Source organism: Haliotis rubra, unplaced genomic scaffold, assembly GCF_003918875.1.
Source record: "Haliotis rubra isolate DU_JTF1 unplaced genomic scaffold, ASM391887v1 Scf29, whole genome shotgun sequence".
NCBI lineage: Eukaryota > Metazoa > Mollusca > Gastropoda > Lepetellida > Haliotidae > Haliotis > Haliotis rubra.
In genome coordinates, this window is record NW_025766957.1 from 2,569,838 (window position 1) to 2,641,926 (window position 72,089).

Sequence of the window (72,089 nt, forward strand, 5' to 3'; positions counted from 1 at the left end):
ATGTGGATCTATATTTAGAAAATGTAGATCTCAGTTTTACAGCACACCCCCCCCCCCACACACACACCCCCCAGCTATATAAGCAAGTCGTGTTTTGTGTTTTGGGTGATTGCCTGCCAAAGCTGTTGGCGGTATGGTATTGAAAGTTTTAACATTTTGTACGATAATACAGTACAACCCATATATCCTGAATACATCCTTTCACCGATCCGATGCAAAAAGGAACTGTCCAAAATCGTACTTCACTAAACAAGAATAGAAATTTTACGTTTACATGGCGAAAGTCAAATTCTGTGAAGCAAAGCTGCATGCTTAGTCTAATAAGCATATGGTTGATAAAAGGAAGGAAATAACTGCTACCTATTACGAACTTATCTATAGATCCGGATTAGAAATTACCTTTGTAAGTGGCGACTGCCATGATCGTAAGTGTGGCGAGAGAGAGAGAGAGAGAGAGAGAGAGAGAGAGAGAGAGAGAGAGAGAGAGAGAGAGAGAGAGAGAGAGAGAGAGAGAGAGAGAGAGAGAGAGAGAGAGAGAGAGAGAGAGAGAGAGAGAGAGAGAGAGAGAGAGGTGAAATGGGGTTTAATGTCGTGCTTGAGAATGTTTCGCTCAGACAGACAGAGAGAGAGAGAGGTGAGGTGAAATGGGGTTTAATGGCGTGCTTGAGAATATTTCGCTCAGAGAGAGAGAGAGAGAGAGGTGAGGTGAAATGGGGTTTAAAGTCGTGCTTGAGAATATTTCGCTCAGACAGACAGAGAGAGAGAGGTGAGGTGAAATGGGGTTTAATGTCGTGCTTGAGAATATTTCGCTCAGAGAGAGAGAGAGAGTCACGTGTCATGTGATAGTCTTATAATTAGTTGTCTCGTGTGAGCCATATATATATATATGTTGCATGTTTAGTAATCTCCTGAGTATTATTTGTTATACACTTGTACAGATTACATTCATCTTGTTGGGTGGTAATATTATTTCTTTTATAGTTAATAATCGTATAAGAATATAATTGATGCTGATATGATAATGGAGTTAATGGTGATGTTGAAATGTAATTGATATAGTATGATAATGTAATTTATGTACGGGTGGTGATATCCTTTCTGGTTTTGTAGCGATAGTGTCTACGTGTACCTTAGAGTAGAGAAGAGCTGCAAACGTAGATAATGTGGTTTATCGTAGTGCGGTCTTAGTATTTATGGTAGTATTAAGATATTATTTATGGCAGGTGTAATATTATCAATCATTGCGCATTCGTGGTGTCGTGTTTGTGTTTATTAGTGTTATTAAATTATAATTGGTACTTGCATATTTTGAATGAAATCTTCCAGGCACATGTGAGATGTGTACATATGTATTATAAGGCGAGAGTTTGGGGAATTCGCTCGCTTGGGAAGAGATTCCACAATACCAACCCACACACAACACAAGACCTGACTAAATAAACCAGGAGTTTATTACACAGCCACATAATAGCCACATTATCAGTCAATAATAGAATGGTTTACAATTAATTATTACAGCATGTTCACAATGCAACCAGCTATCGAGATACATAAACTTCACATGTAAATTCGTTACACCTCCTACATTAATCACGATACTCCACACATCACCCCAGCGGGCGTTCATACATTCTATAACAGCCACAAAACAGCGTGGTGTTAATCAGTATTAAATCAACAATCCTAAACAGTAATACAGAAATATATGAAAAATATAGTAAAGGATGCCATGTTCCACATAAACCTGAATGCAGTGTCCAGGGTCGTAACATATAGTTAAGGTACGATAGATTAAACTAAAGACACAATAGCATAGAGAATTTAACACGGTTAGAAGAAATTGAAGTTTTTTACCTGGGTGAATTTGCTAGACAGCCACCGAATGTTTTATGACTGTCGTCCGTATTATATACCTATTCCATTATTTGATAAAACTTACGATAACGTTGTTATCGTGAATCTGAGAATATATCCATTAGTTTGACCGTAGTATCTATGATAAATGTGTTCAATGGATGATCAGTTGCGAGTATGCGACGAAGGTATATGTGGCACGCGCGTGGTTTGACCAACGTGGAATACAAACAGCCTTTAAGACAGATAAATGTATTGCACCTTGGCTCTGTTAGGTTAGAGATACTGGTCCCGGAATATGTCCGATTCTCGTTATCAGTGTGACCCTTGGCAGTTCTAAGATAGTGGAACGTAGTCAATAGTCTGTGATATTTCCAGTTTTCAACAACATACAACGCCATAAAATATTTGTTAAACTTTGCCAGTATTCCCCATGTTAATATATTTACCAGTGTCTTATACGGATTTGTGTCTACAATCGTATTCGTTAACGATTGATACGATCTTCAGTGCACGTGTTATATGTGACTGTACATACATGTCAATGTTTGGAAAGATACGGCGGTTTGTGCAGACACAGGTGTCTTTGTCTGCTACGGTAATGATAAAATAACTAATACCTGTGTTGCTGTGGGGCCTGTATGTGTGGGTCAGTGTTTTATATGATGTGATAGTGTGTAGCGGAGTTTATATTTACACGTGGGAGTACTGGTGATATGCGTGTTTATTTTGTCTGATATGATGATGCGCGGCGCAGTTAAGGAGTACTAATAGATCGAAGCGACAAACCCTTTCCAAATCCATAAGAAATCTCTGCTAAAAGCAGAGTCGATTGTATAATTGTGACGAAATAGTGTGATGTGTGTGTAAGTTTTTTGTCTCGTTCCACTGGTAGGGAACTTGGTTACAGTGAGAGTGGAGTCTTTGTGATTTTTGCGACGGAAACTTTGCGATATGTCACAGAGTCTTATTGATTTTAGCATCAACAAGTGAAGGGTAAGGTACGATAAAAGGCATGTATGCCAAAAAAATCAATATTACAAGAGAGTTGAATTCACATTCACTTACATTAGGTTCCGTAACAAATACATATATGTTGTTCAGTAAGCTACGGATAATCATGCAAAACCATTAATTGTCACGAAATTAATACTCGAACTTGGCGTCCAAGACAGTTCCCAAAGTGTTGATGGGGTTTATATCGGGGCTCCTTGATTATAATTTTGTTTATATGTTTTTTCATAATCAGCAATGTATATTATATGTCATGAATAAGTGATAATTGTGTTTTAATTATGTTTGATATTTTGGTTGCATGTGACCTTTAAGAAGGACTAGCTATAGAGTGACGTGTGTCAGTGTCCGATGCGACGTAACTGTATGGGGTGATGCGTTTGTGTTAGTACCGGGTACGAAGTTTTGGTGTGTGACGGAGATCATGGGATACTCGCGAGATAAGTGACAGTGTCCGACTTTAGAGACTGAGTGTATGTTGGAGTTTAGAGAGTAATGTTAGTAGTGTTTGCTCACTATCAGGGATGCTTCTAAGCGGAATACTTGTAACATGTGGTTTTGTGTCAATGCGATGTGGTGGTATGTGATGGAGTTTGGGGAATACATGTGAGACGTGTGTCTACCAGTGTCCGATACCATGTGATTGTGCCTGGAATACCATATGTTTGTGTCTTAGTGTTTCGTACATTGTGGTGGCGTGTGCGTGTGTGCGTGTGTGCGTGCGTGTTTGCGCGCTTGCGTGCTTGCGTGTGAGTCAGAATTGAAGAAGTACTTGAGTTGGGTGTGTGTTTGTGTCTGGTACGATGTTCAGTCCAGTTCAGTTCATTTATTCACCAAAACCACTCACAGTACGACCCGTGAGGGTCCGGGCTAGAATTGCTCTTCAGTAACCCCTGTTAGTTGTAAGAGGCGACTAACGGGATTGGGTGGTCAGGCTCGCTGGCTTGGTTGACACATGCCATCGGTTCTCAGTTCCACACATATCCGCAATGTGTTAAAGAAATTAGGTGACAGTTATATACATCAAGTCAATCAAATGATCAATCAGGCAAATCTCAGAATTGCCTGATGTCCCTGATATTCCGTACTTTAGTTGACACATCTCATCGAATGCCAATTGCAAAGATCGATGTTCATGCTGTTGATCACTGGATTGTCTGGTCCAGACTCGATTATGTACAGAACTCCGCCATATAGCTGGAATATTTCTGAGTGCGGCGTAAAACTAAACTCACTCACTCACTCACAGTACATTCATACATGAATAATGATATAACAATACAATTGTGATTCGGTGATTAGTACGTGTCAGATATGCATTTGAGTCAATGTCTGATACGATGTGAGGGTTTATGTGGCAAGCGCTTTTTCGTAACTAGCGTTGGATAACGTTTCGTTGTCATGGGATAAATAAAGGTGATGACGATGTAGAATTCGTGCCTGATTCCATAAACCACTACAGTCATACTCCTTGGCCATCATTATGTGCCTTCCCCCACATGGGTACAATGTGTGAAGCCCATTTCTGGTGTCCCCCGCCGTGATGTTGCTGGAATATTGCTAAATGCGGCGTAAAACCAAACTCAGTCAGTCAGTCAGTCATTATTTGCCTTCGATCACACATACACCAACTCTTATAAAACAAACATACACATTCATGAACGTGTACCGTTACGTTTGATTTACACTCGCGCATGCGTAGTCATGCAGATGTTCATGGAAAGTAGTTTAACGAAAGGATTCCTAAAACTCCACTAAACACACGGTCATCATTTGATGGCACACATCTTTCAAACTTCTAACGATGTAATTCATATCTTTAATATATAAATACTGATTACATTTGTTTCATATTTCGCACTATAGTCTGAGCGATAATGGGCCGTGTTATGTTACATGTGTCTAAAAACTGTCTAGTGGACATACAAAACTCATTTTTACATAAAGACACAACAGATGTCTGACTCATCACATACTTCTGATCACCAATTCATTGTAGACACATACATCATTTTCCATTCAATTAGTTATAACGTTTTGCGATACTTAACATAAGAAAACGGTAGACACATTAACCATCTTTCATTTATTTATTTGTAGCATTTGTCGATGCGTAACTTAAGATAAAGGTTAAACCTTTTCGCATACAAGAATACTTCTTTGCGATAGTTAAGTAAATGTTCAGGCATAATTTATAAGCGAGCTTCTTGAACATCGCTTTGAACCTTATTTCAGTTATATCATTACGTGTCAGCATGATGAGGCAGGTAAGTGAGTGAGTGAGTTTAGTTTTACGCCGCACTCAGCAATATTCCAGCTATATGGCGGCGGTCTAGAAATAATCGAATCTGGACCAGACGTTCCAGTGATCAACAGCATGAGCATCGATCGAAGCAATTGGGATACGATGACTTGTGTCAACCAAGTCAGCGAGCCTGACCACCCGATCCCGTTAGTCACCTCTTACGACAAGCAGGGGTTACTGAAGACCAATTCTAACCCGGGTCTTCACGGGCAAGAGAGGCAAGCCTGAAATGATGCAGGTCATAGATTTGGTTGATACCCAAGAGCAATAAAGGCTCGTGTAATAAAGGCAGCTTATTAATTTTGTATACTTCACGCGGACCTGACATTACAATTACACACTTTCTTATCTTTTGACCAAAAGACCATCTCAACCAACCGGTTACCAGTTTGCTGTTTTGTACACAGAGGAACATTTTCAACAAAACAATCGCCAAAATACCAAACAAAACATGTAGAAACTTGCATTCTTTACCTTTTATTTTACAACTCAAATACATTCATCTATATAACAACATGGTCATATCACTGCTCATCAATATTTTTAAATCAAGTTCATACTAGCACAGAAATGAATGTGTTTTTCAACTCTTGCTAATGATAACAGCGTAATAAAGATTACAAGAATTAAAAACTTCAACAAGGAACTCTCGATGTTCGGCCAGTTGATTCTGTTGTAAGTTCTTGTGATCTCCTTGCTGTTAGTATTACAACAATGTTTTTTTCTTCTCATACCCTTAGCAACCGCTGAGCAACATACATTTAAGAAGCCATATTTTTACTTTCTTCAGACATTTTATGGTTTCAGTGTCCTTCTGCTGCTCGACATTAAGCGCTAATTGCTTTTTTCTGCCGGAGATACATAGTCACTCTGGAACAATAATTCAGGAAAGCACAATGTATGAAACAAACATGGTTCATTATGCTTAATGTCTGTCTGGAAGTATGGAGGTTTACAATACTTAATTTCGCCCACGTTATAAATGCAAAACTGTTTAAAGCAAAAGCTGCACCAAGAATACAACTTCAGACAAACATTTGTCTGATGGTCATCACATTTTATAACATGTGCTTATCGAAGCATGTTTTAAAATGGCACATCCTAGGAAGATAAAAAACACAACCGAAAGCAACAAGACTTTAACAATGGCGACACACATCGCATAAATCTCCTTAGTATATTTGTGAACCTCTGATAGAGACTAGTTAATAGCATTTTAATGAGAGGTCTCGGGTGATTTTGTCTTTCAGTTTCTGATATACCTCTTTGGTTATTTTCATTTAATGACTTTAAATGGAAATGAAATATCTTTATTACAATATACATACAAAAGTCTAAACGTCGGTACAATAATTCTCTTATAATATTACGAAACGATTGTGTTAAGAATTTTAGTAGTTTTACAGATTTTTAAAGTTAGGACTTTTCTATTCCATTTTATCTGACTTCAGAGTCGTCGTCATTCGTCAAATACGTTCCCCCATAAATATACATCCAAGAAACAACATGTACATATTATGCATATATATTATATAGGTGATGCAACTGTACAAGTTGAAATCGCGGGACTATATACAGAATTATTTTCGCCAAGGGGATACATTGTCATATTATCGAGGAAGACGTCCTCCTCTTTAATCCCGACATCTGAGGACATAATTTGTATAATATTTACACTATACATACAGAGTAAGCCCCCAAGTACTTCTTTCATAATAAATTTTGCGGTGCATGAACTGTTGGCATAAATAATCTTGTAAGGGACATTAGGTTTATCAGCGAGAAGTATTTACGGTGTAATTGGGGATATATTTAGCTAGTGATTATCATTCCTGGCTGGCAAAATGATATCTGTTCCTAATGGCCTGTGGGAAATGTACGTTCAGAGGCTTTTCAGTCTTATCTCAAACCACTGACGATGAAGTGTAGCTGTAAGAGGAAACTCTACACACTTTCAATAGATGTTTTGTGTCCACCTCGGACGCTGGAGGCATAAATCAGATAAATCGTATTCACGTTCCGCACGCATGTCTGCTGCTTTTACACTGCAATAAAGTTTCACAACAGAGTGGTTTTCTGTTCTGGGGATTCATTACAAATAAATGTTAAAGCGTCCCCTGTCTCAAGATCAGTTCCAGAGCAGCACGACTCTTCAACAACGATTACGTCTTCTTTCGAGACAGCATGCTTTTGGATACGTCTCTGAGCATACAAATACAATAAGGGAGTGATCAACATGTAGACGTAAGAGCAACCGTACGCCAACACATCTCTGTGCTGAAAGGCAATTCTGCCATCTGCAAAGTCTTCGCAGAAATTTATGATGTGCGTAGGAAGCCAACCAAGCAGCATGACAGATGAAATCCCAGCCAGCACCTTGGCAACATTTTGACGCTGAATGACGTTTTGTCCACGTAACGCCTGCTTTCGAAGGTCTTTCAACACACGGATACAACAGGCAAACTGAACCATGAGCGGCACACAGAAGAGGGCGAGGAACATGACAGTAGTATCCACCTGGCGGTAGATAAGGGGTCCAAGCTTTCGGGAACAGAAACGCCGCTCGTCTACGATGTGCCACAGGGTAATCACGTTGTAGAGAAATACACGAGGAACCATGACAACACATGCCAACATCCACAATGAAGCTGTTATCACCTTAGTAATGCGATGGTTCCTGAAAATAAGATGAAATGTTCTTGTAGATATAACAGAAATTGCACAGGTGACGATGCCGGTTGTTCGTAATAATGTGATATTTACTCGTGTACGAAAACGTCTATAACACTACTTTTTTGCCCTTTCCGAACTATCACATATCTTTTGTAATATCTACACATGGCACTGACCTCGTATTTGGATACATCTATTGAATGCCTCAATTGCCTGCTATAGTTAGTTTAAGTATATAGTTCTTCGTGCTGGTCGTAAATGATTGGTTCTTTTGTTGCAAAGAAGCAGTGGAAGCAGGCATGCTAGTCTTATCGTTGAACGATTATAAAACATGTATGCCATGAAATAAGCAATTTCTGTTTCTGTATTTCTGTATGTCACCTATAAACGAAAACGGATATGTTTCTTGATACAGTGTGCAGAATTGCTTGTGTATGTGGTAACATGTAGCTGGTAATAAGTTTTACATATATACGTGCGCCAGTGCGTATGAATATATACATTGCAAAGGCAAATAATGTGATTTAATATCTACTCTACTGTGAGTTTTGTTTTAAAAACATATAATGTAAAGGTTCTTTTAATTATATTTTGGAGATTGAAAGATTAGATTGCCTTGACGAGATGAAGATGAACTTGTAGCGTAAACATTTAAGGTTCAGAAAGTTCACACTAATTGGAGTCCAAAGGGAATCTGTTCAAATGGGAGCATCAGCAATGTCAGCAGGTGCATTTAAAATAGATATGCTGAATCAAGTTAGGTGTCCTTGATTCCGCTTGTTTATTCCAAATATGTGGTCTATTCAAATGAATCCATCGCAATTCCGAGTTTGCTGTGATGATGTAAATTGTGCGACATTTAAAAATAATCATATTTAGAAAACGTGAGCATGTTTCATTCCACTCTTAATCAAAGTTAAAGAGAAAAGCACAATAGCAACCGTAAAATTAAACTTGAAAAGGATGAAAATGATATAGTAGCATCATAATTACAACTATCATTGGAATAAAAAGTGATCCTACAACCATCCAAAGGTATGCAACTAGTTGCTAGGACGTATGATACGAACGTTAGCATTTGTTTTGTAGCGTGATAACTAGTCATATAGCCACGCAATAAATGTCGTATATTCATCTTTTACATTGTGTTTTTTTTGTATACAGATGTGTTTTACATGGAACTTTAAATAAATATGCGAATATCGGGAATGAAATGTCAAGACATGTGCCAAATAAATTATATCATGTAAAATATCCCATGAGATTTTTCTGTTTACTACATAAAATGTGAATTGTCTTTTTTATAGAAATTCTGTAATGGTTGGAACATGTTGCTGTGAAAAGATAATGGGGCAATGATGTTTTTAGTTGCAGCAACGTGGTAGGAGAAACATTTACATGAAATATCCCCTTGCTCCGCGTTCACAAACAAGTTAGCTATTACCCTGTATGTGACAGCGCATACCTTTTAAGTGTTTTATCACCCTGAACAGGGCTGGATTCCAAGGTGTGATGCAGACAAGCCGCTGTGACAGATAAAATGGCGGCTGCGACGCACACTGTCATGCCATAGTTGACAGATTTACCTGCAAGACAGAAACCATTCAAGAGTAATGATATTATTTTCACAAAAGGATATTTTTCTTCCAATATGCATATGTGAAGGGTAATAGAAGTATACATGCCTCCTAAAACATCGGGCAGAATTATCAACTTTCTATGATGGGAGTGGTGTACGTTCGTTTTGGCAAGCCATGTTCCTATATAACGTTTTCTGCCTCCATTACAGAAAGCCACACAAATTCAAATATGACTTTCGAAATATATTTTTCTCGATTGGTTAGTCATATATCAAGTATAAATAGACACTAAAGAAGTTTTTGTTTCCGAAAGCAATTTGAAAAACGTGAAATAAGTCCCAGATTTATGTCTATGTTTTCAGTCATATCTCTGCGCAGTTTAAAAACTCGTTCGGAATATGTTAAATGAGAGCGCAGTTTCAACATTGGTTTAGGATTTCTAAAATTTGCATATTGCATGAAAGAACAGACATACTTTTAAAAGTTTATGTTAAAACTGTGATTAAAATATATATTATGATGTTAGTTAACCATCTCATTGTGTTTTAACAAGAAATCAATATTTGAACAATAATTTACGTCCCTTAAAATGTGCAGAATATCAGTTTCCGCTTCGTGTTTATTGATGTTTCTTCGGGTATAGGCTGTTTGAAACTTAATCTTCATAACTCAAAACTACATCCACCAAACAACAAATGTATCTAAAAGATTCAGAAAACTTTAGTATATTTATCATTCAATGGAATCTCGCGGTGATACAAATAAAAGCAACAAAAATGTTTCCATATGAATAAGAAAGCGTCGATCGTTGGATTCCAACCTTACCATGAGCAAGTGTTTCTGAATCACAATGATAAAAACATAAGCATCTTAAACACAGCTCAAGCACAACTGCACCATCTGTTTGCATCATACTCGTCTGTATTATTTGTCTTGAATAGAACTCTCTAATACTTTTTTCATACGCACAGTCCGAATACTAAAAGAAATATGAGTAATAACGAATGTTAAAGTACTTATAGGTATTTTCACTTCATTTTATAAATGGTATATACATGCATTTGATAAGACTGCTAAGACACTTACATGCAAAGCCTCCGAATACCCAATCCGTTATTCCATATGCAATAGCAATGATTGGGACAAAAACAGATAAAAATACGATGTTTCCTATGAAGTGGCTAGCAAAATATGTGTCACTTGCACTTGCAATTTTCCTTCTTCTATAGATAAAAGTCAAAGCAGCGGAATTTGTAATGACTCCTCCAATGACTATAAGAAGATAGAGTACAGGAACAATGATAGTTTCAGGTAAATGATCAACAGGAGGCATCTCTCCATCGTCGTACAAAACATAACCATCCACATCTGTCAAATTTTCAATAGAAACATTGGGAAGAAGAAAGATTCCGCTATAGTCAAAGAAGGTCTCCATGCTTCCAGAGTATCCCTTTGTCAACAAGTGCACACTATTTCAGCATTGTGAAAGTTCAACCAAACATCCAGGTAAAAGTCCACACCATCTTCAAGTCTCTTTTACCACTGTGAACATGGTGTCAGTCCACATCACCTTACCCTTGGATACTTATGATGTAAGGAAAATTCAGGAATATCTTCCCGGCTTTTTTGACTGTCCTCTTAGCAGCGATTGGTCCGCCTCATGAATGAGAAGGATTATATACCCCTCATTAACTTGAATACCTACAACATCCAATGAATTCAGGTCCCAGTGTTTATTTACAACCGAAAGGAATGTGCTTCCGGCATGAGATCCAGTAAACACACACACACACAGACAGATGTGACTCCCCCTTGCCTTCTGCCGGAGATTCACCTCTGAACCGTGGTGCCAATGAGTTAAGGTCACTGCCCGATTCGGGTGACCCGAAATTCCTCAGCGTGCCATGTAAACCTGTTCTGGCCTGGGCTATGTAACTATTTCTCCTATAACTGCTTTCTCTGACAAACGTTCTGTATTGTGCAATTAAAGCTGTACTTAATGAGACGAATTTTTAACATTGATATGCAATGTCGTCAGGAGATGCCTTTATGGGGACATGTGAACGAGATAAGATATTTTCGTCTTAGCTGGCGAAACATAAATGCGTGTTGTGGATGGCAAACGGTTTTCAACCTTGTTTCTAGTTTCTAGTAGGAAGTATCTGGTGATAAAAAGTCCCTGATAGTGTTTTACTTCTCAACCTTCCAATGACCCAACAAGACATTAATCATCCAGTTTTCTCTTTCACATAGGAACATGAAAAACACCGGCAATGAAGCTATAATACAATTAAACACTTATTGAATATTTTACTAAACAAACGTTGGTATCCATATGACTTTTCGTAAGCATCTACACAGTAGAAAGACATTAAAGAGAAAAATGAAAAAGATAATTATTTACTGCAAAAGGAGTTGCAATGTTGTCATGGAAAATAGACAATAACGAATTCAAAGGCACAAATGATAAATTTAAATAGTATGTAAACCTTTAGTCTTAGATGTACAGAAAGTGTATGAATTATACATTATGTATAATTACAAAACTTGTGTCGATATATATCTGTTCCCAATTGTGCTTGACCGGGCAAACGTTTTGGTCAGTTTACAATAATAACATGAATAGTACTAAAGTTTTGTGCCTGACATGAGACAGGCCACAGTCATTTATCCTACCCCATCGGTCATTTTTAAAGCAGTGATCCGCAAAAGCACGTTACCAGTCTCGCGCGATTATCAACAACACAGATTATATTATAGAGTGCGATGCACGCTTGAAAACGCAACTCGGAATGTTAAGTGTCTATTCAAGTAGGAATGTAACACGCATTAAATGCTAAAGTGAAGTATGTTCTCAATATAACTAAGTAGATGTGACACCCTCGCAGGCTCCTATGACACTTTAGGAGAGCAATAACGATAGTCTTAGCTGTGCTTCGTAGGAGAGGCCGGCGACGAGGGTTTACACCTTATCGAAAAGGCTAAACATACGTCTAAGGAATGCGTGAAACTACAAGAATGTTTAACAACAAACTTCTTGACAGTACCCTATCGTATCCGATAAATAGTGTAAATATCGTTTATATGATAATTGTTTTTGTTGTGATGATACTGTAGAATGTTAATTTTTATATATTTATCTTTCATGATTCCAGATAAAAACAACAACAACAACAACAACAAACCTCACAAGGGTATGTTAAACGTTGCAGCTTCAGAAACAGACTTTTTATTCTGATGGAGACTACACTTGACATGGGTGCCAAATCTTCAAATGTGCGGGACTGAGCGGGAAGAGTTTCCTTCCCTCTCTCAAGACATTCTATGATGACAACAACAACTATTCCCTCTGTATTTCTTCATATCACTACATTAGGCATGACATATGGTGAGTCCAGATACCTTTGTGTAAGTAATGTGGACGTCTGGTGCTTACTATGTTTTCTGAACATGTAATTATGATAAAGACATTTGATCATTGACACACTGTACGTATATGATGTACAATCTGCATAATGAAGAAATGACAAGCACGTTATATATTTGATATGTAAAGACGTTTACATGTTATAGGAATCAGTTATTAAACTAACTTAATAAAGTAGGATAAATAGGAGAAAATAGACTTTCTTCATTTTCAGAAACTGAATCGCAATCTAAATTTTATAAACTTACATGGACTTTCTTGGATATATTTGTTTCAGGGTCTGATGACAGACTACTCATCTGCAAATAAAAGAATTTGAAGGATGATGTTTTATATGTACTCTGCACATCAGTATGATATAAATTAATGTTTCACGCTTGATATATTATCAGCTTATGTAAGTATAATATAGACGTTTATTGCCTGAGACGCTATCGGCATTTTTACGAATGACAGAGATGTTTGATGTCAAATGTTATATATAATACGTTATCTGCATATGAAAGTATGATACGCACATTTGATGCTTGATGTGTGTAAGTTTGCTTTCAATTAAATTATGAACATGGTTTGTGAATCAATTAAATTTAGACATGTCCTACACAAAAGGGGATTGATTGAGGTGGAAAAAGGTTACCGTAACACATTGATTGATTCCACAGTCCACAGTTCAGAAGAATGGGTTTTTAAGAGCATGGAATTAGACACAGAACGCAGGCAACATTACATAAACGAAAACCCATATTTCAACCTTGTTGGACTGATAAATGCTGAGAATAAGCATATATAAATGTACGCTTTTTACATTTCTTCATATGTAAGACAAGAAAGCATAATTATGTAAGTAATACTTGGCTGTGTGAGTGAGTGACCTGTCGTCATGTTTGCCATGTACTTGAAAAACGCTCGAAGAGATGCATGTCTTACATGTTTGTACCTTTGGTGCAAACCACAAGCGCAAGTGGGGAGAAACATATAAAACATTACCGAGATTCTAGGATAGGATCACAGGTTACAGGCTCGCCTGAGGGATTCAACGGGGGCACATGTGCACAAACTAGGCTGTGTTCTTTTGAATGATGATATTAATAATAAGTCCGAAAACAGATCCGAAATGAGGGGACATGGTGCCTTATGTGTTTTTTAACGTATCATGTGGTTACATGTGTGGAATGGTGTTATACAACAATATTTAACAATGCTTTCGGTGTTGCATGCCAAAACAACTGAACGGCTTTGATTAAATCTATTTTAATTTTTCACAGCATCATATATGCCAACCGCATGAGGGAAACAGATTTCATCTGGCGCAAAGAGCGAAACTGGGATATAATATATGGATCACTGTATTTCTTGATACAACGTGTGTTTAATATGAATCAGTTTTATTGTTAAAAAGAAAGACTAATGTATAGAAAGTCAGTGCCAAAACATACATCTTATGCCAACTGCATGAAGGAAACAATAATAAGAAAACCTTGAAGAATCCGGACTGCGAACAAGAGTTTATGAAAACCTCTTGATATTGTGTGTGCGTTGGCGTAGCTTATAGCCCAGTGGTTAAAGCGTTCGTTCATCAATTCCCAAGACCTTGGATTCCATTCCCATGAGGGCGACATACATCGTCCAGTTTTGGTATCGTCATAAACATTTTAGGAAAAATCTAGCAAATAAGATATTACAACTGTTTGGTGTATGTAAAACACGTATGTCATGAAATATTTAACATGAGCGTTAACGCGTGGGGATTCTTTGTCCATTACATAGCTACATAAGAAAAACATTGATAAGAGCACTTTTAAATCCGTTTGCAAGTTCTGTTTCAGATTTAGAGTTCTCCCGACATTTAAAGTATCTCTTGTTAGGCAAAAATAAAGAGTGTACAAATGTTCTTACATGTCTGGCAAATAATATGTTGTCTCGTCGATAAAATTCTTATCGGCATTTGATGCTTATCGTGTCTATAACTTGATACCCAAATGATACCCATTTTTGCAAGGTAGACAAATGTCTTTATTGCGCATGTTCTGACATTTTATCAAAGTTTCAAAGTTTCTTTGACAAACAGTACTGGGCAGCATATGTTCAAATGACTTGAGTGCACTCTGTGCCATACATCTAGTTAATCATTCACAATCAACAAAGACTTCACATGTTAACAAGTTTCTGATTTCACGCAAAACCGTACCGCTTTCAGGAACAAAATATTTTCCAAAAAAACCCTACCCCCTGCCATACAACCCTTCTATAAATACCGAATTGGGGATACCTTACTTTACCCTCCACAACAAAATGTATGTTAAAATCGTGAAATGAAAAAAAGTTAATTGTCAATACATTTCAGGACACTGTATTTTAGACTAACTTTTTGAAAAAGCCGTTGAAGGTGGATTTTGAAAGGACCACGGAAGTTCCCCGTGTAATAAAACCCGTATCATAAATTACCCGACAAATGTGCATTTAGATGTACAGGGACAAAATGATTAACATATCGTGATCAGCCCAAACCATCCTGTCTGGGAAATATTGCATAATCTGACGTCATTTGAAAATGACAATGTTTTTGGTCTATCGGGATGGGTACTTTGGTCATGGAGTGCATTATACATGCCATCCCTTTTCTGTCTGGCACATCTGCCTTGCATATGCTAATGTGACTTTAATGGGATCCTATTTAAGTTTATGAGGAAAGTGCGTGTCGTTTAAGAAAATGATAACTTTCTGGCGTTGAATGACTTGAGATGTATCAAGTTATTTCCGACACCTTTATGGTGAACCACAGAACAACATACATATGAAGATAATTACTCAGTGACATCCTGCTCAAGGTGAGTGAGTGAATGAGTATGGGTTTACATCACTTTTGGCAATATTCCAGCCATACCTAGGCAGGGACACCCAAACTTTCTAACCCGCCGCCCCCTTAAAACGTTTGACGGAAAGTATTTAAACCGTCTAACTATTGAGCTCCCAACTCATCTGAGAGTGTGGGATTATATCTATTTCCCACAGGATATCATTTTCTGACATTTTAAGAAAGTATTTATGTTAATGAAGATATCGGTGAGATTTGTCTTGCGATAAATGGATTCAGTGATATTAAGCTACTTTCTTCACGAAGTTCAATTTTATTTAGGTTTCGAAGTGTCGGTCACTGCGGCAACCGGTGATCGGCAGACGTCATGTACATGGAATATAATGCCGATAAAACTGACAATTGAAACGCCGATCCTAGCTCGCATCGGGAAACCCAATGCCCAACACTACTTACTGAAATGAACAAGATGTGAATAGAACTGGAATAAGAGACGCCAGAAAATAATCAGTCTCTATTATCCGCTGAAACAGATTTCATTGGGTGTAGAGAGCGAAATTGTGTTATAATGTGTGTATCACTGTACATCTAGATACAACGTGTGTTTGAATGAGCTTTATTGTTATGAAGGAACTTACATTGATTAAAATAGAGAACGTCAGTATACAAGAATACAGACTATCTTGACTATATCAAGAAACTAATTGTATGATTGAATCCCTGCAGTTGCCAAAGTGTTCACGAAATTAATTCAATACTTAACTTTCCTATACGTTTTTCAGGCTTTTTACAAGCTGTTTAATTGAAGCTTTATAAAACCTATGTCATCCGCACGTGTATTTACCGACCATGGATTCCTTTGGGGTTTAAATTTGTCTTCAAGCGATGTAAACATATTTGTTCAAAGAGGCATATGGTCATGGTGGAACAACAACGTCACCTTTAGATTTTCACGTTTAGTGTTTACAGTATATTGCCGTTGCCTCAGCAGATAAACATACTTTCCGCGAATGAACTGATCTTTGCTTGTTTTTTAGCTGGTAATAATGAACCAAAGCTCATCCATATTTACAAATCGCTCAAGATGTCAACTTCACGACGAATAGTAAACCCGAAACGTTTCTTACTTGGCAGCTTTGGAATACAGCGTTCTGAAACGTTTCTCTAGACTAACGCTTAGTCCCTGAATATATAATATGACAGTAACAAATAAACCCATTTAAATCAAAAAGGAGCCTCAGTGAGTTTGGAGATTCTTAACCTGGGGAAATCTAGACTTGCTTCATTTAGGGCTTTAATTAGCATTGCATGGAGGGCTAGGCTGTAGGGAAAATAACGTGGTTCAGGGACTGTGAGACAGACTAACGTTTCTCCCGCTCATTTTTTTCTACAGAATGTTCTCAATTCGCTCATGATAGATGCCAACTGTATTGACCTTGTGTATTGAGTCGTCGATGATCCATAATCATAGCATGTATTTTTCTAACATTTCCATTAATTGTTCTTCCTGAGCTTGGATCATTTTCGAGGCTCTCTTCCTCTTTGAACTCCGCTCCCCCTGTCATTGCAGTGGCAATGAAAGTAGTATCATTCTTAAGAGTATTGAGTACTTGATGACGGCCTGTGTCTATTGCTGTCCAGTTTTATCCACAAAGAAAAATCTAGATAATCTGATTCCTACACAAATAGCCATACAAGAATTGTCTTTAAGTTCATGTCAATCCCACGGTTTTAAGGATTTTCCATTTCTTGTTTTATTTTTAAATATGTCGAAACAGCAAAATACACTGGTTTTCCCTGTGTTTGTAAGGAATGCCATTTGTGGGAAAGGATACGTTCACTTTTTGCACAATGGACTCTCTTTTTAGCAACAATTTCTTACCATTTTGAAAAGGATTTTGATACTCCTATTGTAATAATCAGTGTTGAAAATGAAATATATTTATGAGATGTAAAGCAGAATGATTTCCCTATTCGTTTTTTTAACACATGTTAGACAATGTGTGGAAATTAGTTCTGATGTGTCATTACACGTGCACAATTGAAAAACAGAAAAGAGTTAGTCATGTACATGTGTGAGTAAAGTACTAGCCAGCTTTACACATTCAGGACATCTAGCAGCGGCAGTTAAGATTGTCATAAATGACATAATCACTTGTCGGTTGTCATTGCTGAAACACGTATGTCCTACACACATGACGTTTCCTTGTTGTGTGACAAATGTAGTACTTTGAGGGCATGCAGGAATCAAGAGTTCAAGACGTTTCTCTACTCTGCTGTGTTCAGTTTGCTCTTGACCAGTCATACTCGTCGACTTCTTCTCAGATTCTACTTCTCCTATCGCCTCTTTCTCCGTAACTCACTCTCTTTCTATCGCTTTATCTTATTTCTCAAGTATGTCTTGGAAAAATACGATTGTATTTACAATGCAATCAGGCATTTTTATTCATTCAGTATTGTAGGCTAAAGGCCCATGATACAAACCAGGGAGTCAGAGACTCAGTTTGTGTTAATACACATTGCGTTATACATGTACATACATGGTGTCTACATTAGTGGCTACCATTAACACATTACACTTGTGTCTGGTAGCATAAGCATGACACGTTGGTGTTATAAATGTTTTCTAAGATTATGATTTATTTCACACTTCAAAATGGAATGAAATACATACTTTTATTTGCAAATAGCAGAAGCGCTATCTTCTAACTGTTTTTTAGTACAGCTTCATGATTTAATTCCAAGGCGATGGCAAAATAAACTGTGCGCTCGCATTTCTAAATGTATATCATGATAGTATTCAGTATTGAGGTTTAGTTTACACAAAGAGTAATCATATAACTTTGCCTTACACATGCCAATCTTGTTCGTATACTAGTTTCAGTCTCGGGTAAAATTCAAACAAATAACAAATAACTGACTGTTGTTTCCATGAGTATCCAAAACCTAAACATAACTACCTAACTTTAGAAGCCCGGTTTGTTTTACCATTGTATGCTGCCTAATATTCTTACAAAACTTGAAGCAGGCATATTTCCAATTTCACATCCATGGTTTATAAAACACTTACAGGCATAATATACAGTGAGTATCATCCACATTCGTTTTCAACTTTTTGCAGTTGTCGATTTTACACTTAGGAAGATTTTACACACTTGAGGAAAGAAACATAGTTCACGATTTATATCATATTTCTGTCCCATAAGTAATATTGGACTTTTTCTTTGTCAAATACACAATACATACAATAGTTATAGTTATGGTTTAAGTGTTGACAAATATTTAAACATACCATGAATTACGCCCTTGCTTGCACACAAACATCTGTAACATGTTTTGCCCATGATAATGATTTAGTAAACGTTAGTCCGAAGTGGTTACATGAAGGTATACAAGCAAGTAGACTAACTAGTCTCTGAAATGAACATATTTTACAGAAAAAAGGCTCATAGTGAAAAAAACTCAAAATATAATAAAAAGGAGCCCTGAGACTTTCTTCATTTCCCGAAGCTGTGGAAATCTAGACTTTTCTAGACTTGCGTGGGACTCTTGGATATATTTGCTTCAGGGTCTGTATGACAGACTAAAAGGCAAGCGGTGGACCCTCCATTCTTAATTAATTAATTAATTAGATTAATCTTATCCAAATAATACAAATGGTCATTATCACAAAATATTTTAATGTACGCTGTGTCATACATCAAGATATCAACGTCAGCAAATAACTGTAAATCAGCTGGATTAGTTCAGGTTGGAACTGGATACTTAGTCCACAAGAAGTCTTAGGACACAACCTTGTCTTAGTCCCGAAAGAAACTCAAAAGTGTCCTGACACAGGCTTTAACACATTTGTTAATGGACTGCAATGCCTCTTAGAAATTTTAAAGATATTCCATATATGTTTAACACATTTCCTCAAAAGCACCTATGTGCGGACTTTCATGGAAACAGGCGCTATATAAATAACTAATTTAAGTCAGTGTACTTAGTGAAATGCTTTCTGAAAGTCAATAGGAATTTAATTGCATATATTTTCCCTACTTTGTCAGACAGGTTTTAGACGACAACGTGTAAAATACAAATATTGTCAATAGTGTTGTAGCCTTGACTATGTAATCCCAGGATTACCACTGCACCAGTGATAACATTAAGTGCTTTTGGTAAGGTTTGTACAGCCACACTAAACAACAGGTCAGCTTACTGGTCCAACTCCGGTGATAATTGTTTAAACACAAGCAGGTTATTTCATACAATAGTACCCGTGAAGATCCGGGGTAGAATAGGTCTTCGGCAACCCATGCTTGCCAGAAAAGGCGACTATGCTTGTCGCAAGAGGCGACTAACGGGATCGGGTGGTCAGGCTCGCTGACTTGGTTGACACATGTCATCGGTTCCTAATTGCACAGATCGATGTTCATGATGTTGATCACTGGATTGTCTGGTCCAGACTCGATTATTTACAGATCGCCGCCATATAGCTGGAATATTGCTGAGTGCGGCGTAAAACTAAACTCACTCACACACTCATTCAATAGTTGGACCAATACCATCCAAATTAACATATGATGACTGTAACCGTGGATGAACAGTTGTTTTGTTTTATGATAACATTCCGAACTACTTGATCCCTCTATGGTATAGTGCACCAACAGTGTGCAAATGGCATTTGCGGCCATGAGCTTGTCTCTTCAACTACGTCTTATCACACCAAGGGCTCATGAACATACCTTCAAGTTTAACCTTAAGCCACAATTCAAAATGTCGCTATCCCAAAATAACTGGGCTAAAACCGGGACAAATTCCTTGACTGATTTTACTGGGGAATTTTCTTAACGTGTATTAATCAGGTTCCAAGCTAGTATAGGTTGGCGTGGAGTAGCCGGTCGCATTGACGCGAGGCGATATCATGGAATGAAGTGTGACTGAACTAGAATCCCTTTGAATATTTAGAGTTACGCATATAGATTCAGAATGATAACACACTAAGACTGTGTGACAATCTTTAGGAAGCTTTAGGAATTTAAATCTTCAAACAGGCAACTTTCCACAACTATTCCACAAAACATAAAACAGTGTTTCAGACAGTGATGGACGATACTGTGTCTACCATGATTTCAAAGGGTTCAAAATTTTGCATCATTCAAGGTCGTATCAAAGCTTACATAAGGTTTCTGGTAGACATGTGGGGGACATTTCTAACTTTGAAGCATCATTGACAAAAATTATGTCCGATGGAATTCCCTAATCTGACTTATACCATACGTTCCCGATGTGTTTTTTCAATTAAGCGACTGACTAATCTTCGTATATTTTTATGACGGGTGTCACAGATGGGGGTCTGATACGCTCACCTTTTCGCGAACACTCGGTTTCTTCCCTATTTGAAAGTGATTCAAAACCACATTCTCTGTCATAGTATATCATGATGTCAGTCACTGGATTGTCTGGTACACACGCGATTATTTACAGATTGCCGTCCTGCAACTGTAATATTCCCGGGTTTATCGTTAACATAGGAACAAACACATGCTCATAGTATAGTCGGAATTGTACAATCGACTCTGGTTTTAGTAGAGATTTCTTATGGATGTGGAAAGGGTTTTGCGCTTTTAATTCCAGGTGAACTCTTGTCTTGCCCATTACGTCGTGTTGGGGCAGATTACACTAATCTTTTCGCGGGCAAAAGGCATCATCACTATTTCGTAGTTCTTCAGTATCATATACAGACTTTACATACGATTCTAGAAAAGGTTAAGTTATGTATTATTTCGTTTCCACTCGTGGCGTTACGTTCCGTGAAAATGGCAGACCAATAAATGTTAATTACGATGGATAATACATGTCCATGACTTAAATATCTGAAAAGGCGGTAGACGTTTAACCTTTGAGAAAATATCATCAATAAATGGAACAATTGCAGGAAAATGATAAGACATAAGGGTAATATTCTCAGAATAGTTTTACAAACATGTTATGTAACATTCTGTTGCCGACCCACACATGTTTATACTTAGATAACTTCGAGGAACTTTTAGCAGAGGATAAACTTATTACGAACTCTGCATACAATTCATATCTCCACATTCACGAAGATATTCTTCCGTAAGGCTTGGGAACACATTAACGGATTTAAAGATACATACCCAACAAAAAGGGGGTAAGAGATTAATAATATTATTGTTTGCACAAGTAGCTAAATACCGTTCAAAGGTTTTCTACGGTTTTATAATGGATGAACTTGTTTTATATAATTTATGCTCATTCTGGTGGCTATTAACTTGTTTTATATAACTTATGTTCATTTTGGTGGCTCCACAGAAAAATGCATTGTACCGAAATTCTTCATCGCCTGCGGATTATTTGCCTGCGAGTGTTTATAGGCCTGCTATATGTGTACCGGATTCTGATTTGGATTCTGATTTTATTAATGAAAAAATGAAAAGAAATCAAAATGATTTTAGCTTTTTTCTGAGATGGTAAATTGGAAGTTGGAATGATGTCGCTATAGGTTTCAGGAAAAATCTTTAGCTCAGTTTAAAACTAAATTATTACTACTGTTTGCATGATGTTACCATAGGAGTGTGGGTGAGTTTAGTTTTACGCCGCTTTTAGCAATATTTCAGCAATATCACGGCGGGGGACACCAGAAATGGGCTCCACACATTGCACCTATGTGGGGAATCGAACCCGGGCCTTCGGCGTGACGAGCGAACACTTTAACCACTAGACTACCCCACCGCCCCTGTTACCATTGGACCAGGAAAACACTCAAAACACTCCTTTCTTAATTGAACCTTTTAGCAGAAAGTATCATGGTTCTGTTTTCGCACAGCCCCGTATACAGCCACAGACGCATTCAAGTCAACAAGCTTACCTTGTCGTTTACAACAATGAAAGCATTATCTTCATTGTTACACGTGTTTTATTTGGGATTACACTTTCTCAGTAAAGTACAAACTCTAGCACTTTTTTTGGGTTGAGTCACATGCGGGATTTCGAGCCCACTAGGTCAGAGTCAGACACCTTATCGCCAGCACACAAAGTCAGCCGGCTAATCCTCTCAGCCACCGCGGCTTCAACAAAAATGGTAGTCAAGACCATGGGCTTTGAGTGCCCCTCTGATAAATGTAAATAGGCACGGCTCCCACGGCCGAAAGCTAAAGTACTAGATTCTAGAACCTTTGTTGGGTTGAGTCACATGTAGGATTCGAACCCACACATTCAGAGTCATACACCTTATCGCCAGCAAACAAAGTCAGCCGTCTAACCCACTCAGTCACCGCGGCTTCCACACAAATGTCGGACAACTGGTAATCCGGACCACGGACTTCGTGTACTCCTCTGATAAGTGTAAACTGACACGTCTCCCACGGCAGAAAGCTAAAGTACTTGAAGCTGTACTTTACTGATAAAATGTAATTCCTAAAATAACGTGTTACATTTGACCACCTTCTTTATGGCATTGTGTATAATAATTATTTTCATTGCATTTTCTGTCCCTTTTAACAGTAATTGTTTGAAAAGATTCCGGAAAAAATATGCGGATATCGCTCACGAAATGTCACGTTTGCATCCCTAGTACCAAGTTGTCCCACTACCCATTGTTCTTGGTGGCTTAGGTTTGGTACCTCCCAATCTATTGACTGAATATATCCGGAATTAATACCAGGTAAGCAGCCCTTCTGATGCTCTATGTAATGCAAAAGGCTGCAGTGTTAAGTAGTCACATTCGCTGTCTGGGCTGCGTATAAAGAGGCCAATGGCACAGAACTGATCATTAGCCTTACCAGCCTGAGATGATTCATCATGGTGATAATGATAATGGCATCTTTTACGTCCAAAACATCTCTGCATAAAGGGAAAATGAGAAAATGACAAACACTGACCATGCACCATTGTAGACATGAATAGAACAACACAAAGAGAAGTGAGTTAGGGAGTTTAGTTTTACGCCGCACTCAGCTATATGGCGGCGGACTGTAAATAATCGAGTCTGTACCAGATAATCCAGTGATCAACAGCATGAGTATCGATCTGCGCAATTGGGATAGGATGACATGTGTCAACCAAGTCAGCGAGTCTGACCACCCGATTCCGTTACAACAAGCATGGGTTACTGAAGATCAATTCTAATTTTAACCCGGATCTTCACGTGTACACAAAGGGAAATATGCTCATTAACCTCATTTGAAGTATCTGCTGGAATTCATGTGATATTGTCTATAAACATCAACATTTTCAGCAGTGCTGCTGTTGATGCACATTTTGGTTAACAATGAGACTATTTTATTCCGTAAATATCACATTTAGTAATTTTGATAATGCTGAGAAGAGTTTGTAACGAGACATAATCTGGGCTATTTAATTTACTGTTTAAGAAGTATGTCTATGATCACACTGATCATTTTAACCTTAGCCATTGGAATGGATGAATATCTGAATTCCGATAGCTATACGCGAAAACGTCCATGGTATTTACACTTTCCTCACATATCATTTTTTTTTACATCGTTGTCTGACCGAATATAGTGTAGACTCTGAAATGTCACATTATAGAAAAATTATGTCGAGACAAATTTGAAACTATATACATTCCTTTCAACACGTAAGGAAATCCAAGATTTTCTTTTGCAAGACAATGAACAATTGACAAAGTTATGTCTCGGAGGTTTTTTAGTTTAGACTTAAATGCAACTTGGTTTTATTACGCCTGGAAAATTCTAAAACAATATTGTTCGGGGTACAAATAACATATTAAAATTCATAAATCCATAAATGCCTAATACCATATATAGATAGATATATTAAGAGATAGATATATATCTAAAAACAGTAATGGTGAGTGGGTGGGTGAGTGAGTGAATGAGTTTTATCCTTAAACTGATTGCGAATATTTATCAAGTGATTACAATTGGTTCCAACCAACCTATTTTGCAGTGTGAGTGAGTGAGTTTAGTTTTACACCGCATTCAGCAATATTCCAGCTACATGGCGTCGGTTTGTAAATAATCGAGTCTGGACTAGACAATCCAGTGATCAACAGCATGAGCATCAATCTACGCAATTGGGTTACGAGGACATGTGTCAACCAAGTCAGGAAGCCTGACCACCCGATCCTCTTAGTCGCCTATTATGACAAGCATGGGTTACTGGGGATCAATTCTTACCCGGATCTTCAAGGATCAAACGAAACAATTACAAGGGGTGTCTAAAATGAAAACAAAAAAAAACAAACATCAAATGAAATATGACAAAGGCCCTGTGAAAAAAAAACCCTGTAGCAAGGGGTTGTGTGGAATCAATATAACAAATGTAGTATGGAATCAAATCTAACAGAAAGTAACAAGGGTAGTATTAAATTATATAACTCAAACCAAACGCGATGTTAAATCACATAAAATATAACTAGGGTAGTGTGAAATAACATAAAATTGTTATTTAAAAAAAATCAAAGTCAAAGATCTTTATTATGCATGAAGGCCACCGGCCCATATACATATAACATATATACATACAAAATATATTGGAAACATGATGTAAAATCATTACGATTAACAAAGTGTGTCTCTTTTTATAAGCAGTATATATGAATTTGCATAAATTTAATAATGCTTCATTTGAAGCAGAAGTTAACAGGCCTTTGAATATAAATATATTTGGAATGCGGTTGTAAATATGTGGAAAATAAGATACTAGTAATCTTTCTTCAGAATGATATTTGCATACTAAAAGAAAATTGAATTCATCCTCTATACCGAATTTACAAACAGGACATGTGCGTAGAGATGCATCAATATTTAACCATCTTCCTTCGTTTATTTTTAATCGTAATAGGCCTGCTCGGAATTTTATAAGAATATTACGATATTTGTTTTCATGTATAACACTTAAATATTTTTCAGGTTCTAGTAAACTCTTACATTCTCTATACAAATTGTAGCATGAACTGTTGTCAAGAGTACAATGCCAAGATTGGTAAAATATATTACATACATACATCTTTAAAACATCTAAGAAAATCAACCTTATTGCCTACACTTTGTGCTAACCATACAAAGCCAAATCCATGTGAAAAAAGTATATTACGAATATGAGAAGCATAATTATTTTGCCCAGTGTTATCTAAATATACTGACATGTCATATGATTTTGGGGTATTCTACCAGAGTGCATTTCTGTAAGTTTTAACCAATATTTAATAACTCGACATAAGGCATTTATATACAAAGGATATCGTCCACATTCACCATATTATAACATTAGGCGTTGGTAATCCTACATTTAGAAATCTCTTACATGCAAGCAAATGGACTTTTTCAATATTCTCATAGCGGCTAACCCCCCATACTTCCGCACCATAAAGTAAAATTGGTTGAATTTGTGAATCAAATATTTTAAAGAATACACTAGGATCAATCACATCAATCTTTCTGAAGTTATATAATATTTGTAATAATGCTCTTTTTCCTCTCAGTGCTAGATCGTCTGTACATTTATTCATTTTAAACGTGGATGAAAATATAATACCAAGATATCTATATGAATTCACAACGTCAATAACAGAGTCTTTATAATACCATTTTTCTTTAGCTGATAATTGCCCACCCCTTCTAAAAATAACAATATTGGTTTTATCGAGATTGACTTCAAGTCCCCATTTATCAGAATATGATTCCAAAATATTCAGTTGTTTTTGTAGTCCCGAAGCAACGTCAGATATGAGAATGACATCATCTGCAAAAAGTAATAGCAATATCTCTAAAAAACCCAGGAAACAGCTGTACACCAAATTTACCACTTTCTACAATATAGGTACACAGTTCACCAATAAAAAATGAAAAAAGAAGTGGACTTAAAATACACCCTTGTCTTAGACCGACTGGGCAATCAAAATAATCTGTGTGAACATTATCGTTGCATCTTACACATGCTTTAACGGATACATATATACTTTTTATCGCAGCTAACATTTTGCCACTTAATCCAGAGTTTTGAAGACAATACCAAAGTTTATATCTTGAGACGGAATCGAAAGCTTTCTTAAAATCTCCGGCGGCAACATATATTTTCTTCTTTTTTCTTGATAAGCATTTCTGAATGTAACTAGGGCAGTGCAAAATAACAAAATGTAACTAGGGCAGTGTGAAATAACATAAAATGTAATAAGGGCAGTGTGAAATAACATTAAATGTAACAAAGGTAATGTGAAATAACATAAAATGTAACTAGTGCAGTGGGAAATCACATTAAATGTAACAAAGGGAGCGTGAAGTAACATAAAATGTAACTAGGGCATTATGAAATAACATAAAATGTAACTAGGACAGTGGGAAGTAACATACAATGTAACTAGGGCAGTGGGAAATAACATAAAATATAACTAGGGCAGTGTGAAATAACATAAAATGTAACTAGGGCAGTGTGAAATAACATCAAATGTAACAAATGTAGCGTGAAGTAACATAAAATGTAACTAGGACAGTGTGATAAATATACTGATCTCTGTTGTTCTTTCTCGAGGCACACATATCAGGTTATGCAGTGATTTAGCTCATTGTCTTTGATCATCAAACCAATCTATAAAGGTAAAGGTGCGAAAACAGACACAAATTCATATCGCCCTATAACCATCCTGAGCTGCCTGGGTAAACTATTTACAGGTATACTCAATGATAGGCTTACGGAATATCTAGAGACTAAAGCAATTGTGTCAAAGTGTCAAGCGGGTTTTAGAGCCGGATACTTGACTATTGATAATATGTTCATAATGACATTGCTAACAGATATACTGAAACATAGTAAAAAGAAACTTTACTGTGCTTTTATAGATTTGTCCAAAGCGTTCGATAGTGTCTGGAGAGTTGGACTCTTGTCCAAGCTATACAATAACGGAATACGTGGTAGGTTCCTCACCCTAGTAAAAAATATGTACCAGAATATCAAATCATGTGTGCAACTTAATGATAATATATCAGACTTTTTCCATAGTTACTCAGGGGTTCGATAAGGTGAACATCTTTTCCCATTATTATTCTCTATATACCTCAATGACATTGAAATGTGGCTGACAAGTGAGAACTGCGAGGGAGTGAGTGTCTCTGGTTTGACAGACAATGCTTTGATATATGTACAGTACTAGTTGTTGTTACTACTCTATGCTGACGATACAGTCTTGTTTGCCACTAGCCCTAAATCTTTGCAACACTCACTAAACTCTTTCAAAAGATACTGCGACAAATGGAAACTCTACATTAATATCGTTAAGACTAACATAGTCATATTTGGAAGTGGCAAAAGTAGAGTTAGTAAGCTATCAAGAAATTGAGATTGTTGACCATTATTGTTATCTTGGATTTGTATTTCACAAAAATAGAAAATTTACCTTCGGTTTGAAATCATTAGCTGTGAGTGCCACAAAATTTATGTATATACTTTTAAGAAATGCTCGTAACCTTGATCTACCACTTGACTGTACGATTAAAGCCTTCGATGTCATGATATTCCCAATTCTTTTGTATGGTGCAGAAATTTGGGGGTATTCAAACTCAAATATAAATATTCTTGAAAAAGGTACATCTGAAGTTTTTGAAGTTAGCATCAGGTCTTAAAATGTCTACATCTAACTTTATGGTGTATGGCGAGCTAAGCAGAAAACCATTAACAATTCCGATAGCTAAAAGAATGATAAGCTACTGGCATAAACAAGTGTCAGGAACGGAAAAACTATCGTGTGACCTTTTAACTTTTATCACATCAGATGTATCTTCCAACTATCAATCTCCTTGGGTTAGCCACAATGAATCAATATTAAACAACTGTGGTCTTTCATATGTATTACTGATGCCAAGCTTATATGACAGACAGTGGTTGGTTAGTATGATCGACACGATTCTCAGTGATCAGTTTTTTCAATCATGGAACAGTTCAGTTACTAACAGTTCAAAAGGCTTTTATTATAAATATTACAATAAATTACCTAAATTTGAAAATTACCTTTATCTACTAAAATCTATTTCTTATCCCTTACTTAAATTTAGAACTACAAATCATAAACTACCAACTGAAAAAGGTCGCTGGACCAATACACCAAAAGAAAATAGAACCTGCAACCTTTGTAATTCATCAGCCATAGCAGACGAATTTCATTACATTTTTCGATTTACATCACTTGAAAGTCATAGAAGAAATCTTATAACAATTAAATATACCAAAAATGCCAGCCTCCATTCTTTCAAATTACTCTTTTCATCCAGTAAAAGAAAGGAACTGAAATCCTTTGCAACATTTATAAATATTATTGCAACACGAGTGTCATAACCTCTCACTATCATGTTTGTTGTACCCATTATATGTACTGCCATCTTGCACATCATACTGTATTATTATACCTTGTAATTCACTCTTATACCACCTTTGGTGGTCCTATGGAGAATAAAGAATCTGAATCTGATAGGAAATGACAAACGGGGTCCTGTTTTGGTGGATTATTTTTGGTCTAGAAGCATTAAGATAACCCTAGAATCATTCCTATTTGGTATCTCATTGGTACGCGCTAAGAATATAATATTGAAATTCAATTTTAACAGATATTGGTGTATCTTTGCTATTTATCTGTATATATGCTGGGTATTTGTTACTCTGACTTTATCGGCGCAGTACATTGAATTACAGTCATCCTTTGATGTATCAATGGATTATAGGGATACATAAAATGCGTTTAATTCTAAGACTTTTTGAGCAATTAACCCCAAACTTCCATGCACGCCCAAAATCCCGTGTCTGGAGCGGAACATGTCTATATATACTCAGTTCCAAAAGAATGGCGAATCACTTAAAACATTGCCCAACGTTCAGTGATACAGCTTGTAACGATAATGTCAATGAAGCTACATGACCGCCCATATTGTTGAGTGAGTGAGTGAATTTAGTTTTACTCCGCTTTCAGCAATATTCCAGCAATATCACGGCGGGGACACCAGAAATGGGCTTCAAATATTGTACCCACGTGGGTATTCGATCCCGGGTCTTCGGCGTGACGAGCGAACATTTTAACTACTAGGCTAGCCCACCGTCCCCTACATTGTAAACTGTACACGTAGATGTATATAGTGTGTGAAGCATGACGACATTAATACGAGTGTTTGTGTCTGATTCACACAAGCTCATATGATAAAAACGAAATCTGGTCGTTATACATTTTGTTTATTTTGTATGTGCATCCACAAACTAAGAACATATACACCAAACCTAAATGTTAAGTTGTACATGACGACATGAATGTTACTTCAACAGTTAGTGAGAGTTTATAATTTGCGCTGAATCAGCAATATTGAAGGTTCTGAATTGTTCATAGATTTGTCAGCATCCTATAATCAAGACTCGTAACATGTCTCGGTTATGGAATATTGATTTGTGAGCACAGCGACCGGTCTTGTGCGTTTCCCCTACATTAAGGTATCAGCCGTGATATTGACTGAAATATTTTCTCAGACATGTTGAGTTTCAGTTTGAATTTACAACCAATGAAACTTTGTTTGAGGTAAAGGTTCGTGAAAACTAATTACACCGATATTTCATTTCCATATTCTTTTATGTGTCATATAAGTATTTTAACAAAATAACTTTCGAAAACAACATCACGACCAGCAATGCAAGATATGTCTGCAAAATCGAATGTTGATTGTTGTCCGCCGCATTATATTCTTCAATCCGCCTACTACCAAGAACACCAACATACACATCACTGAACCCAATTGTATCACACGGATTTGAACCCCATAGAACATCTGTGGGACATTCTTGGGCGTCGCATACGCCACAGACAACCCCCTGTACAAACTGTGGCAGAGTTGGAAGCAGCATTACACCGGGAGTGGCAACAGGTTCCTCAGCAGACCATGCAGACACTGTTAAGTAGCATATCCAAGAAGGTTAATGTAGTCATTAATTCTCACGGATCCTACGCAAGGTATTGACAGTGAAATCTTCTCAAGCGTGGAAAGTTTCATTTTAGACAGTCTCCTCCTTAAATAATGACCTGGATGTAACGGGTGAGAATAGTTTTTCAGATTGGAAACATGATACAAAACACACTGTTTTCATTTATGGGTACAAAGTCCATAAAAGTGTTACCATCCAACTGATGTTGTCAATTTTTTTGAGTAAACAAATCGTTTTCAACGATGTGTCCGTTTTTTTGCATCTCAGGTATCAAGAACTCAGTGTGAGTTTCATATAATCGAAGAACTTTCTTTTTTAATCCGGTGGCGCTTAACTTATTGTCCTGAGTATATAAGGATCACATGCGCTTGTTAGGAGCAATGACCTGTTTAGATTTTAAGCAACTGAAATATCAAACGGCAACGACCGACAATGACCGCTGTCGATTATCCGCCGAAACAGATTTGATTGAGCACACAAGGCAAGAAAGCAATTATTACTTATAAATGGATCACAGAAAATCAGTAATGACACCAACTGTTCGCGGTGAGGGTAAGCATGTACGTTAGAAAGAAGGTAACGATTATTCTTATTACAAAGACAATACACCAGTTCCTTCAAGAACTCATCCCTATCTGCACACCCCTTTATATAGTCTTCAGCTTTCTTCCAAAGCAACGATCATAGGTTCAAATTGTATAGTGCACTTTTCATAATACTGTGCATTATTTCAATTTAGGACCGCCAAGATCCATTTGTTATTCGCTTTGTGTCATACCAAAGCATTTCCCTCACGTAACAAATGCAATTCCGCGATAATACCACATCTTAATGAGAATCAGACATCTATGTGGATCGCATTTCGTTATCCTGTTGGTAATAGAAATGTTTAGATACTCCCACAGCATATACACAAACAGATGCGGTATATAAATTATGCAAACTAGTTCGACTGAATATGTATATATCATGTCAACGCCAGCTCTTATCAGTGACAGAAAGACAGATCTGCCAGCATGTTTTCACCATACACCAAAGGGCTCACCTTTCTGATGATGATAATGACTAGCTTTGCCTTTACATCACCAGGGATGACCATGGTGTTGCCTAACGGAGACGATGAAGCAGGAACCCCACCCAAACGATTCGATACAAATGTCCTAATGGTATGTATATTTTGCTCTTCAGCTTTGAATATGTTTGTATTTGTTATTGTTTCCCGAAAAACAACGCTAAGATCTTGTTTGTTTGCCTCTTGACTGCAATGTTGGATGAGTGTAAAGTCTGGACAGCGTGTGTTTGTGTATTTGTTGTTTATCGCTTCACTCAGAGATAACCCAGCTGTATCGCGGCGGCCTGTAAATACGCCAGTCTGGACCAGATAACCCACTGATCGATATTATGAACAACCAATTCACGCTGTCGGGATACGATGACAACCAAGTCATCCAATCGCCTGACAATCCGATCCATTTGGTAGCCTGCTTCCCCTTGTAAACATATAGAACCCTTGAAGATCCGGGTTAGAATTGATCTTCAGTAACATGCTTCATGCTTGTCGTAAGAGGCGACTAACGGGATCGGGTGGTCAGGCTCGCTGACTTGGTTGACACATGTCATGGTGTCCCAGTTGCGTAGATTTATGCTCATGCTGCTGATCACTGAATTGTAAACACTTGATAAATATTCGTAATGAGTTTGATGATAAAACTCGAAAGGTGTATCATGGTGTTTCAAAGAGAAGATTTCAAGTACAGTAGAGGAATGAATGAATTTACTACCTTTTCACTTATTCGATACCGTATGTTCAATGAGAAGGGTCACTTATGCTACACCTTAACTATCAAATGATGCCTTTGTAAGAAAGAGATCATCCGGCAGATACTCTATTTGGGTCATGTCATTGGAGGGTCAGTCCATTGACCGTATGAATTATCGTTGGAGATTATCGGTGACGACCTGGTCGCACTGTTGTCTGGAATTGTCATTTTGCAGTTTATATTGTTGCAGAGACACACCATTCCGACTAGTAACATATGTTATATTTGGGATTACACTTTCTTAGTAAAATACAAATTCTAGTACTTTATCCAGGATGGGCCTCAACCCCAAAAGTACTAGAATCTGTACTTTACTAAGAAAGTGTAATCTCAAATATAACATATGTTGCATTTGACCACTTTCTAAATGGCATTGTGTAATCATTCCGACTAGCATTGGTATTACCAGATTAGGTCGCATGCCATATGTAATACTGCCCAACATCATGATATTACCGCTCCATACCGATCAAGAATTGCTATCCTGACATGCCGATTGCCGCTGTGTCGCCAGTAATATTTCCTGTCATTTGTAAACCGGAAGCCAAACCTAAAATCGTCGGTGTAAGCTCACCTAAGCAGCAGGTGTTGAAATGTGCCCTACGGTTATTGTATCAATTCTCTGTCGACAACAGAGTAGTTTTGAATCTATTGCGTAGTTCGATTGATAAATGAGACGATCATGTAAAGATTTCACTTTAGGCCTGCACGCCCAGTTCTCATTGAAACCCAAACCGACAGTCGAGAAATTACACTTTTTGAATTGTCAATCATTTTTAAGCGTTTGCTAAGCTCAACTGCATAAGTGATAGTGAGTTCCCCAATGAGTCCACACAGCTTTGCGTCATGAGCTGACGTAGTGAAATTCTGGCCCATTTTCCTTGAAATGAATGCAATAGATGGTTCGGCGTCTAGAGCGCTGGTTGACGTTCACGTCGGCCGAGGTCATTCCACAAATGCTCAATGGGTTTGGAGTTGGGCGATTTGGAAGGCTATGGACGCACTGTAATGTTCCCATTCTGTAGATATTGGTGTGCTGTGTAATGCCTAATGTTGCTGGAGCAACTCCCTCTGGCGGTGAATGATCGGAACCGTGTGAATCCTTAAAATCCAGCCCATAGTAAAGAGACTGTCATGTTGACGAAGGTAAATTTGCAATGTTAGTGCTACTTGGTCTTTCTGCAACATTTGCAACCATAGACCGTGATAGTTTAATCCATCCTCTGAAACTGGATTATGGTTTTACTGACATAGTACTTCAGAGGTGTATGCTCTATCATTCCGACTCATCTCAGTCGTCACAGTTGTCTCAGGGTGCAGTGCTTTCATGTGGCGTCCCTCAGTCCCCCTGAGGCATTGTTTATCTGTACAACCAGGCTTACTTACTGAGATTGGCCATAACGTCCATGCAGATGATTCTCAATTGATGAAAGGATTTGCTTTAACCAAAGCAAGGCAAGAAGATTCATGTATCAGCATGGAATCATGTGTTGTTTCATGACGGATAACATGCTCAAACCTAATGTAGGCAGAACTAAGGTAACTGGAATTTCTACTCCTTTCAGACTAAAACAATGTTGCATCAGCAGTCTATCAGTTGGTCAAATCCATTCCAATCTCACAGTCCGTTAAAGATCCCTTATTAGCGAAGACTAGCTCAGTTATCTTTGTCATTTTCACTTCAGGAATATTGGTTCGGCATCTTTGCATTCCTCCTTTCTGTACCTCGTTGAAGTCATTCGGTGCCAGATCATTCCAGTGCTGCTGTACCGAGGAGCTGTCTTCACCTTTACCTCAAATGCGCTTTCCTTGATTGGCTCTAAAATTGGCCATCTGCTCTTTAATAACTAACAATTGTTTAACCTCAGAACGCATGTGCGTTCAGCGCCATGAAAGTGGCCTTATTACGTAATTGCCCTGAAGGCGTACATGGTTAGATCTCAGCGTGTTTGATACGGCACCCTAACACCAAGACCCCCCAACTACCATATCGGTTATTTCGTTGGTGAACTTGTAATCTGCCGTCATCGCACTCGAACGTTGCTGCACCATTGAACCCGTCAACTTTGATGTTGATGTGTCGCAATAGGATCTTCAAGCTTGAAGTCCAGCCTCCAGCAAATTGATCACGAATCTTTTGCGCCAACCAGGCACTCTACTTGCAGTTGTACTTCAACAAATGAAGCACCCGGATGTAGCTATAACAAATGAAGCTCCCGGATGAACCTATCACTCTGCATTCGTTTCATGTGCACAAGGACTGACATTTGCAACGCTCTCCTTGGTGTCATTCCTTTAGGGGCATATATCGACAAACAAAAACTTCTTTTTTGGGGGAGACTTTGTTATACAAAAAGGCAGAATTTATCATCTCAGTTATTTCTCACTCGGTTGTATTCTCTCAGATATAACTGTAGCAGTACATCACTGGGCTTCATACCTGATATTCGTCGACTTCTACATAGATATGAGTTGCAAGAACATTCATGACGTACATGTCTTGGAAGAATAAGGTTAAAGCCACTATTAAGCAGTGGGTGACCAGAATGGATGAAGATCCCGACCTGAAGCACTTCAAACTGATTCACCCCCATATCCTACCTCACATGGCCTGGTTGGTAGACAAGAGTTATCCTTCCTTGAAACCCTTGTGCAGAGTCGTTGTCCAGCTGTGTGCGTGTTGGAGACCTGGCAAAGTCAAGGGACAATGTAAACTGTGCCATGAGGACTACTGTGATCTTCTGGTGCACACTGTGTGCTCCTGCTCTGGAACATCTGACTAATATTAGAGAGAGTCTATGGTGCGACATCATCAACTGCAGTCCAATTGAGGTCAGTGTCTGCCTTCACAACCAGAGTGACATTGGACTGGCATCCATGCTGCTATCCTAGGCCTGTAGACCTCCGTTACAGCTGAGTGATGACGAGACATTGCAGTATGCCAAAACCATCATAACTCACATTGAGTCCTTCAACACACGTGTGGAACTCTTTTCTTTTAAAAAAATATGAATAAAATAATAATACACACACAAAAATGACAATAATAATGATAACCCCCCCAAAAAATGTATGTATGTATAATGTAATTTAATGTATATGCATCTCATTGTACTTTCCTTTGGAGGAATAAAAGCTTATATATCAATATCACCCTTTTCGGAAAGTATATTAAAAGATATAGGCACGTATGGTCAGTGATTGCTGTTACTACCTAAGCAGTAATGAACTATAGGATAAACTTGCACTGTTAGTGTCACATTTCATGTCTATTAACTGAAATTGGATTAAATGTGTCTGTGAATATAATACAACATTCAATGTGGGAGAAGTATAAATAGTGTAGTTGATATTGTTTGAACATTATACTATTGAGATCTCCAAAAGAAAACTGTAATAACCATTAGTATAAAAAAAACTAGAAAAAATTTAATTCATTCGAAAATGAATGTTATTTACACGAACGTAAGCGATATTCCATCCTTCCAAAGAGAAGTTGTTAACAGATGAAACCCTTTAGAAGTGTCTTAATGTGTCACAAGCCGTACATTGCTGCAAAGAAGTCCCCTCACGTATGGGCAACCCATGAACCCGACCGCCTCGACTGTGACACCCGTGCGTATACAGTTAAACACGAGTGTCCATCTCGTTCGTCACTCGTGTACTTAATGTACTGGTTCGTGGGGTAGCCTATTGGTTAAAGCGTTCGCTCGTCACGCCGAAGACTCGGGTTCGATTTCCCACATGGGTACAATGTGTGAAGCCCATTTCTGGTGTCCCCGCCGTGATATTGCTGGTATATTGCCAAAAGCGGTGTAAAACCATGCTCAATCACTCACTCAGATGCAATTCCCTTATATGGCAAGTATCATTGGTTCCCGTGTTTGTTCAGGTGAACACGTGACTTGACTTTGAATGTGGTTATGAGCAGTTTCACCGGAGGGTACAAATAGTGTCACCTTTCGCAAACACGTGGTTTCTTAACTGATTAACGACGATCCAAACACACATGGTTATGATACAGTCGGAATGGTACAATGAAGGTGCCTTATGATTACGTAAAGGTCTCTTATATTGATCCGACAATCGCTACTCCTCTTATTACATTACTGATTCGCACATCAGCTTGCCACAGTATTAATTGTATTTATTACACTGTGTCATATATATCATATGTTACATATGTGCACATATCATTTTTGCCTAGCAACCATTGTTTCTGTATTTTGTTGTCAGTGACGTCATTAAGCAATTGAACGTGACGTCAATGAAGAGGTGCGTTATCGTTGCTCGCTCTCGCTCGGACAATACAAAATTTCACACTCGTTTCGTATAAGTCGTATGGCACAGTTGCTCGTGTAATGATCTCTATATATTAATTAAGTAATACATACACAGCCTATATACATTGTTTGGGGATGGGAAAAACGTAAACAAATCGGAAAGGTTCATTCAAGGTTTTGTAAATATGTATTACAGATTGGTTCTAGGGCATCAAGTAGAACCGCACTGGCAGAATGAGGTCGTTATCCTATTGAAATATATGCTATATTAGCCTTGGTCGTTTTGGATGAAGATTTTACGGCAACCGCCATACAGATATACAAAGAATATTATGAAATGTTAAAAAGACAAGATGATAATGGGGATGAAAACTGGGTATCAAAAGTGAGAATGTTATTATTTAGATACGGTTTCGGCTATGTATGGATAGCACAAGATGTTGGTAACGAGAAACGTTTTCTGGAGAATTTTAAACAGCGTTGCAAAGACATATAGTATCAAGAGTGGCATCAATATATAGCTTTTTACGAATCTTTGACGTTCTATTCAACCATAAAGACTGACTATTTTCTTGAAATATATCTTGTAACTATTACTTCAAAAGATTTACGGAGATGTTTGACAAAACTTCGTAGTAATGTACATGATTTTAATGTTAATTCGTAAAGATACTCCAAAAACTATGAAACTGCGTTTTGTAGTTCCTGTGTGACTGAACTAGAAGATGAATTCCATATTACATTAGTATACCCTCTTTATAATGAGTATCGTGCTAAATAGTTTCCTGAAAATTGCCCTCATGTTCAAATGTTTATTGAATTGACGAGAACAAGCGATATGAAAAGACTATTAAGACTGTATCTTTCTTAAAAAAGTGTTTGTACTTCGATCGAAACAAAAATCTCTGTGAACACATAATCGTATCAATTGTAATAAGATCTACATTCTCAGTGTGGCGCATATGCATGTCTTTACCATACTGTTTTACACATGTTGTACTGTTTGCCATATAAACGTAATAAAGGATGTTGATGATACATTGTTTGGTTAGGTGATATGTAACGATTGCAGATGTTGGACATTATAGATCCACTTCGTAATGCGGAAACGAGAAGATCAAAACTAATTTGCACACGTCAGTGTTAGTAATGACGTCTCACACATCTATAAAGAAACATAGTTACATTAATAACGCCGAACAGCCTAAGACTCGCACATAAAATACTTAGGTTCAGGATTAATTGAAACAGGTAGTCTAAATTTGCTAGTTAAGCTTATTACTACACGTATATGGCACAGTGACTTCTAAACAATAGCAGTTGGTCTGTTATCCTATTGGATCTAGTTAAAGTTTCAGTAAACGACGGGGGCTTTATGTGTGGTTTTCGTTTGAAACCAATACATATTCCGACACAGTTTGGATTCAGTTCAGCCTGTAATGCCACTTATACGTTGATAAAGACATTTTTACATTTTTTGGTCCAAGTTTGGAAAAAGTGAATATTCAAAGATTGTACAGGACAAATATTTTTCTTGTATCCCTTTACACGCCACAGTGAGAAATATTGAAGCAGTATTACGGCGGTCTGTTAAAAATTGACAATCCACTGATTGCTCTCATAATCGATGGGATTTTTGGATTAGACGACATGCATCACTCAAGTCAGAGAGTGGGTGAGTTTAGTTTTACGCCGCTTTTAGCAATATTCCAGCCATATCACGTGCGGGACACCAGAAATGGGCTTTTCACATTGTATATATATGGGGAATCGAATCCGGGTCTTCAGCGTGACTAGCGAACGCTTTAATCACTAAGCTACCCCCGCCACCCCCACGTCAGATAGCCTGCACACCCTATCCAATGAGTAGCCTCTTACGACAAGCATGTATTGCTCAAGAACAATTGTAATCAGCCTAAGATTTCTACGCACATAACAATAGCACTTCGCCTTTACTTTCCTTTTCATATTGATTGCGGTAGCATATATATCTATTTGTTTGTTGGTTGACTTGGCTGAAGGATGTCACTATATTGTGTACAATGCTGGTCCCAACAGTAATCACTGGACTGTATTGTCCAGACTGGATCATTTACATACTGCCGTCATATAGCTGGAATATTGCTGAGTAAGGCCTTCAACAACAAAGGGATAAACATAAAAAGCAAAATTAATTCAAAAGGATATCCAATCTTGACCATCCTTAGAATCAAATTCCTTCTTGTGTAATGGGAAAAACACTGAGCTGGGCACGTCCTGTCCCAACTGGTAGTACTCCCTATGAAAAACATTTGGTTAAAAAGTAAGTATTTTGGTTTAAAAGTAGACAGGTGGACAGGGCCATAGCCTTGTGTTTCATGTGTGACTTGTGCACTGAACCACGTGCCTCCGTGGTGATTGCGTGTCATAACATAAGGTTGAATGGATCGTCACTCAAGCACTGAAACATTCATAATGTCAAGGTTGCCGTATTAGAGTTATTATTTTCACTCCCTTTTAGCCTCTTTTTAAGTAATGGAAATAACGCCAGTGCCATGCTACGAATCACTACGCAAAACATTTTAATCTGATCGAGACTAAACAGAAAAAGTCTATTTACTTTTTCATTTATAATGACAATGGTCTTTCATTCCTAGATAAAATATAACACGTTACGTGTGGCATGATGTTCTAAGAGACATTTTCTCATATGTAATCTCTCTTTTAATGATAAGCCGTCCTCGTTGACAGAAATAAGAAATCAATTCAACCAATTATAGCATCCCATTCATACTATTAGGTGGCGCCGATCCTCACCCTCCCACTCGCAATATCAGGTGGACGTGTGTCTTAAGCCGGTGCTTGTACGGACTCAATAACTAACTGGTCAATACTCGACCATTACAAAGTTGGCGAGCACCGAAGATGGTCGCCTGCACATTTATGCTCGTGTTAGGTATGGGTAGCATTCTTGTCCCATACACAGAACAGTTCTCAGTTTCAAGGTCAACTGGACAGTGGCAAGAAAGAACGCCATTTAAAAGATACGACACTAGCCTTTTAATGGTAAGCCTGTATATATTAACTTTTTTTCATGTTATACATTTTAGCATTTGAAAATTCAAGGAATATTGTCTATTGAATTTAAACGGATTAACACTAATAACTTTATCAAACGAATTGCCTCCTGAAATGTTTTAAGTTCCAAAAGTAAATTGTGTGTCAGATCGCTCCTAATGTTCTTTTTATGTTTAAGTTAAAAAGGGGGAGGTGGGGTAGCCGACTGGTTAAATCGTTTGTTTCGTCACGCCGAAGACCCGGGTTCGATTCCCCACATGGGAACAATCTGTGAAGCCCATTTGTAGTGTTTCCCGTCGTGATATTGCTAGAATATTGTTAAAAGCGGCGAAACACCATACTAACTCACTCACTAAGTTAAAAAGTAGTTCAAAGCTTTACTAAAGCCTGTGATTGCTGTGACCCTGATGAAACAACTTTTCACCGAGAGTTGTAAGAAACGTTCTTAGAAATAGATGTAGAGATAACATATTACCAAAGATGTGAAATGTCGACACAAAAGGTTGGAGCTGCTGGACTATTGCACAACATAAAGGGTAAGTTGAATATTTAAAAGCTGAAGTCATCTTGTGGATTCTTTGTAAATTTTTATGCATTACAAAATCCGATCTCTTATTGATCATTAATCTCTTTATTTCTAATTGCGGTGGGTGTATCAGTGGAAGAGAATAGTTTATTCAGAAATATTTGAACAAAAGACATTATTTAGAAAATGTTTTTGATTGCCATAATGATGATTTCCACTGAAACTCTGATTTAAAATAACTATACTTTACTTGGATATCGAGCCTCATGATTTTCTTGTACCTTTGATATTTACGAGAATGACATTCTCAGATGTTTCTGAGGGTACAGGAAAAAAACAAACCCATTATAGACTGCAAACAAAATCTTTTTCTGAATTGCATATGTACAAAAGGTCATCATGGTCGTAAGTCTGATAAAGATAAATGATGCTGCATTTTATAATGCTGATGCGTACGAGATGGGTAGCAGGGTGAAGGCTCCCTTATTCGCTGCCGTAAACGTAGTCATATCCCTATATATATTTTGTCATACTAGTTCTTTCAAACCCACAGGGGTATAATGTTTGAAGCCCATTTCTGGTTCCCCCCGCCAAGATCCATTTGTAGTGGTGTATGGTCACATGCATACAGTCACAAATCAGTTGAAGTTAAGCAACGTTGTGCGCGTATGGATGGGTGACCGTGTTTGGCAGCTTAAATGAGTTTTAAGGACTTCAGTCCTGCCCCACAGCGAAGCACATGTGGCACATGTGGTCTCACTTAGGCAAGTGAGTTTGTTCATTGGTTGTTCTGTTCACCCAGCTCTGAATGGGTACCCGGTGGGAAAAGTGATATGACTGTCTTCCAGCGCGTTACAGGCAGCTTGGGTTATCCGGGGTAATAATGCGTCAGCGCTTTGAGCATGCACAAGTGTGTGGAAACAGGCGCTTTATACATATTAGAGATTATTATCATTATTAAGATGTTGCTTAAATGTTGATAAAAGCGGCGTATGACAACACTCAATCAATTTCACAAAAGTGATATGGATAGGACCTTCTCCACTTCGGGCTTTTCTAATACATCCTGCTGATACTCCGAGTAAAAGCTGAGTAAACCCGTACGTATTTGGAAGTAAGATAGGCTTCATTATTTAATGTGTTCTCTGATTACCATACCTTAACGGACACGGAGCGTTACCTAACACGAGAAACGTGTTTCATTTATACCTTGTGTATTCTTAAGTCTGTTTATCTTAGATAAACGTCATAGTCAAAGCCTTTTTAGAAGGCTACAGAATCCATTCCAACACAATGCAAGGAAACTAAATATGTTTACCTCCTTTAACCTCTCTTCTCAGCGTAAATGAAAACGATGCTATTCCATGTACATCCTTGGTATTTTAAATATTCACACGAATACTGATTAATGGTTATACTTGTTATGTATACGTATTTAAGATTGAAATCTAACCAGCTACTCTAACTGAAATAAATCCGTTGGAACGAATGGTATATTTTAGCCTTTGAATTCTTTGGAGAGAAAATAATACGTGACACGTTAAAATATTGTTCTTAATTTGCCCACGGGCGCCAGTGATACCATATGTTTAATTCTAAACCCATAAGCCATTCTAGCTCAGTCGAGAACGGTATTTATGAAAATATTGCATAATATATGATATACTGTAAGTGGTAATTCTTTTGTGGTTTCTAAAGCTTGTGTTACTAATGATTCAAACATACCATGTGCTTATATGCACGATTAAAGATTCAGTGATTCAACCGTACCTGAAATAGAACGGGTATGGAATTATAGCGTATGGTCTTAGGTTATGAAAATAGACAAACCCGACCTTTTCCTTGAAACTGTACATATTTTTCTATATTATCTATGCATTACAATGATACATTGTGTATGTATTTACCTGAGATATGTTAAATTAGGGAGTTCCCTGCTTACGTATATTACATAAACAATACTTTAGCTTTTTGAATCCAGAATATCCACACCGTGTGACAGATGGTTTAATCGAAATTAACTTCTTCAATGGCAACTTTTTCAATAATGATCTCATGATGAATTGTATGTAATGGAAATAACATACTTGGCAAACAAAATGAACTTCAACACCTCAGCTCATCAAAAATCGCATTATTTTCCCCTCCGCCCAACCCTTTCTGCTAAAGCCCTAAATGAAGCAAGTCTAGATTTCCTCGGGTTCAGGATCTGAATCTCCCATCTCACTGGGGCTCCTTTTCAATGTATAAGGACTTGTTTGTTTCAGAGACTAAGCGTTAGGTGTACATTCAGGTGTACGTTTTAATGTGTTCCATATTAAGCTCCATAAAGGTCGCACAAAGAAAGACATATTTCTTGGTCCAGCAGATGTACCACCAAATCCATGAATACAATCAATTAATGACCCATTCATATTCACTGAAAGTATTTGAGACAAATATAATTAATGTAATTTGTATCCTCAAGGATTGTCTTGACGTTATACTATCTAAGAAATGAACCTAGTTCAATTGTGGCAAAATGTTTGATATTTCAACTTTGATCGCCGCTATCCCAAGTGACGAACTTACAGGAAAACTTTATTCCTTGATTTTGTGTTACAAAACCAGGTGGCCACAGATACAGGTCTTCAGAGGTTCAGGACAATTTGTACAAAAAACAAACAAAGTTCACGGAGAAAACAATGTGAAATGCTGGATTCCTCGTTGATACATCTGTGTATAAATATTGGTTACACATATATACAAGAAGCTTCCATGGGCATCCACTGTGCTCCTCTTCTTGCAGATCTGTTTCTTTTTGCATATGAATCAACACAAGGTATTCTGGCTATGACGTTTAACTTCAGCACACCTCATGCACACTGATGATCTGATGCCATTCATTGACCATCAAATAGCCAATTCTCTTCCATCGTTTTATCCACCTGAACTAGAAATAACACAGTGAGTCCGCCTCATCTGGTAAGAACCTAGATAAGCATAAGTTTCCACAAGACTGTATGCCAAGAGGCATGCCTTCAACTTCCTAATAGTCACGTTTTTGTTTATGTCAAGCAATATTCCTGCAGCTCAAGCCATGGGTGTTTATATTTCAGAACTCGAGCTCATCCTTTTCCTAACATTTTAAAGAGCGCCATACGACTTTTTCAAAGAAATGTTTAGATGACGGTTTAAGATCCAAACATCATTAAAGCTTTAAACAAGTTTTAAGATATTTGAAAGACATTTCCAAGTTTCACGCATCTGTGACAAAAATACGTCCGATGCAATTCCCTAGTTTGATGTGTACCATATGTTTCTGTATTTTCCCACATTAACAGTGGACAAACCTTGCATTTGTTTAAAATGGATAACACCGGTGGAACTGGATAAGGTCACCTGATATCACCACTGTTTGATTCATAAACACGTGTTCACAATATCGTCGGAATCTTCGACTTTTAGCAGAGATTCATGAAGACATGATTCATGAGTAAGACTTGAAGGCGTGAAATTCCTTAAGAGTTTATTAACGTAAACACTTTTATTATTTCATTCCTGAAATACAGGTGCTCGCGAAATCATTAGGCGTGTCCTGCTTTGCTGGTACCACTTACTCAGGACGCAAAGCAGCCCTTAAAGATAGTTACGTATTTGTGGCCAGGTGAAGGAAGAGATAAGAAGTAGCCATAAAACACCGTTACAGACAATAAAGAGTTATATAAAATGGTATAGCTGAAACATGATTTTATAACATGTTGCAGTCGAAACACGACTTTTGGGTTTCAAAAGAATTCAAAATCCGATGACTTCAGGTGAGAAAACAGTGGGTTACAAATTAAAATGATATGCGAGGCTGCAGGTAGATTAACGATGGAGACGATTGTACAATTGTGACTATATCAAGAACACAAATTAGTGTCAGCAGTATTACAGCTGTACGGTGTTGTTTGTAACCAACTCGAGTCTGGACCAGACAATCCAGTGATTGTCACCTGCGATACGATGACAGAGCATGTGTTTATGAATCACTATGAAATTGTGATGATACCGGGTGTTCGCGAAAAGGTGAGCATATTGGGCCCAAGCTGTGGCACCCGTCATAAACATATGCTAAGTCTAGTCAATTGTTCACCTGAAATAATTCGGGAACGTGTGGTATAAGTCAAAATAGGGAATTGCATAGGACATAATTTTTGTCACTGATGCATCAAATTTAGAAATTTCTTCCACATGCATGTCTACCATAAAACCTCTTGAAAGCTTTACTGAGGCCCTGAACTACTACTGAGGCCAGTTTCAATGTTGCTTATATTTACCCGTGTATAAATATTCTATGTGCATCCATTGCTACTGTGCAAAGTAGAAAAGACATGCATGCTAAGTGCCATGCATAGGCCTACTAGAAATGCTAAATATATGATATGACAAAGCCTTTGAAAAATTGTTTTGACAGTTATCTGAAGTGAACATTACGGATAACTTGATTTATTGCTTCAAAACAAGTACAGAGGCATGGGTAAAATGTTTTCTTAAAAAAGTGATATATGTAATGTGAACACATTAGTTTTGGTTGTTATATAAACATGTGATTAAAAATAAGCTGGACCTTATCATCGTTAGATGTTCTCAAGAAGACTGTATGTATGTAATGTATGTATGTATGCATGTATGGCTGTATGTATGTATGTATGTGTATGTGTGTATGTATGTATGTATGCGTGTGTGTATGTATGTATGCGTGTGTGTGTATGTATGTATGTATGCGTGTGTGTGTACATATTGTAATTTTAATTGATGTTGTATGATGCAACAAATACATTAAATGTAATAATATACATAATTAAGGGGTTTAATTGCAACGTATAGCTCTTGCTATGATGTATAGCTCAAGCTAACATGTCGAGCAACTAATAACTTACAATGTATGTATTTTGGTTAAATACATCCGGTATGTATACATTTATCCTGGTATATATACCCATGCTCAGAATGTTTGCCACCTCTACACTGAGAGGTATTTCGGGATAGACAACAGTAACGAACATTGGTTTATATTGCTTGTGAGTGCCAGTATTGGATAATGCAAACTGTAGCTATAGCAATAACAATAACGCGTTACCCTATATACCTCATGAAATTGATTGAATAAATGTTGCTTCAGCTTCCTCTAAGAAGGGCGGTGGGGTAGCCTAGTGGTTAAAGCGTTGGCTCGTCACGCCGAAGACCCGGGTTCGAATCCCCACATGGATACATTTTGTGAAGCCCATTTCTGGTGTCCCCCTCCGTGATGTTGCTGGAATATTGCTAAAAGCGGCGTAAAACCAAACTCGCTCACTCACTCAAATATATTTGGGAATACAATAGGATTTACTCTTGAAAATAATAATTTCTATATTTATCTAACGGAAAGGTTTAGTGAAAACCATATTAGCTTAGGAATTCTTGATCTCAAAGGTTACCTATTAGTCTGTGCTAAGATGCACATCGGTTTACAACATTGAAGCAAACGCGACAGCAAGAGGTCATGATTACAAAATAAATCACAGGAAACGATAACTCAAACGTTAATGTAACCATAAGTACTTTCCTCTGGATGACCGCAGAAAAGTGCAAGTTTATTTTCGCCAATAACAGAATTCACAGTGGAAATGATCGCTCTTTGCATGGTTGTTTCAGTTGATAGCTTTCCGGGTCTTCGCCCTCGCTTAACACTGGGGTCTGTATAATTCGATCTGGTAATCACGAAGAAGTCTTGAATGGTTACCCTCACTTTAAACCTGTTGTCGTCCATAAAACCATAGATCAATGTTGAATGAGATCCGACATTCCACAGAGGCATAATCGTTTCTATACATGTTATGCACCTGCACATGTTTTCCTGAGAAGTTGGGTCTGTCTGATCTCAAGCAGCTGGCGCGTTGGCATCAGGAAATGAAAAGTTAGCACTGCTAAATAGAAAATGCAAGCAGAGCTGATCAGACTGTTATTTTCTAACCGCCTTCATATAGCTGGATTATGATGTGACGAAATATACAAATCCTAATTAGGGCGGAAGGTCATTGTCTCTTCTATGATAGGGTCTCTGGTAAAATTAGCCGTTCATTGGTGAACTGATGTTTACGCAATAGCTATATATCAACAATATTATCAACTTGTAGTGAGAAAATTACTGAAATGAAAATGCCCATAGTCAGGGGGAAGGACAAGCTAGGATTAAGCCCTTTCTGGCCCACTGAAAATATCAAAGTTACAGGAAACTTTGAGATACCGGTTAGAAGTTATCATAGTCAGTGAGTGAGTGCCGTTTTAGCATGTTTCAGCAATATCACGGCGGAGGACACCGGAAATGGGCTTCACACATTGTACACATGCGGAGAATCCAACCCAAGTCTTCGGCGAAATTAACGAGCGCTTTAACCACTAAGCTACCCCACCACCAAAGGAAGTTATACACATTAACTAGCCCTGTTTCCCCACCTATGTCTATATGTCATTCGAAAATATTAGACCAGCTGTAATTATATTTTATACATTTTAGGACACCTAAACACACATGCTGGCATGTATAAACATATTACAACATCTATGATATGTTAAATGACATAGGATCGCTTTGGAGACTTTTTATCACCTTTGAAACATGTGTCTTGTACAATTGGTATCTGGAAACGAGCAATAAAGGGCAAACCATTCCATATGGTTGTAGTTATAAAAGGAAAGGCAATAAACATGTAGTTCAGTGTCTTGATAAGAGTGATAGGGATACTAGGCAATGTTTCGCCGGAACTGCATGCGATTCCATCTATTCTCTTGGCTTCAGGTACAACATTAGATGTGTGAAGTTGATGGTGACCTCGGGGCTTGTCTGCAAAACGTCCACCCACGTGCATATACATCCTGTGCAACCAATAATTCCTACCTTAGAATACCTATCTGAATGCTTTAATTATCAAACGCTGACATGATTTATTTCACTTCGAAGACTTTCTAAGGATTGTTTTGATAAATGAGGTTATATGTTTAGTTTGCGGTTCTGTCTGTAAAAGTGACTGAAGTGATTGAAAAAACCACAGTATTTCGATCGATGTTCAAGGGACAAAACCACAGATAGAATCCCAACATGTCTGACTAATGTTTGCGTGTATAAATCATTGCTCTGTTATATTAAACCTACTGTATGCCCCAAGAAAAACATTGCGTTAATGTTTCTTTTCTGCAATAGAAAATCGATTCAAAGCAAAAATTTGGCATTTATTTGATTCTAGAAAACTCGTGCACGTTTATCGTTTGATCGTCCAGATTTACGAGTCATGAACTTCCTTAGACCCCACACCATTATGTCCACTGGCAGAAATTTAAAAAAGATGAAAATATAATTTAAATTAAAATTTCATTTGAAGATAAAATATGTCAATTAAAGATGATTAAAACGATAAAAAAAAAAACATATTACAAAGCAATATTAAACGAAGATACAGGACTATGATGAAAAGCGGCATGGTATTAGAATGATAATGAGTCTCAGTTTAGTTTTCCTGTAATAAATATACACTCAGCATAATGAAATGCCACAGCAGCACGTGTTAAATGTGCTTAACTGTTACTTTTAGAAGCAATTATCGAATCATGGTCTGGAAGAGGAAACGTTGTCTCAGTGTGGCCAGAAATATCTTCTTATTGCCTCCCAAAAGCTGTTTATGGCACCTCCACACGTGTCTGCAACTCTTACATCAGCATTAACATGAAGGGGCATCAGAAAGTAAGCGATAACGTCAAGATAGGGGTCATAAAGTCATGAGCTAGGTAGATGTCGCCACTATACGTTGCCATCAAGCCCAATTAACATATGAATGTCTGAAATGGTTTGTATTTGCTCGGTTGCCAAGTGAGATACGTGCATAAAAGAGATACACTCTGGTTAGTAGCGTTGAGTCAGTGCTCGTTATCTCAAGCTGAAGGGACCAGTTCTGATAAAACGGCCATTTGATTATTGCAAAACAATACAGCTGTTGGTATTTGAATATGGAAAATACGGTTTTCGTGGTGATAAAGTTACAGGAACACAGAAGCAAACGCGGACACATTTCCAGTCTATCAAAGAACCGATAACGAAAACGGACCATGGTTTGGTTTGCACTTATATTCTTGATTTAATGATGTCGAGGTTCCAGAAGTGGGGGTGGCTGTATATGAGTCTCGGGGGTAGTGAAATGAGGTTGTACAAAGATAGCCACTGACTGAGCTGATGGTCATAAATTGATTTCCTTTTCAGGGAAAGAAATAATGTTATTTCCATTTAATTTTGTGATCAGATATGCTACTTCGAGTGATGTGGCCAATTTTGATTTGACAGATGAGGGGCTTTTCATTAAAACGTAGCCATAGTGAACAGATACATCTTTAATAATATCAACCATTCACTATCTTCCCGAGTGCCTTTGTGTACTCACACATATCGAACAGACAAGTGCCCAGGCAATCACAACGGAAATGGAAGATACCATGCGATTTTCCGTTGGGGGCGTTTGTTTATAAATAGAAATCAGATAACGTCTGGGTCAAACAGAAGATGTATGGTTTAAATGAAACTGTCATAAATCATCGATTAGGTGACGGGTTTGAAATAGAACCCTAAAATTACACAAGGGCCAAGATATAATGATTCGAGCAAACGAATACTTTCCCAAGTTTTCTGACTCATCTGTTTGATTGGCATTTAGAAGTTGGTGACTAATAAAAAAGTAAGATTGTTTATGGATACCACCTCCTTTTTTATATATGATGCGACGTTTCGGTATAGATTCTTATACCGTTGTCAAGCAAGAGTGAGAATCCATACCGAAACGTCGCATCATATATAATAAAAGAAGTTGTTATCCATAAACAATCTTACTTTCTTATTTTCTGACTCAATAGTCTATTATATCAGTAAGCTGTTTAAAACTATTAGAAATCGTCCTAAAAAGGGTCAGTCTTCTAATGATTTTTCGGTCAAGGCTGACCAAGATTAGCTATGTATACTATTCCTTTGAATGTTTGTTAAGGATGGAATATGTAACTTCAAAATATAGAAATAAATATAAAAAGGAAAAAGATTAGGTATGCTGTTAAGTAAATAAAGTCTTACTGGTGCAATTAGTTTGCAAGTGTACAATTAAATATACACGTTACTCTACATGTAGACTAACAACTAGTCTCTGAAATAAACATATTTTACAGAAGAAAGCTCATAGCAAAATAATGAAATATAATGAAAAGGAGCCCTGAGACTAGACTTGCTCCATTTTCTAGACTTGCGTGGGCTTTCTTGGATATATTTGCTTCAGGGTCTGTATGACAGACTACTCGACATGTGTCGGAGAACAAACAGATTGAGTATTAAGTAAGCCTTATTTAACATTATTCCTTCCATTTTGCAGGCAAACTGTGGAGGACTAGGCGGCCGTTGTCGATATATTCCTCCTGGGCGATGCGTACACGCTTGTGTTAACGGAGTAGTGAAAAACGTATGTAGACTCACTCCTAGAACACCCAATGAACGACGGTGCCTTGTTGGCCCGATTCACTGACTTCGAAGAACCAACTAGTGCCAGCGTGTAGCTGATCATACACACCCGAAAAAGAATACTGGATCAGCGATGGAAATGGTAAATGAAGTGAAACCCTACTCTGTTGTACACCATTAACGTTTGAGAGGATATGCAGCAAATGAAGAATTTTTGGCTAGAATATTGTCAGGAAAATGATACAACGTTCTTTTCCAGAAATTTCGCTTAACCCACACACGGCGCCTTCTTACACTTGGATAGTGGGCTTTAACTTTGACAATGAAGGATGAAGATTTTGCCTCTATTTATTGAAGAAGTCAGTTTTCTGAAAAATAACATTTTCACCATTTTGTATGGTAGCAAAGCACCACCCTGAACATGTTTATGTGAATCTTATTCAATGCTCTTTCGATTGCTCTATTATAACGTTTATGTCTTGCATAGACCTCTTGCCTGAACATGTACATATAAATGCAGACGTTAAAACTCCACATTATATTTCAGATGACATAAGCATAGTTTGCAAAGCTATGAAATACATTCGCAATATGTTATGAAGGAACTGTCAATTCTTGCCATTCAAATATGCTTAGCATCTATTATTACACGAACGCCCATAAGCTGACGTAGATCAAGTAAAGCTTACAGCACAATACGGAGTCTTGCAATGCGTATATTTTGTATATATCACAGTATTGTTGTATGTAATGCGTCTTGTACAGCGACGATTCTGAGCACTATGTCTGTTTTGTTTTCTCTTTTAATTTCCGATCATAAAATACAAAGTACATACTCAATTCAATAACATGCGGTACAAATGTAACCATTAAGAAGATAATAATCAGGTAAAAAAAACCTCTGTAACCTTTGTCAATGAATGTGAATATATATTAGAGAATGAATCTGGTGATTCTTTAGTTTTATTACGATAACAGAGTGAAAATATGATTGTCATGGTACGTACAAATGGCCTATTTACGAGTCTTTCATATTATTAGTTGAGGATAGTTAGTGTATGCACGTGAGAAATAAAGTAAACGGTAAAACACGATCGCTTCTGGTTGTTACTTAAGAGAACATACATCATGTGTAGGTAACATAGCAGCGAGAATCCCAAATATGCCGCTTGTCACGTGGCAACCGATACGACCCAAAGCCATACCAGTGTCGTGGTTTCTCGGTTGGTGTTGATTTAACAGATAAGGTAACTTGCTGTCAGAAAACCGAGTCGCATTTAGAGGAAGACGATATATCTTCCGAAGAAGAGCAAATGAAGATAATTGGTCATAATGTCGGGCTATACATTATCAGTATTCTAGTCGCGTAAAGGTGCAAATAGTTTATGTAAATGTTACGCTCGTGCCAGTTTTGATTTATCGAGGTCGAAATTTAGGATCATTTTCAAACAAACGAGGTTTAAAATGTCTGTAGTTTTTAAATCGCAGATCCACTGACGGGAGGAGGGACGGTGCAATGAGTTAATACTTTGCTCGTCTCGCCGAGGACAAGTTCGGTTCCAGCATATGTACATTATTTACAATATATGTACGCACATATATGATTCATGTCCTTTTCCTATACGAATATGAATTAGTATCACAAAAAATAATTTAACCTTCTTTATCACTGTTATTTATCAATAATAGTTTATATTGTGTATAGTTCAAGTAGGACTGATTTCATTCATAGTACCCTTTTCTTAACTCTTTGCATTGAAACTTTGCTCAAACTCACAAAGGGGTAAAATTCACTTCGAATTTGGATTTATTAATTTGGAAAACGGATCTAGGCTTAGAACTGAAGGTGAACGAATGTAGTTCCAGTTGAAGCATACAAGGACATTGGAAATATAGGATTTTCTGTGAACGCCTCAGAAAAACTTCGAGACATGAATTTGAACAATGACGCATGAGAGAGGATGTTTGTAAGCTGGGCAATAGGAATATCATTATTTCATTGTTCTAAAACTTAACACGCAGTGACAAATGCGACTGAGCTTCTGTTTGACGGATACTGCCTTAGGCAAATGCCGACAACACTGGATAAATCCATTAAATCCTTGTATAAATGTGTTCTCACACACCTGATGACATGTATAAATGTTTACTGGCAACAAATAACACCTCTTACACAACCACACCATAAATACTGGCGTCAGTCAACAGGCATGGTGTAAGAACATGACGTGGTCGCTGACCATATATCATGGACAAATTGTCACACGGGAGGCTGTGACGTACATTGTTATCAGAGTCGTAAACAGAATTTCAGCATGTATAGGCAACCGCGTCATGCTGAAACAAAATGCAGTTATGTTATCATTTCTGAGAACGTCATTGTTGATTGTACACCTGTATGATAAAACATATATATACGCAATGGTCATTATAGCATATGCAATTTTCGATTCCCCACATGGGTACAATGTGTCAAGCCCATTTCTGGTGTCCCCCGCCGTGATATAGCTGGAATATTATTAAAAGCGGCGTAAAACTGAACTCACTCACTCATATGCAATTACCACATGCACATGCACATGTGAGCTTCCTCGCAAATACGTAGTTATCTCTTCATGAACGGCACGACTTTAAAGCAACGAAGCATGTCCACAAACATAAGAAATCTTGTTTCCATTGCCCAATCCATAGGAACATGTCCAGGAACCCCTATTAGATAGTTAACACACACGTTCGAGAACATTGAACATTTTACCTCCTCATCATTTAGCGGATACAGCTAATGCTAGGAGCTAAACGCTAAAGAGAAGTTGCACATTTTGCAAATATATTTCAGTTAAGCAGGTTTGCAGTACATCGAGCAGGTTCTTATGATCTTAAGTTTTACATCAACAACAAGAACACTATATTACAATACTTCATGCAGTGTTTGTGAAACTGTGAAATTATTTCAAACTATTTTACAGCCGGAATATGTTCTGCCCACGTCAGGCGGGCTGTCATGATTACTTGTGACATCACAAGGATAAATGGCAGAGCTTTATTAAGTGCAAATCAATACAACAGGAAATGGTCCTAAAAGGCTTATTCGAACACCATACATATTTTAAAATCCACAGTAAAGTTTCCCGGTTGCACCGATTTTTTCTGTTTGGAAAAGAAGAAAGAAGTGACATACACCTGTGGACTTCTACACGTGGTTTATTGACCTTTATGATTCTAAAATTGTATTTTCCTGACTGTCATAAGTGCCTTAGGGTCATGATTTGAATATACTCATCGTGGATGTTGACAGAAGGAATGCCTAGAATTTAGCAAAACATCCTGAAGGTCCTAACGATGTTTACCGTTTCCAGGTTTTGGAAACGGCCTTGGCTAAGTGCCACAGAGTGTCATTTAACCAATTACCTTCCTTACAACACCTACTTATCATCTGTACTTGTCCGTTCCATTTGTCTGGATTGAGTTCTTTAGCTTGGGCTCTAATATGGAATTTACAACCATGGAATGTCCCACAGGTAGCTACAGCAGCAGGCAATGCGAGTCATCACTGTCACACGCTGCGCTTAATATATTATTTCATATAAAATGAAACATTTTTCCAAATCCTGTTCTGCAGATACATTCGGATGAAACACTTTCGATTTAACGAAATGACATACTTATAATAAAATGCTGAAACCGAAATCTAAAGATTGGAATTCGGTTTCCAAAATGTTCCATGTCAGTAGTTATTGGACGACCCGATCCTATGTTTCATTTCAATATAACACGGTACTTGCCATCACGTGTTGTTGTGGTAACGCTTCAGGTCTCGATAGAATCAAGACATTAACGAAATGAGACTTATACAGAACATAATCGCCAGAAAATTATCTGACTGAAACTCTGAAAATTCTAAATGACATCAAGTCTCCGCCAATAGGGTAAGAGCGCGCACGCACGCACGCACGCACGCACGCACACACACACACTGGATCCGCCCCTAATGTGTGTGGATATCTTGAAGCATTAAAGAATGAATGGCGCTGAACTTGTTTCCAAACGAATCAACGGAAAGGCTTGTGCAGACATACGACGCATTAACTACATGTGAGCAATTGTACAAACACTACTGTACGATTCTATCTACATAACCATGTGTTTATTATTTAAGCTCGAATAGCTGAAGATAGAAAGGTGTTTCTGAAAATGAGAGCGTATCCCATACTGCTGGTGACACCTTTCACAAACACATGCCGCAAAGCAATTGTTCAAATGTTCAGTTCATCAGAAGGTGAACCTTAGAAGCAAGTGAAATTAGGGAACTGTTTAATTGTGGTCAACGATTTATCAAATTACACACCCGTACACACGCACTCACGCCCGCTAGCTCAGTCACTCACACATTCACCCACTCATTCACACACACGGACAGACAGACACAGTCACACTGGAGCATTGTGTGACAAGTGAAATGACAACAGTAATTGCTCCCTACTGACAGAGTTTATTCACAGCTTGTTTTATCAATGTAATGGTCGAAAATGGTTTGTTACCCAGTGTATAAGGGGTATAGCTAAAATATATCACTAAATTAAAGGGGTGTTGTTGGACATGAAACAATACATCGATATAATTGCTTTTACTAGAAGGCCATAAAGAAAGGACAGAAAATAAACATCTGTCAAACAAATGGGCAAAATCATTCAAGTGGAAGGTTTCCAGATCGATCCACGCCCCAAAATTCTTTTTTCCGTTGATAGTGTAAAACTGAATGATGGTGGTCAAATTTGTTACTTTCTATTCCCAAGTACAGCGACTATTACTTTACCGCTATGAATATTAAATAATCAGTTGATTATACTTGTTAAACTGTTCTTCAGTAGTGATCTTAGAAACATGACGATGAAGGTGTTACAAAATATAGTTAGACACAAAATGAACATTTAAAGCGGTAACACTTTCAAAGATATTTTGATAAAAAAATGAATCTTATGTATTAATGATGGGGAATTTCAACAACAAAAAATAGACTACAAAAAGTACAAAGTAAACTACCATATATGGAAACCGCTACAGCTTTCCTCTTTGAAGAACTATGCCAATGATTTCTCCCTCAGCGAAGGCCTATAATTTACCTAAAGCCCTCAAAAGCTCTGCGTGGGAGGCTGTGTTAATTATTTCCCAATAACCGCTTATTTTCATATTACAGCAAGAGGTGTCTACATTCCAAGTGTGTTATAAATCGTCTAGTGAAAGTAAGTGTTCACCGGATGTGTCCAAAATAGCGGAAACAACGATGGTTCGTGCTGGTTTCGACATCCAATTGAGTTTGCCATTGTTTCTGGATCCGATAAAAAGCCGTGGAATATATGATACTCCTGATGACATTAACAATAATAGCTCCTGCTATCAGTTTGCATAATTGCTGAAAAGTACACTTTTTATTGAACCTTGCTGTCTTCCAGAACGTCATACGTCACTAGATTTCCTGATAGGGATAGGAATTTGATAGCGTTGTAGAAGCAGTCTTTATTGACCAGACACTCACATGACAATACGTCTCAATACCGTTAATGAGATACTATTTAGAATGCACGGGTACTAAAGGAATCTTGCTACGTTTAGTATTGCCATTGGTCTAATTGGTTCAGTAGGTTACATTGTGACATTATTGATATACTATATTTTTGAGGAGGAAACAAATGAATGGACAGTTGTCATAGATGAACATAAATCGCATGACCTGTCTCTTTACAGACCACCTTCAGGTAATAAAACAGAAGCGAAAGCAACGAGAACAAGAACTAACTATCTATTACTAATGGTCTCCGACAATTATGAAACTGCATACTTGGCAATTCGTGACACATATTTCAGTTTGATTGTCCTGCTATGTCAAGCGTTGATTCCCCTTATTTGTGAAATAGAGTTTCCACGTGTTGCACTTTAACGGAGTAAAACCTTTCTGGAATCAGACAACGAAGACATCGTGGCGTGTCTGGTTCAGCACCTTTCTAGACAAGGTAGTCCACCTAATAAAAAACAATCTTAGATATTTCAGGAGACCACACTAAAGACAGTGCGAACGATGCTCGTAAATGCCTTAAAAACAACTAGTGCGCGTGGATACAAGCGTGCAGTAGTTTATCACAGCTTGCACTGTATATCAGTTACAACCTCGAACTACCTTTGTTTGTGAACACTTCCTGTTTTAACTTTATGTGAGCTTTCATGTATACATAATCTAGCGGAAACCAAATCTTGATTTGGCAGTAGTATCTAATATGTTTCCAATTTGCTTTAGAATTCTATTACCTTTTCCTGTTAATTTCCGAGTATCCCCGCGAATGGCTAGCACACTTGATCCAATCTCATCTAAAACTGTTAACTGGTTACGTATGTAGGTGACTGTCCTTTCAGTGACTGTACATGAAAGTGTCAAACACATTTCCATTATCAGGATAACATGTGAACTAAACACACAGTCCATGTACTACACCGACTATTTCAAATAGTGTAGTTTTTATTGTTCGCGCTGATTGGCGTTTCACTTATTCTCAACACAGTGTTACAGTTACATCTGTCACAGGTCTGTCAAAATTATTTACGTTTCAAATGATAAGTTCTTTATGTACGAATAGTACACGTATGTATTGTCAAGTCTGTTGACTGATTGTCAGTATGGACACATCAATATAATTTCAAAGTTACAAAATTATATGAAATATTTAATATCTGATGTCGCTGAGAGTATATGCACGTGTAAAAGGATACTCAAAGAAAGAATATATTCAGCACCTTTCCTTGCACAATGTTTTGAAATGCCATATGTCACAAAACAAATCGTGATGTTTGGTCGTTGAAAAAGGGCAGTATTGTCCGATCATCTTATGTGATAACCCATCGATATGATTAAATGTACTGTTATGGGAAATGTAAACATTATCTTGCTGGCGTAAATACGTGTCGTCATCTATCAATTTTTACATCAGCAACAAGTATATGTTCGTCAATGCTGATCAGTCGTCCGTTCAACTGCTTGCATGTAAAGTGGCAGAACTTGAAACACTGGCCACTCGGTCTCCGTGTGCTTTGTAACTGGTGTGTGTCCTATCCGCCTGCTTTGCAACAATAAACCTCCATGGGTCCTTTGAAGGGCACATAGAAGTGATGAACCTCAAAGTTAAACTTCATCCCTGAGTTTTGCCTTCCAGCTACCGAATCGATGGCACGCAATGATATATTATGCGTGAATGATAACACTATAGAATAAGGTAGCTCTATGTCTAACTGACTATACTTTGAAAATTTCATATATCCGCTTCGGGCTTTCCTCCCACTTCAAGCTGACACATGCTATGAACACAGTTCAAAGAGGTTTAAAACTAACCTCGATCATCCCCTCTTTCAGCGTTTCTCTTTTGTCACCCTTTTAGAGGACCATTTTCAGCCCCTCACTATTGATCACAATTCAAACCTCCAAAGTACGGAGACCTCTATCGACGACATGTTCAACCATTCAGGGAACAGTGGGGTAGCCTAGTGATTAAAGCGTTCGCTCGTCACGCCGAAGACCTGGGTTCGATTCCCCACATGGTACAATGTGTGAAGCCAATTTCTGGTGTCCCCCGTCGTGATATTGCTGGTATATTGCTAAAAGTGAAATAAAACTAAACTCACTCAATAACTCAATCCAACCATTCAGTGTAGAAGGATGATCATTTGAAGATGGCCGGTGTCATCTCTGGGAAGGATCACGGACAAAAACTGACTGGATATGTCGCAAAATCTAATCGAGCATATGTTATATTCTTTTTAAGGAAAGTTGAAAAGCCGCAGAAAGAACACTCTCCCGTTTAGAAAAACCTAGCTTTCAAGATGGAGGATTGCTGCAAGTGACACTGTTGTGGGTAGTGCATTGTTAGAAAGAAGATGTGAAAGGCATCGATCACCTGTAGTTACTTTTCAAAGAGAGCTGAAAAGCTGTGGAAAAAATACTACCCAATTTAGAAAGAAACATTTGCCTTCATTTTGTCATTACTACAATTTGAAAAGTACATGAAACGCATCCCATTAATATATAAATACACAATATATAAATAACACATCCGCTTACATTTCATCAGAAGACAACGAACTATAAACGCGCATAACATATCGAATGCTGTAGTGGCCAGGTTGTAACTCTTTACGTTTAGGCTTTTGACAAACACGGGCGAGTTTTCTTCTTCCAGAAATAATGCGATATGATGTTCTCATTGCAAAAAAGCTGGCTTTATCTACATAAGACGACTCGAGAGCGAGTCAAACCTCTTCAGAAACGGATTTGCGTCTAATTTACTTGCCATGGCAATGGTCTGCAGTTTTGATTCCTATCTGTAAGTCCCTGTCCGTTTATTCCGTATGTGTTACAAGACATTCGATAGTGATAAATTCTTGACATTCGTGACTGAACTGACTTTCGTTATCAGACCTATTACTGGGGCGGTGGGGTAGCCTAGTCACGTACGAGCCTAGTGGTTAAAGCGTTGGCTTGTCACGCCGAAGAACGGGTTTTCACATGGATGCATTGTGTGAAGCACTCACTTACTCACTCACTGCCAAATACTGTATCCATTAAATTGCCTTTTGTATCGTAAAAATGAAACTGTTCTTCAATATAATTTGTAAATGAACCATTGATCTTCCGTGGTCAATTACTGGTTCCTGTGTGAAACTTATTTTTAACGCTGTATTTGGTGTTTTATGCCGCAACTCGCAAAATTACATGCACGGAAAGCTGTATGTAAACTGGGGGTTGATACAGTATCAACGGCCCACATCGTTGTGGCACTATGACATGCAGTCACTAAGTGGCCTCTAGTTCTTCGGATCTATCATAACCCGAGCACTATCAGTGACCGTGTTCGGCAGCTTGACTCCTGAGAGTTTCTAGGACTTCAATCCTGCTCCACAACGAAGCACATGTGATACACGTGGTCTCACCTTAGGCATATGAGTTTCTTCAAAATTGCCTCTGTTCACCCAGCTGAAAATGGGTACCCAGTGGGAAAGTGACTATAACCTTCTAGCGTCTCACAGGCAGCTTGGGTTATCCGGGCTAATAATGAACTCTCTGCGCTATAAGCATGCTGTCGATGTGGATTTAGCGCAATATAAATTGCCTAATTAAATACGTTATTATTATAATTATCATACTGATGGCATCGAACCGGATGTTTTGCTCAAAATTGAAACATCCAGAGGCTGGACTTGAATACATGTCTGACCTTGAAACTCCCGTCATCTTTGTGTGTGAGATGTTTGATTAGGCATTTCTCTCATCGTGTATATGTCTGTGATTCTTGATACAACTAAGCTCTCTCTCTTTTCCACAAGATTATGTTCCCTCAAAACTGCAGTGTAATTATCAGTGGGATATGAGAAACCTTTGTCAGCTATTCGCGTTAAGATATTGATCCCTCGAACCAATTAGTGTTGTGTTCTGAAATACAATCCCAGCGACAGTTTGTTACTAGCAGTCGACCTATTATTGACATTCAAACAACAAAGGTGTTCATTTCAGTCAATGAGAACGTTGTAATACTCACTCGACCAAGTCCAGAATCCAGCACCCACAAGTGGAACTATTGATTTTGACTTGGTAGAAGGATATGCATGATTACAAACTGCCACACGATGTGTAAAATTACATAGAAACGGAAAAACAATGCCATGCTCTCATGATCTTCATGATCGCTTTACTGTTGTATCCTCACTCATGCAGTTAGGACATTTTCAATCTAAACATACGTCTATTCACTCGGGTCTTGTGTTGTCATCTGTGTGGGCTGGTGTATGGCCACGGGCGCTTATGGTTCCCCCTCACTGAAGAACGTGAGTGTATTTGGGAATCAGCTCACTTGGTAAGAGGTACCACTATACCAACCCCCACACACTACAAGACCTGTGTGTTTATTAGACAGGCACTGAATGATTTGTGACTGTCGTTCGGATTATATACCTATTCCAGCGATCACAGATAATCGCATTTACTGATTAAACTGACGATAAAGTTGTTTTTGTGAGCTTAAAATTATATCATTTAATTTGACATTATCGATGATAAATGTGTCTAATGGATGACCAGTTGCGAGTATGCCACGAATGTATATGTGACACGCGAGTGATTTGGCCAACATGGAATATAAACATACAATACAGATATAAACGCATGGCACCTTTGTTGTGTTAACTTAAGAGATTCTGGTCTTGGATTATATCCGATACTCTTTATCAATGTGAACCTAGACAGTTTAAAATAGTGGAACCTGGTTCATTAGTCTGTGATGCTTCCAATTTCTAACAACATATAATGTCATGAAATATTTGTAAAACTTAGTCCATTTTCTCCATGAGAATAGTAGCTTAAGGACTACTTGCTATCCATGAGGACAGAAAACTATTGACTACATGAACTATCACAATTATAATTTTTGTAGCATACTTTCACCCTCACAGAACGGGTTTACGTGATCGTGTGCATATTTGTGATCACTTAAAAATAAAGAAATTTTCTTTTGCTTTAACTTTATGTTAGTTAGACACATTATGGACAGGAACCTTGCCAGATCTTTCAGGATCATGGTTGATCAGTCCTCGGTGGCACCGCAATTCTACTAGAAAACGGGTTCGCATCTTAGTTTCCTGATTCCAGCTAAGGTTAATTATGCAAGGTTCATTGTTCAAGCACAGTGTCACATTAAATAGTGGTTACTTGTGTGTCTTTAACGTCTTTATACTTTTTCCCTAAAGTCCTAAATCTCCAATAGTATTTCGCTACAACAATTTCCCGGAAACAAGTCATTTTGGATTGATCCTACCCACACAGACTTTCTGTGGAATACCCCAATTGCAGCCGTATGTAAACCTTTCAACGAGTACAGGGATATGCATTCTAACAAGTAATATCATTGGAGGCCGAATGCATTGGAGGCATGTAGGCGTTTTTTACAGGCTTACGATTAATTGACAAAATGAATAGTGTACATGTACACACACCAGAGCGAGTAAACCACAACCATCGAACTTACATTCATAATCAATGAAATAAATCAATCGATCAAAATATATGCTGAGTCACGCGCACTGATTAGACCCTGTAGGCTTTGCTGAAGAAATAAGTGTTCAAGTTTAGTTCATTTGTCGATCGGAGTTCAGATGTCTGAAAGCCCCGAGCTCTATATGTTTCTCTACAGAAGATTCTGATCCATTGACCGTAACGATCGTAAAGGTGAATGGGCCTTCACAAAAACAGCTGGTGTTTGTGGGGAGAGTCGCGCCTGAACTACAGACAACCATATCAATCAGTGTTAGCAACTATCCAAGGTACTGGTTTAAAGGTCACACATATTGTAACTGTTTATCCCCAGTATCGTAAATGTATGCCTTGACATAAACCTAAGAAGGTTAGCAAGCATGTAAGCGTGTTTGGAGCATGGTCGGTTTGAGGACAAGGTTATCAAGCAGCCGTAATAGTTGGAGTCCCCAAACCCTTTTCTGATCTGCCGAGATCACAAGCTTACCCGAGAGAAGTTAAACGCCTTTACACCTCACTATTTACGACGGCATTTAAGGCCTGCTTGATATATTCTTTTTAAATAAATGAATGTGCAAAAAGTCCGCGACGGCAGTGAAACTAACTCAGTTTTCTAACTCTCGTGTAAACAGGGAAATCGTATAGTAGGTTTCATCAATCGTTTGGACTTCCTTTTCTTTACATCAAAAGATTATCACAATAGGATAAGTTTTGAGGACAGTCTTGACGTCATGCCATATAACCCATGCGGTGATATATGACAGGTGGTTCTTTCTAAATGATCGGTCACTCTAACACTGATTATCAAGGCATCACAACAGAAAAAAATGTCCTTCCCAGACATTTGGAATGTGTCCACTTTTCTCAGAAACAATGACAACGACTATATCTACAATGATGACGCTGATGACGAGACCTACACGCCTGAAGTGAGCACATCAGAGAAGTACTGTATCGTGTTATCTTTAGTGGTGATCTCTATCACAGGTGTCATTGCCAGCACCAAGACTATAACAATTGCATTAAGGAACATCAGAAATGGAGCGCTGAGTTGGATGTATATTCTAAACATCACAATCGTCCAGATATTGATGCTGACGGTGTGTCTACCAACGTCAGCAGTCACAGTAATACTTACTGGTTGGCCTTTTGGTAACATAATGTGTGAGTACCTTCTGACACATATACCGTATTTTTATATACCTGTCACATATCAAACGTTGGATTTTATAGTAATATATAATACTGAAGAAAGAAAACCTGTCTGTATTCTGACAGAGTAGGACGAATAAATAGTCTTTCTTGTTTGTTCCCGCAGTCTGCAATATATTTAAGCCATATGACGGCGGTGTATAAAGAGTCAAGTTCAGACTTGACTGGTGATTGATGTAATGGACAATAGGGATGCGAAGGTGTGCAACAGCGAGCCTGACCACCCGATCCACATTTTAACCTAGAATGCAAAGTGATAACAAATTTATATTGTCATTTTTACAATGTTCGGGTGAGTAATAATACGTTGTGTTCAAAGAATGATCGGACACGTAATTCAACAGATATGTCGGAAAGTGTTAGTACAACTTACTTAAACGGAGCATTGGAATATTTTAGGGTGTCTATTGAAAATCTTGCACTAGATCGTTTTAACAGTGGTTGTGAAATCTGCGATGTATATACTACACGACTTTCAAACAGGCAATTATTTCCTGCACAATGTATTAAACGAAAGAAGGAAGTTATTTTCATCAGCATGGTCAGGTGGAATCACCTTAAGTCCAACTGTGCCGCATACGTCCCTGTTGATATCCTTAAGTCTTTGACTGGTGTGCTGACGTCAGATTTTACGGCACAGGGATATGTTTAACGTAAACAGATTAATCCAAACATACCCAATCGTTGACATTTTGGAAAGTAAACTGAATTCACTCTGAACGAGGGTAACCAGCCATTTTCTATCAGAAAGATATTTTTCATGTTTTGTTGTGGAATTTTTATTTTAAATGAGTTAACTTACTTTCGCTTTGCTACGAATTACGTAATTTTCTTAGTTTATAAGGGCATTTTATCTATGAAGAAAATGTAGAGCACCTCGGTTACAACTGAGTTTAATAGATACAAGCGGGGTGGTGGGGTAGCCTAGTGGTTAAAGCGTTCTGGTGTCCCCCGCCGTGATTTTGCCGGAATATTGCTAAAAGCGAAGTAAAACCATACTCACGCATAGCTACAAGCATGTGTTGTTTGGCATAAAAGTGAAAACGTCAGGGCCAGAGGAACCTTAGTCTCGAATATCTGTAGATTTGATACATCTAGTGCATGAATGGATCACTATAACCCAGCGATCACACCTAAAGGGTTCGCACGTACTGTTCCAACGACAGCATCTGCTACTAGCAATTTACAATTCCGTGTCAGTGAGTAAAAAGATACCACTGACTAATGAGATCTTACGGTCAAGGAAAGTGTCATGTTATATAGTTAATTCCCATCAAACTCATTTTACGGTAAAACCTTGATTGAAAAGCATAGTTATAAGCGATCTGAATAAGACGTAAGTGAAATAAAGCACCTAAGAAATTGCGAAATGCGACGCCAGAAGCTTGAAGTGAGCGTTTAAAGGCCCACATGAAGGGTAAAGTAACGATCTGAATATTGAAATCTATTGTCGTACAGCTTTTTGGGTGTCTTATTTTAGGTCCCACCGCTTCACATGTATAGGCGATTGAGATGTCATTTTGTCTTGAGGACACTCCCATGGGTAACGGGTCATTTCACCCCAAACACGTTCACCCCAGCACAGTTTCACCCCAAGTCGTTTGACCCGGGTTGTTTCACCCCATATAGTTTCACCCCATTTAGAGGTTGTTTCACCCCAGTCAAAAAAAACTATTATTATCATCTTTAAAATTGTTTCAATATTTTATTCATCTATGTATAGTGTCGAAACAGCATATTCAGATTGTTTGAATAATTATATCAGTTCACATTGGCTGTGTTGGATCGTGGATCGTCTTGAATTTCTGTCTATTGTCTCTTGATAGAAGACCATTCTGAACCAGGCGCACTTGGGTTTTCACTTGGTCAGCCTCACTTCTCAGGAGTGGCACAAAAGCATAGATGAGATATAAGCTTAAGTCTGATGTGCTATCTCAACTGAACTGAACTTTATTTACACTCCGGCCGCGTTCTGCGGGCATTAGAGGTACAAGTTTACATCATAATGTACAACTTAAACACATGTATGAAACATAAAGAGCTCATATATACATACCGCTTGGTTGCAAGAATGAAACTGTCTGTACATACATTTAACCAGTTAAATGAACACTGTTACACTTATGCGTTATTGGTTATCTTTTGTGGGCCAAGGTAGGGCAAATAAACAAAAAGTGAAATTCATCTCCAATATTGTTTGCATTACAGAGAGTTCATACTCTTTCATTTGGGGGAGTTTTGATCCATCATCATTTGTCAAAAGAGTCCTTAATACGGACAATCCATTTATAGCCAGATGTGTTACAAGTTGTATCATTATACAGAAATTTATAAACTAGGAGAGAAAATTTAGAAGCCATTCATTTCGAATTTCCCCTTGAGGCTTCGGGTTAGGATGGTTTTGTACAACCCATGCAACACATAAAACTATCCATCGCTGGTGAGGCTCATTGACTTGGTTTTCATCGTATCCCAAATGCATAAATCGAGAGATATATCAGTGACGATAGTACTTGGGTATGCACACTGCTGTCATATAGCTGAAATAATGAAGTGTGGCGCTGAACAACTAATCAACAATTTTAATTGCACAGCTTATTGCATAAACATTCCATCAGATATGCAGTATCATTTGTTTGAAAATATACCCGAGATACCAATCAATATATTGTAATCATTATAAGAAAGGTGAACAATAATAAATAATAAATATGATCCCTGCTAATTCAGAAAAATATAAAAATTGCACACAAACGAAGAAAAACCGATTTGCATGGCCAAAGGGGAAAATCGTTGCTCAAAGCAGAGTCCATTGCAGAGTATTTCTACTGCATCATAAGTTAGTATTATGACTCACTATCAAAACGTGATGATACCAAGTGTTTGAAAACGCGTTTATCCACCCGTGGCACCGACCAAAACATACGCAGAGATAAGTAAATGTTTCAACAATAACACGCTACATCACAGTGGTACAAGTCAAGATAGGTGACAATTTCTGTCACTGATCGCGTCACATTTAGAAATGTCCTCCACATGTCTACCATAAAATGTTCTGACAGCATTACTGAGGCCTTGAGTGTTGTAGTCTTCATCAAGAGAATTCTGAGCAAAAGCCATGTAAAGTGGAGATATCAGGTTGGAGCTGCAAGGATACTGATCGATATAAAAGCTGACTGTTGGAAAGTTTAACTCGTTTCCCTTGTTACAGTGTCTTGCGGAGAGTACAATACCTAACCTTTTTTAGACATGTAATGGAGGTAAATTGTTCAATTTTGATACCACACACATGTTATGCTGTTTGGCGTGCAGGTCTGCAGCAAGCCATATGCATGAATAATTAGAATATAAATTAAAAGATCCGGGTTAGCTTTGATTTTCAGCAACCCTGCTTGTCTTGTGATGCAACTAGCACGATAGGGTGGTCAGGCTCGCTGACTTGGTTGACACGTGTCATCGTATCCAAAATGCGTAGAATGATGCTCATGCTGCTGATCAGTGGATTGTCTGGTCCAGACTCGATCTTTCAAAGACCGCCATAATATAGCTGGAATATAAATAAACAAAAACAAACAAAACTTTCTCTTGGGTATTTAAAAGGTTGTGAAGACTGAATGACCTTCATCTAGGACATGGGAAATTAGAACTCTGTCCCCAAACCCATTGGGAAGAGTACACTATCATTTCCATGTAATAACCGTGCAATACAAACAAGAAAGAATAAGTAATTCAGGTAGTTAACCATGATTAGAGTTTGAGTATTTATTGTGAAACAGTGAAATTACCCAGCACTATGACGCGTCCTGTAAATAATTCAGTCTATGCCAGACAATCCAGTGATTCATATTATGAGCAACAGTCCATGCTGTCGGGCTGGCATGACACGCAGTCAGTCAAATCCCTGAGACTCACCAGCCAATCCAAATCATACGTCATAATTTACCTTATTAAAAATAATCTGTAGCACATTTTCCTGATACATAAAATCCAAAAGTTGTAAAATGTTTTGTGAATTTTTATGATTCAGATTTTGAAATGACTCAGGGCTGTCGTAGGGAGATGTGAAAAATAGCAAGGGTGTTTTGAGTTACAGACGGGATTATAATTACAAATGTGGTTTGGATTGGCATCAAAGATCTCATCACATCATTGGGCTTGATGTTTTATCTATTACAAACAGATTAATATTTGTTCACTCATGTTACAGATACTCATATCAGAGGCTGACAGTATCTTTAATATATATTCTTAAGTTCCTAAGTAGGGCAACATGAGAACACCGTAACTGATTTCTCTGCGCTTAATGCATTTGCGTTCTGTCAATATTTTTTTTGAAAATAAGTAAGAAAGAAAGGATAGGGCAAATCAATATAAGGAGTTCCATAAGAAACATGTTCGAAGTCATAAGTGTATAATCATTATATATATATGCTTTATGCCAGGCTTACCAGTCACTGGTTAAAGTAAGCATACGACTGTGAAGCTGAGACATTATAATTGATACCTACGGTTCCAATGAACTCAGTGTAAAATTAAGAAGCTGAATAAGCAGACATTTCAGAATACCTTTTTTCTAATCCAGTGTTTTAAATATTCAGAATCACAATCACTTTGACCTTCTTACTGACTGACTCTATCTGGCCGTCGCATCATTCTTCTTTTTGAAATAGTTATCTTCGTGCATGATAGAAAGTTTAAACGGGTACTAGTATCTTAAATATGATACGTCCATCGAAGGTACAGAGGTGTACGTGGCAGCTAGACTACCAGAGAGTTACCGAAGTGTCTTATCAAAAGTTCCGCTGTGGTGTAGCACCAATAAGACTGGAAAATCTTCCTCTGGAGAAACTTGTGTTCAAACTCCAGCATTGAAGACGAGATTGTATATTGAGATCGTCTTCCCGGCTCATCCGAAACTTGTTCGATCGGGTCTTTGCAACGGGAAGGCCAGTCCTTGACATTAACATGTCGTAACGTCAGAAGTTCCTCGTCCGACCTACAATACTGGGCGTTGCCATGTTGAAATGTTCCCATAAATGTGGTCCCCCATACTCTACGGCAGTAAGATGCAACTCGACCACTATTAACTGAGATCGAATGTTGGGACAAAATCCCAAAACAATTACGCCGCCTCTCCATACAACATTATGCGTTACGTTACCTCGTAACCTGACATCGACCGTGACGAGCGAGTGAGTTAGTTTAGTTTTACTCCGCACTCAGCAATATTCCAGCTATATGGCGGCGGTCAGTAAATTATCGAATCTGGACCAGACAATACAGTCATCAACAGCATGAGCATCGACCTACACAACTGATTTACGATGACATGTGTCAACTAAGTCAGCGAGCCTGACCACCCGATCCCGTCAGTCGCCTCTTACGCAAAGCATGGGTTACTGAAGATCAATTCTAACCCGGATCTTCACGGGTCGAGGCTTGAGATGAGAAGCACACAAATATATGTAGATGGCCAAACACTACAATTTGTAGTGTTTGGACCTACCGCCAACACGCATTGCTTAAACTAGTTTGTTGAAGTTGGAAAAGAAACCATTTGTTGTCATCTCAAATGAAAATAAAACCCATTTTGAACCAAACTTTACGCTGTTTGCAACTCAGTTAAACTTATAGTTTTCTCGACCCAACTTGTCATAACATGCATGTGAAATATCTATGTTGCTCCTGTAATTTCCACGTTCGAAGCAGAAGAAATGCACAGATCATCAACATATGAAGTAAAAATAATTTAAATACATGTAAATCTTCCTCAACATATACTCCCATCCGATTTATGAATATTGGCAGTAAAACAGATAGGATGTAAACGGGTTCTTTTCTTTCAAAAATTGAAATATAGTCTTGGAATATCTAACTGTTTATAATAAACAACCCAGGAACTGCGTTAGCAAGTAAGACAAAAAAAAATACATGTGTTTCTTATCAAAGTTTGCTGGATCTTTTCACCAAATACCACAAGGCAATGCTTTATGTTGAAGTTACTTGATCTATACTACTCATTTTACGTAATTGTGGAGGTTTCGTGTGCGACGATAATGTTCAGTGCTTTCGTTGTGAGTTTATTTACATCACAGCAATTACAATAACACCAGATAAGATACCTTTTATCTTGATAGAGATGACCTTTAGCCATATCGTAATGCAGCAACATTAAGTCATTTAATGTGTATCATAAAGTTTTATTACGTAGTCTCAAAACTAGAAAACAATGATAGAACCTCAATAAAATCAAATTTTAGTCACGTTGAATTTATTTTCAGGTAAACTTGTTAACTTTTTGATGACAGTGTTTGCGGCTGTTGATGTCATGTCATTGGTTGCCATGGCAACTGAAAATTATCACATCATCGGGACCTTCTTAACAACACCAGTTACGTAAGTATATTTCTTAAACCTGTCATAAAGCAAATAGCTATATATGTTGATTTTGCACTGAAAGCCAAAGGAATGTATGTACATTATTCAGTGTCAAATTAATAATATTCTTATATTGTTTTCAAATGTCAAAAGGATGGGTTTATATTCTATTTAATGAATTTCTCACATTTTAAACTATTAATTATCAAAATGTACAATACAAAACTTATATTTCTGCCTCTTCTTTTATAGAACAAGGAAGAAAATGACTGTTATGATACTGCTGATATGGTGTACCTCCCTATTGACGATGACACCAAGACTCTGGCTCTACCAGGTTCAAAATCTTCTCCTTGTCACAGAAGCAAGTCACATTTGCACCCGAAATTTCGGTCCTATAACCGATCGCCAAATTGACACATTTATCCTTTTTGTCTTCCTCTATGTTGTACCGGTTGTTTTGGTTACATGCTACAACATCAGAAGTTACCAGACACTTAATACTATAACCGGTGCAGTTACTGAGGAATCCGATACCACTGTCCACTCGTTAAAGGAAGCAAAGCAAATCTTTCGCCTTTCATCCTTCGTTGGCCTGACGGACCTGATTGGATGGCTCCCTGTGCACCTGACGTCCATCACACAAGAGTTCTATGACTATGACATTTTTGCTGGTCGAGAGGTTTATACAGTTTGTATTTTTCTTGCCACCTTTGCTGTTTGTCCGATTGTCATATTGTTCGGAAATAGATCACACCCACAACGGGATGTTGATCAATCAGCTTCACTTCAAGAACTGGATGGATCTAGCTTCAGTGACGATTGACGATAGATTAAGTTGTGTGAAACTACACAGAGAACATTACTTGGATGACCAATGAGACTGAAGATCTGGATATTTCTGTCAGTTTGCCGTAAAAGCGAGTTGATGTTGTGGTCCTTAAAAAGTATCCATTTCACAAATATACTGAAAAGATAATCCGCATGTTTAAAAGTATGTCAGGTTAGGGTTTGAACCAGAACAAAATCATGAATTAGTAGGGTTTCGACACCACGTTGAACAGCAAATCAACATGGTCACGAAGGACAAAGAATAATAATGTTGCAACTAAGTCATAACGATACGTTTCTCCATATAAAATACTTTTTTTCAACTCAAAAGTTTTCAACCAATAAATTGGGAAATTGTGAAAATGTAATGTTCACAAAAATACAATATGTAACTGACCTACCGCACCTTTGAGTTTTTGACAACACAAGTTGGTTATTGGGTGTTGCTTTAATACTATCTATATACCACATGAGTGAGTGAGTTTAGTTTTTTGCCATATTCCAGTTATATCTCGGCGGGGTACTCCAGAAATGGATTCACATACGAGGAATCGAACCCGGGTCTTCGGCGTGGCGAGCGAACGTTTTAACCACTAGGCTGCCCCACCGCCCTTATAGCATATAAATAATGGACAATCGGGTGACCTATATCATGTGCATCGTATCTCGCAACTGGGTTACAACGACGTGTAATCAATCTTAGTCACCAAGCGAAACCTTCCGATCCATTCAGTCGCATTTCTTCCCAGGGGTGTCCGAGCTAGAGAAATAAATAGATACGTCAAAAAAGTACTGTCATCCATCGCGTGTATCCCGTGTAAGCAATGGAATACACATTAAATGAGGTGAGGCTTAATGGTATGTATTTACACTTGCATCGCAACGTACATGTATGTGATTGTGTGTGTGATTGTGTGCGTCTGTGTGTTTGTTGTTTTTCATATGTGTGTGCATATTGTGATGTGTTTGTATTGTAACATTTACAGCTTATCATTTGCATTTTGTTTCACGTGTTAAATCTGTTTTGGCCCGAGGAGTTTCCTGGCCTGTTTTAATTCAGGTTTACACTGTCATCCTAACTCTCAAAGTTATAGGACATGTGACCACTAAACCTGAAGTATCAGTCCTGCCTGGGGCTGTTTGGAATCTCATTAAGCCTGACACTGACATTCATCATAGCTACTTACGGTACGATAAATACGAAGCCCCTGATACTTAATGTTCTGGTATCGACATTATATATCAACGTGAGGAATCAGGTTAATACGTCATAGAACTGTTACGAGGAGGGACAATGCAGATAATGTACGTAGTTGTGTTCACAGCAAGGTCTATCAACTGACATATGCTACTGTGTTTGTGGAACGTACTGAACTAGATTGTGAAATACGTAAATATTTGTTTAATGGACAAGTGATATTGATTAGGATTAGGTTTTCAGTCATATTGGGCAACACATCTGGTCAAATACCGATGACAAGAGCAATACATAACAGGCCCTATTACACAAGACATAGTATTATGAAAGTCGCTAGAAATCGTGTAGTGTACAGGTGACGCCAGGTCTTCTCGAAACGACGGAACAAGTCTAACCAAGACTTGGTTAGGTCAGATGAATGGCTTTAACGTTGGCCTTATGAAGCTTTCATTGTGTTAGCACAGATACTATGCTGTAGTTAACATGGATACCCAGGATACCGACTTATTTTATGTCCCTAAAGGCGTCAGGCAGGGGAACAACAAGTACCTCTTGGTCCAAGGATCGAACCACCGACTCAAAGACTTTAGATGATGTCCAAACATTGTATTTGTTTCTGATCTTCAAGACGAAACATGGTTTGCTACATGTAAGTAAGCGAAAAGTATAAATGTTTCCAGACAGACACTGATATGTATTAAATGGACAAATGATACTGAGACACAGCTAGGATTAGGTTTTCAATCATTTTAGGTAACACAATTGGTCTAATAATAATAATCTTGGTATTGCACGTCCAAGGATCAGAGGATGCCCAAACAATGTGACAGTTTCTGATCTCAAGATCTTTACGAGACGAACAATGTTTTGCTACATGTAAGTAAACGAAAAGTATAAATGTTCCCAGATAGACACTGATATATATTAAATGGACAAATGATATTGAAACACAGGATTAAAAATATGCTGAGACAGCACGTATCTTTGATTGTGTAATGTTGCATTATAGAAGTCCTTGAAAAATAATGTTGATAATGTCGCTTTTTTGTTAAATACAATTACCTTTCAGGTATTACATGGATGTGCGATGCTGTTTCCAATTCAAAATGTCATCGCCGGAGACTAAACAGTCTCGAATGTCTTGCCAAAACACTCATGTCTGTTCTTAGAGCGTAAAGGTCACAGTAGTGAATGGGTGGATGGATCATTGAAAGTATCACACCAGGTGTTCTCGAAAAGGGTACCTATATACTGCTCTACCATGTTTTGTGAGTAAGAGGGTGCAAAACTGTAAATCTATAACGGTCATAGCATCGTTTGTTTAGTTGACCGACAATGTATTAAGTAAATTCCTTTGAATGTCTACCATAACGTTTTGGAATGACCGAGCCAGAGCTTTGTTGTTGAAATCTTGACTGAAAAACTATAAGTAAAATGTCTGTTTTCAATGATATTTGAATACAACTGACACTCTCTTTAGAAACTAAAAAACTGAGAAATGGATAGGAGTTAAACTGAAGGTACTGGTATAATGTTTGATAATGAAAGGAAGGTTAGTTATAATTGATAATAATCACGTTGTTATTGTGAGTGAGTGAGTGAGTTTAGTTTTACGCCGCACTCA

At 37.9% G+C, this 72,089-nt stretch overlaps 1 protein-coding gene and 1 long non-coding RNA gene across 3 annotated transcripts; one reads left to right on the top strand and one right to left on the bottom strand.

Moving 5' to 3' along the window:
* Positions 1-5,634: 5,634 nt before the first annotated feature.
* Positions 5,635-11,056, bottom strand: LOC124281839 (galanin receptor type 1-like). The gene is made up of 3 exons (XM_046717833.1): positions 10,513-11,056; positions 9,312-9,432; positions 5,635-7,850 (listed from the first exon to the last, which is right to left on the bottom strand). Exons 1-3 carry the CDS (start codon positions 10,859-10,861, stop codon positions 7,232-7,234), a joined length of 1,089 nt encoding a protein of 362 aa, XP_046573789.1. The 5' UTR covers positions 10,862-11,056; the 3' UTR covers positions 5,635-7,231.
* A 20,562-nt stretch (positions 11,057-31,618) lies between these two features.
* LOC124281894 lies at positions 31,619-50,875 on the top strand. 2 transcript variants are annotated; one of them, XR_006899996.1, is made up of 2 exons: positions 31,619-31,774; positions 49,699-50,875. It is a non-coding gene; the product is annotated as an uncharacterized LOC124281894 (long non-coding RNA). The 2 variants fall into 2 exon arrangements; XR_006899995.1 differs by lacking the exon at positions 31,619-31,774 and adding an exon at positions 39,545-39,756.
* Positions 50,876-72,089: the final 21,214 nt, after the last annotated feature.

What these genes read in the sequence shown, in the direction of transcription:
- LOC124281839 (XM_046717833.1), bottom strand. Translation starts at nt 10,861, where the DNA reads ATGGAGACCTTCTTTGACTATAGCGGAATCTTTCTTCTTCCCAATGTT. An exon ending in GGTATTCGGAGGCTTTGCAT is followed by an intron (nt 9,433 to 10,512) that starts GTAAGTGTCTTA and finishes TCTGTCTTGCAG; the next exon opens with GTAAATCTGTCAACTATGGC. An exon ending in GGTGATAAAACACTTAAAAG is followed by an intron (nt 7,851 to 9,311) that starts GTATGCGCTGTC and finishes TCTTATTTTCAG; the next exon opens with GAACCATCGCATTACTAAGG.